Below are 72,089 nucleotides of genomic sequence, written 5' to 3' on the forward strand. Positions count from 1 at the left end.
TCTGGGAATCTCATCATAAAATTCTTCATAGTTTGCGCAGTCATGTATTGGCTCTCCTTCAGTGACTGGCTCTGCTATAAACATAGCTGGGTTCACTATTTTGCATCCAACTATTTTAATTGATGGGTTCGATATGACAACTTTATACGCAGAACCTCTCTGAGATGTCAATGTGCCTTTTGGTTTCTCTAAAATGGCAAATAATGCATGTTCGACGAATAACGTCATTGGGCATCCCATTATATTGGTTGTAGCCTTCACTATGCCAAACGCTGCGGCAGCTAAACTTTGTTCGCACGGGAAGTGACCCCCTCATCACTGGGTCTAGACTCCCACTGTAGTATGCCAGGGGCTTGTACCCCAGCGTGGGTTTCTGTGTTAGTACTGCCATCATAACACTGCCATTTGTGTGTGAAAACAGATAGAATTCCTCTGCATAATTGGAAATCCCTAAAACTGGTGCCGTGCAAATGGCCTTTTTAAGTTCAACAAGCCCTTCTTCCATGGTTTCGGTCCACACAATTCTTTCTTTCATTGCCTGTGCTTTCTTTAATGCTTGTAACAAGTGCTTGGTATAGGAGCTGTAGACAAAGACCCATGCCCTAATATAATTACACAATCCTAGAAAACTCTGCATTTGTTTTATCGTGTGTGGCTTGGCTGTTTTCAACATGTCTTCAGCCCTTTCCCCCTCTTGTGAGATCAGTTGGCCTATGTACAGCACTTCTTGTTGGCAATACTGTAACTTCTCTTTGTCAACTTTATATCCTTTCTCAGCCAGTATAGTCAATGGCTGAATGGAATCGTGTCTGCACTTTTCCTCTGTCGTGCTGCAAATTAGAATGCCGTCCACGTATTGTAAGACTACACTTTCTAATGCAATATTGCTTAAGTCCATCTGCAGGACTCTGTTGAAAATCGAAAGAGACTCACAGTACCCATGAGTCAGCCCTGTGCTTTTCAGAGGAACTTGTCGTCAGATCTTATGAGTCTTTGTGCAATGGGATTGAGAAAAACACATTTTTCAAGTCAATCACCATGAAATATCGCACCTCAATGGGTATGTTACATAGAATCGTGGACGGGTTAGGAACTAGAGGGAACTCGGCTTCTACAATATCATTTATTAGCCTTAAATCCTGGATTAAACGCCAAGACCCTCCCTTTGATTTTTTAATCGGATAAACCTCAGTATTGCATGACGACTCTGACATCACTTCATCTGCTTCCCTAGACATGGTATACTGTTGTGCCTTTGGTAAAATTGCTCCTGGTTTCAATTTAATCTTCACTTCTCCGAGTCCTTTCAGTAAGCCTACCTCATAAGGGCCTGTAGTCCATACTGAGACAGGCACCTTTGCCATGTTGTCACCAAAATAGTCAGGACATTTTTGTGCCAGTATCATTCTCTGAGGCACCTCTCTTTTAATCATTTTCATCCAATAAATGAGATTAACCTGAACTGTCATATCATCTCCACCTATTTGCTCCTCAAACAGATTGTCATCAGTGACGTCAGTCAACCTGTATCCTTCCCCAATGGCGATCACTGCACACCATTGTCTTCCTTTGTCATCGCAACCATCAAGCAATGCCATCTTTCCTCGCACTATGGCTGCTTGTATTGTCAAGGGAAACACTGGTCCCTTTTCCTCATGCATAGGTATTCTTGGCCTAAACAGAAACCCACCTGGGGTTCTCATTGTCTTGTCTGCAAGGCCTGGTAGCCATGACATTAACATACACACTCCATACGTAAATATTTCTGGTTCCAATGGAATAGCTCTCATGGCCATTTGTCCTGCGTATGCTCTGATCATTTTTCATACGTTCAAATAATGCATTCCTGAAGTTGAACATACTATGCCCTTCTCCGTGAACGAGATTGTCATGTTTAACTTTGTCATTAGGTCTCGTCCCAATATAGTCACTGGGGTTTGCCTTGAATATAGCAGTGGTACATTCATGTCACATTCTCCTATGGAAACTGGAAGTTCTTCTGTGAAAGGAACAGGACTTGTTGCTCCTGTGAAGCCCTGAGCATTTAAGGTGCCCCACAAAGAAAACTTGCCTTCACGTATGCACGAGCGTGTGGCACCCGTGTCAATTAAGAAATATCCCTTAACCTGTATAAGGACATCTACCCTTGGTTTCTCGTGAAGGTTCGGTGTCACTGATAGGATAGAACACATCAGGTCTCCCAGTGAGCTGTCCTAATCTATATATAATTTTGTCCCATATTGAGTGAATGGACTTCCTCCATCACCAGTGTCATTCCTTATTCCAGAATTCAGTACTTGCCCTGTGCTTGTTGTTTGTAACAGTTGCATTAGCGACTGTTGAGACTGTCCCTGTGGAAAACTTGTCCCATTCTGTGGTTGCAAACTTTGCTGTACTCCCGGCGCTTGCTGCTGCACCGTGTGATTTTGTGCAACTCCATTTCCACCCTGCTGCGAGAACGCAAGTGGATTCACCATCCCTCCCTTTGTAACTTGGTCGTGTTGCACCATGCCTTGACTTCTGCATGTGCGTGCTAGTTGCCCTGTCATCCCACACATCCAACATATTGGCGGTGGTCTGATTATTTGCCCATTCTGCATACCCTGGTTGCCATTTTGCATGTTTTGAAAACCTCCCTGATTACTCTGGAAACCTCCCTGATTATTCTGCCATCCTCTTCCTCAAAAGCCTCTTCCTCTTAGGTAAAACCCGTTATTGCCTTGATCAAACTGTCTTTGATTATTTATCTGCTGTGTATTTGATCCGTCTGTATTAGTAATCATTGCCCCCTCAATGGCATACTTGATAATTTTTTCTGCACCAATTTAGCCTCTTCACCTTTTCATGAAGCATCCTTTTTGCGATTATTTTCTTGTAGCAGCCTGCAATAGTGCGCAATGGTGAACTGTATCTCAGACCACGGCTTAGCCTCAATCCCTACCAATTTCTTGAGCTGCTTCTGTACCTGTTCTGGCAACCCTTGGCATAATATATGGTAAAACACGGGTATTGATTTCCCCCAAGAGTTTCTAGCACCCAGGCGTCTTGGAAATTCTGAATGTAAAGCAAAGGATCATCTGACTCCTTCATTTTACGCGTCATTATAGCTCCCATATCAGAATTGTCCAGGTATAGCATGTGAAGCGCTTTCCATACCGTGGTTCTGCAATTGTTTAACGGCGCTCCGCCATGCACAGTATTAACTGTAGTCACTCCAGGGTAACCTGCACTTGTCCACACATAGTTAGCTCTATCACCAAGTATGGCGATTAAAAGACCCTTAATATCCCCTAAGGCTAACATGTTCCCTCCTGTCATTTTCTCTAACTCATGTATCCATTTTCTGGCCCCCGTTGTCAACATTGGGAGTTTTTATTTTTTAGATTTTCTCTATCCATGTGCGGCCAAGGTATATATTGTGGCCTCGTTCCTCCTTTCTCTAGTAATGGGAATTGTGGCACATGGCACTCCTTTTCCTCTCTCATCATTTTCCTGTCCATCTCAGGGTAATATTCCCGCATCACCGTCTACCTGGCAATGTCCTTAGTCTGCTCACATAGAGTGGTGGAGACACCCCCCTCTGACCGTAGGATACTCATACATGCCGGTCTGATTGTGTGGCTGACTCTGATGTCTTAGGTACAGACCCACTAGAATCTGTTTCAATCAAATCTGACCTCCCATCCATTCGTTCTGTGCGAATGCTGTCTCATCAGTTCTGCTCTCATCTCTTTTCCATCTCTTTCCCTCCCTACCTGTATCTACAGATGTATTTGCTTGTGCTTGGTCTCCTTTTCTGTGTCTCTCCTTATCCCTCGGGACTGAGGTAATATCTCTTTCTCTGTCTTTCTCTGGGCTTTCATCACTGCTTTGCGTAGGCGACTCATATGCCGGGTTGCTATATCCCGTGGCTGCTTTAAGTTCCCTCAACGGGTATAATCCTTCGTCTTTACTATCTTTGCTTTTCATTTCAGACAGGGCGGGTGGCGCAGAAGACTCTTCACCCCCCTCTGTGCATATATTCAGTATCCAATCTAACGGCGGCTCATCCTCCTTTTCTTGTTGGTACATTTTCCAAAGCTCTAAACTAGCTAGGCGTTTGTCTAACTTTTTGCCCGTATATGTGGCATGTAAGTATGTTGTCATGTGCTGCAGGACCGTTTTAGATGGCGATCCGCCTTGGGGCCATGGCATAAACATTTTGTTTGCGGTCCCTTTAACCCATTCTGCACTGTACTGTTTAAGCTTAGGTGCATGTTGTGGCAGCTGTTTGCATATGTGTATCAATGGGGTAATGTCTTCCATGCTTAACCTGTTATATCCTTTCCTTATATAACACTTTGTTATGCTTTATGTTTTACAACAAGATCAGCAATATGAGCGAGCACCAATCGTCGCAAGCTCCAATCCTGTTTTTTCAACAATAATTTCACATTTACTTTTCCAAACAACACTTATCAATCCATGTCATGCAACATTTTATCTAGTCAATCGCACAATTTTCATGCTATTACAAAAACGTTTTTTTTGTGACCTTATATAAAAAAACATAACATAAAACAGACAAGACAGAGTCCGGCCGGCTGCACACATCTCGTGCCATCTGCTTCCTCAAATGCATTCTGCCCCTATTTATTATTCTGACATGGAATGTAAGCCCATTTCTTTCAGATCGTCTTTAATCGATTCTGGTTTCCTACGTCATCCTATCAGTTGAGGACCTTAAATGAAGGCTTCTTCAAGCGCGCTTTAAAGCCTAGGAAAATGGGCGTATACTCTTACCTCGGTCACTCCCGTTATCTCTCTTTATTGTTCGGCCACCCTCGAGTCAATATCTTTCCCTTATATATACATTATACTCTTATCCTGACTCTATTTCTGTCCCACCTACCTCTGTTACCTTCCCTTTACTTGTTCTAAGGCATGCATTTTTTTGCCTAAGTATTCAGTCTTTTACACTCAGTGTTTGCATATTTTTCCTCTCTGGACGCTCAGGCTCACCGCCTTTGTTACCGTCTTTCACCTTTCGGTGCTGCTCGTCCGATCGGCTGCTCGTAAAAGTGGGAATGGGTTCTTGGGAGAAAACAAAGGTCCCTTCAGACCTAACCTGCAGGGTTTTTAATTACACTTGCCACTATCTGCGGGGATCTTCTCATTCTATCAGCCGGATGGCAAAGGACTCATGATATTGCAGAGGACCCGAAGTTACTTATGTGCAAGGTCAATGGGTGTCTTATGTAATCTTAACCATCTAATCTCTGCTACAAAGTGAGCTGGATGGACCCAAGCCCATAGGACCAGGGGTCTCCAAACAGCCCTTTAAGATGAGCAGCAGCACCCTTCAGATAGATGGGGATGCAGATTCGTACTCTTGCACCAAATAATGGCAACTCAATGGTTTGGCAAAGGGAGCCCGTTTAATGACAAGTACAAAAAACAGGGAGTTCAATGAACATAAGCTTCCGCTCGATATTCCTTCTCGCTTCAACTTTTTCAGAAAAAAACATAATATTTATACCAAAAATCTGTCATCCCCGACATGTAATTCTTAAAACTTTAACATGCGACATGATTGGTTCTAGGAAGGTAACTTTAATATAGGTACTATATCTGTATATGGTAACGGGGAGAGGGGATTGGATAATCAATGTCAGGTGGGGCAACTAAGCCCTTCTTTCAAAATGGCTACTGTAAAGTCACTAAAAGTACGACGTCTCATTGGTTCTACTAACTATAGGACCCTAGATTACTTGGTCCACTATGATTGGGTTGGCATCAACCCCACTCATACTTTTCCACTTGCGCTTAGTAGCATGCAGAATAGCCAGCCAGGTGCAGGGAGGTAGTCTGCACCCCAGCCTTCCTTCAATTATGTTACAATCAATCATCACCTCAGTGGTCATGTGTCAATTATTTCCTTGCAGTTTGGCTCTGAGTCTGCTTCTTGGTCTGGGAGAGTTAAGGAGTATGGGTATGGCAAGGATCCAAGCGTAGGTGTGAAAGTCTCATCCTCTTCTGCCTGCCTGGTCAATTGATTCAGATAACGTGAAATCGGCCTCTTCTTCATGCAATTTTGTGTATTTGATTTAATGTTGCCAGTTGTCTGCCATCTGTGGCTTATCTTGACCTTTCTGAAAGGGATACTATGTTCTTTTTCTCTTTAATTGTATCCACTGGTGGCCTATTCCAGCCGATGCGACCTTGGTTTCTTGGCATGGTTACCTTCAGCTGGGTTTCTCTCTGTCTTAATTCTTGATTTGTTTGCTGCAGCACTTTCCTCTTGAGACCTTTAGTAACCTCTGTTCAATTCTGCTCATGTGCGTAGTGGAAGTATACTTATACTCATTTTTTCAGCAAAAGATACTGACTCAAGATTAGGGGGCTTTGTCACCATTTCAATCACTCTCATTTCAGCACCACCATCTGTGCTCCAACAGGAGAATTAAGGTCAGACCCCATGTTCTTTTTACAATAAAACCCCCTTATAAAACCCTCAAGAAAGGACAGTTTTACATTCATCATGTTCTATATGGCCAGGCGTGCAACGCCATTGAGCTAATCGGACTGAAGCCATATCAGCTCACCTTTGTGTTAGTCAGAGAGGGGAAAGAAGCCCTTCCTAAAACAGGCGACTTGAAAGTTTTACTGTATTTGTGCAGAAAAATGTATTTGCACAAACGCAGCAAAACTTTCATGCTTCTAGTTTCAAGAAATGCTTCCCCCCAACTCTCTGCTTAACAGAAATCAAATGGACACATCAGCCCCCTCCCCACGGATGTGTGAGAACATTTTATGTTCTTTCACATCTGAGGGGGAAGGGGCTGTGTACGGCTGATGTACACACTTGCTTCTTGTTAGGCAGAGACGCGGGGAGAGCCTTTTCTGAAACTAGCAGACTAGCAGTGCATATTCGCTCATTGTGTATGTATGCGTGTGGGCAAGGAGTGTGTATCAAATGTATGTGTGAATGAGTGAGTGTATGTGAACGAGTATATGATGTATGGGGCTGGGTGTGCATGTAAATGAGCGAGTGTATGGCAAATGGAATGTTTAAATGAGTGAGTGAATGTGTAATTGTGTGTGCGCCTATGTGTAATGCTGGGCTGCTACCATTTGATACTTGGGCTCCATGCCAGACAACCCTTGGCATAGAACAGGGGGAGCAGTTCCTCCAAGTTTGCAACTCCCATTTTCTAAAGTGGTCCTTCCCATCACGTTAGCCTCCCCCCAAATGTAGGTTTTGCTGCGCCCCTGAATATGGCTGTGTTGGACCTGACTTTGCTAGAGACCATACCTGCCTTGTCTACGGGTTTACCCAGGAGACTCTGGGTTTTTACGTTGTTCTCAGGGTCTGCGGGGAAGAGCGTGGAGTCTCCGGGGTTTCCGCCCACTCCTCAATGTGAATAACTCCAAACACACAGTTTGTGGCCAATCACATCGTGGTGTAGGTCGGAAACTAAGGATCTGCAACAGATCTGAAGGATGGCACCCAGTTAGCAGCATCTCCTGCACCATTGTGAAGAGTGGCACCTGCGCACATTAAAAAAAAAGAAAGACTGCTCTTTTTCTTTTGTTTGCGTGTTTCCATGTCTCAGTCGGTTTTTGTTTTTTGTTTTTAAAGTGGTTGAGTGAGGTGGGAGGGTCCTGGGAAAGGGGGCAAGGCATCAGTGATGTCATTCCCCAGGTTTTGCTTTTGGGAATGTAGACAGGTATGCTCGAGACCAGTTCTTGTTGGTCATACATGGCAGTGAGTTCTTTGTTAATATCATTCGTGAATTAACCCCCCTACTGACCCTTCATGGACCACCTCAGATCCCATAGGCGGAGATTTACAGCATAATTCCACTGTGGGTGAAGATGGGCCCATTGATATAGGGACACCCTGCACATAAGGCGATCTTACAGAAACCCACTTTTCATTAGAAATCAAATGTAAACATGTTTCTACAGTACTGGCACAACCAATAGCCACATTAGATTCCATCCTCGTTGGCAAAGTATGTAGAGAATGTGGACCATTGCGTGTTTGCCAGAGCCACATCTTAACTCCCTGGTGTCAAAACCCACCAGATGCCCCTCCAAGAGCCAAGTGGGAAGTAGAGGCTGTTCCCTTCGTTGGCCATCTTCTATGTCATGACTGGTGGACTACGTCCACCGACAAAAAGTCCATCAACAAATGAGACTCTCATGATGGGGAAAGGGGACTCCGCCGTATCACAGCCAGATAATAGTTCCAAGTCAGTAATCTCTTTCACAATTTCGTTATTTTCTGTATATCCCCCCCCCTGCCCTCCCACTTTACCACAACATTGTCTGGCATTGCCAGTTTGACTTGCTTCATCCTTGCTTGGCTGTTTTTTAAACATGAAGGCATGATCCTGCTGAGTTCCAAAGACAAATGCATCATCTGCCAAAGTATGGGGGCGCCGACCAGGTGGGCGGATAAAGAGCATTTAGGGCTATCAGAATATAGTTTGGGAGTAGATGCCAGGAAGGCAGCGTGGAAACGCACCTGTTTATAAGTAGGAGAAGTATTGGAGTCAGCCAGCAAAGAGCGCAAGTTCTTGACCGGAACACGTTTCTGCCAAGTACCAGTACTGGTTTGATTAGTCTTTTGGTGGGGGCCTCAATGCCACCAGGCCCGGGCTCCATTATTACAACTCCTGCCTCATTTGCTTGATTCACCTGAAGAGAAGGCGGCTCCCCATTATCCAAAGGGGTTTGTAAATGAGATTCATTGCCCTTTTTAGTCACTACCTCAGGGAGCCGTCCTATAAAATCCTCTTGTACAGACTGATCGTGGCTCTGAAGAGGGCAAAAATTGGACGCCGCAATCATCGCATTGTCTGAGTAATGCAAAGCACGGGACCTTAGTGCACATTGAGACATGGTGCACCAACTAAACTGATATTCAAGATCATTGACACTGTGCCTGGTAGAGAAGCAAAGGGCTGACTCAAAGGCCATCCGCCCGCAGTCGTCAACCCTTTGTAAACCAATGCAACTTTCTTCCTGGCAATCACTTTTCTCACCTTGTGGGGTGACGCGTAGAGCAATGAACCGCGTGTAAAGCACTCTGTGCCTCAAAACTATCGCCACTCCGATTCAGTAAAAGTGATAATGTCTGCAAATGAGGCCACTCAGTCAGCACTGACTGCACAGACTGCCACTCTGCCGCCACTTTGCGCCATTCTGCAGTGTTAAAAGGTTTTGTGGGATAGACTCCACATCTAGTAATAGGCATGGAAAACAGACTGGTCACCAGTATAGAGGCACACACTGGCACTCTGCCGCTACTCTGTGTTGTTCAAAGGGTTTTAAGGGATACACTCCACTTCCAGAAATAGGCACGAAAAACAGACTGGTCACCAGTATAGAGGCACAGGCTGCCACTCTGCTGCCACTCCACGCCGCTCAGCGGTGTGCAAAGGGTTTTAAGGGATAGACTCCACCTCCTGTAATAGGCACAAAAACAGACTGGTCACCAGTATAGAGGCCCAGACTGCCACTCTGCCGCCACTCTGCCAATCCCCAATAGCTTTCTCAAGCACATGCTGCTACCCCCCGCCTCCTTCTTCTCCCCGACAGCCTTGACCTGCAGCTTTCAATCTGTCTCTCTTTTACTTGCTCTCCCTTTCAACCGCTACATTTTCTCTGATCTCGATCATTCTCTTTCTCCTCCCGAGTCTTTTGCTACTGCTTAAATACCTTTCTCCACATACTCGCAGCTGTTTGAAACTCCAGTGGACATTTTTTTTTAGTGGCATCAGGGGGAATGACCCTTGTACTCAAGACAAGCATTTTGGAGGCACTCTTTTTGCTTTAGGGGCACATAAAATATACACAGTTGGAATGTGCTGGCACACTTTAGAGAAGGTCCGACTGCATCTGTGAGGTAAAAATTTTTTTAAGAAAGGGTTTTTTCCACGCATTACCCAATTGACTGTGGAGTACTGCAGGAAGTAGGTAGTGTAGTGTCTCAGGCTGGAATCCAAATCATCATAGCCATACACCCCGGAAGTCCCCGTTAGATAATAAGGTGCACTTTTTACATGAGTGCATTTTATAATCTACCTTAATAGGAACCAGGACAAATGAAGTTGTTTTTTATCACTTACATTCTCTTAAATCTGTAAAGGTAACTTGTATGTATCATTTGCGATTTATTTCAAAAGAGGATACTTTAAAAATGCATAGTGACAATGCAGGCAAAGGAAAACCAGCGAGAATGTGAAGGTATCTTTGCAAAGGGATCTGTAAATGCACAGCCACTGGGAGTCTGCAAGTCATGTGCAATTGCGTGGAGCCCCTCATGGCAAATTACCTATGGAGAGTTACAGCGGATACACGACTGAAAAGCATCTTATCTGGATGGAAGCCAGCTAATGTAATTAAATGTAATGTAATGGGCATTTGTATAGCGCCTTTCACCATTGGTATGGTCCCAACGTGCTGTAGGTTGAACACCCTTGGGCACCGATGTCCAGGCATGGGAGATTCGTCCAATCCGAAGGTAGGTAGGGATGGCCAAGTCCCTGATAGCCACCAATTGGAAAAATACTCCAGGACATCAGCATTGCAGAATTTGAAATAAGAAAAGTTTTCAAATTTAAAATAGTGTTGTAGACAAGGTATATATTCCACAATAGCAGAGATATTGATTTGGAGGTTTTTCGTGGCAATCCAGTCCAGTATATTACCACCCTTATGAGTGGCGCTATGGACCTGTTGCTGAAACCCGATCGATTCCAAGGACAAAGTTAAATCCTGGGAAACTTCATCAAGAGGGTTATTGTACCAGTAATTAAGATCTCCAAGGATGACAAAAGAGGACGTATCCTTTGATAGATTTCCTATAATAGCCATTAGTTGTTGTCGAAGAAAGAAGTGGTTCTAGGGGGTCGATATATCAGCAATGTACTAGTAGAGCATATAGGGTTTATGTTCAGTTTTACCACGAGAACCTCACAATGATCAGGATTAGGACAATTGATAACGTGCAGTTTCAGGTTCTGTTTGAAAATAATAGCCTCCCCCCTGCCTCTTCCACTATCTCACATGGTTTGAAAGGTTGAGTATCCCTCAGGGGTAGCAAGAAGCATGGCATGATGTGTGGATTCAGACATCCATGTTTCAGTAACTAACAGGATATCCAAATCCAGCTCCTGAATCTTGTCAGCAATTTCAACTGAGTGCTTGACAAGAGAACGGGTATTAAGGGGACAGCATTTTAATTTAGTAGAATTTATATCAGATGTCGGATCATACTTAGCTTTATTGTGGTTTACAATTCTGAGGCTGGGACACTTCCTCACCATGGACCTTAATGTCTATCTCACGGATTAGGTGGTTACCCGAAACCTCAGAAATAACTGTCTTCACGAGACAAGGAGCAGGTAAGTCCGGGGTGTGTTGATTGGCTCTCTGCTCCATACTCAAAGACTCCTGCCTCACAATATTCTCATGAGTGTTATCTTGTTTAGTTATTTGGAGTGTTTTGGTCAAAGGTTCCCCCACACTTCCGATAGATGATGTTGTGGGTAGGATAGATAGTGCCAGGGGGTGGGGGCAGGCACACTGCAAGCATCGGGCTGGTTTATTGGCAGGATTTCATGCTGCATAACGTGGGAGTGTTTTGACATTTTGATACATGATGCACTTCTTACCTCCTAAATGTGTCTTGCATGGTCAATAGCATCCAGGACATCTTGTAAACCCATGATTTTAAGCAGAGTAGAGGGCCGTATTTCACTATACCTTCTACGTACCGCTACTGAACGCTACTGACCGCTACTGTCCGCCCCGATGCGCCGGCGCTGACGCACCTGTCGGATAGTTTTACGGTCACTGAGGGACTACAAGTACGCTGGGACTTGTAGTTCCTGGGCATGTATCTGCCTTCTACAACCCTAAAACAGGCAACTTGAAAGTTTTACTGTATTTGTGCAGAAAAATGTATCCGCACAAACGCAGCAAAACCTTCAAGCTTCTAGTTTCAAGAAAGGCTTCCCTCACCTCTCTGCCTAACAAAAATCAAATGGACACATCAGCCCTCTCCCCACGAATGTGTGTGAACATTTTATGTTCTTTCACATCTGAGAGAGAAGAGGCTGATGTGCACACTTGCTTCTTGTTAGGCAGAGACGTGGGGAGAGTGTGGAAATCTGGGTTCTGATATGATGACTCTGACATCATGGTGTGGATGAGTAACTTCTTTATTAAGTTTCCAAGTATAACATCCAGTTCTTAGAGTCATATTTACAAGGTGGTAAGTTCCAGTTCACAGTGGCAAGCACTGGCATCCTCTCTCTCAGGCTTACATCTCTAACTACCTTGCAGAGAACACCAGTCACACATAAACATTCTATCCAGCATCATTCCAGTGTCAGTCAAGCCTCTCTTCCTTAGATTCTACTAGGATGCAAAAGGAATACAGATCCTTACGTATCTCCCCCCCTAAGGAATATTAAAATCACGACCAACTGGGTCGTACACACGCACACGCCAACACCTGCAATTTCAATGAACATGCGTTATCTCACCCAACTAAGGCATTCTGCTATCAACCTCCAAAACCATGAACACCCTCACCGCCGTGGGACAAACTTTACAACAATGCCCCTTCCCGCTCAGTGAAGAAGAGACATCACCAACCACATGAAATACCATTACTAGACCTTGCACACAATGAAGCACCCAAACCTCTCGTCCATATCCAATCTCCAACAGTCCACAATGAAACAAACACTCAAACTCCCTCGCACCCTTCATTCACAAAACCAAGGTGTGCCTAAGACACACCACTCCCAACCAGGCTGAGTATATCTGATACTCGGGTAGCACCTAAACTCAGTGACCCCACCACCCCTCAAGTCCCCGTGTTGAAAGAAATCCTTCACTAAACAGCTCAACTTCGGGGGAACTACCATACAAACACACCACTGACGTATCACACACATCTTAATCTTATTTCCTCATGTTAACATTAAAATTACATTTCTAACATTGGAACTAGAAATACAGTATACATAATCCCTTAAAAGTACCAAATCCTCTAACATGTATACAAAGTCAAACCTGCGAAAGAAAATCATTAGTGCAGCATAAACTTCACAATTTAACCATTCAGCAAATCTTTTGAAATTCTGACCAAACCAAACTACACTTTGTTTTCGAGTTCATCTGTGGGAAAAAATATTTGTTAAACATGCCAATAACACTAAACATAGTGACACACTTTTATTTCTCAATTTTCTTTCCTAACATAGGCCACATAAACATACTCTCTCAAACTATGCATCTGTTATTCCTCCAAGCTCTCCAGAAATAAACACACCAAACCGGCCTCACATCGCAGCTCTTAAACAGGACTACCAACAAACAAAATGCCTTTAAATATCACAAAACATTTTAAAAATACTTGGCACTTCCAAAAACAAATACTAAGTCCCAAAAACATTAGGTCCCACTATTAGTACTGTCTGTGCTCCATTTTTTCGCTCTACAAGCAAAGACAAGTACTTTGGAACCCAAGTGCCCATCTTACTTTATCCGATTAGAAACACAGTGCCAGTTTTCCTTTATCCGACTGTCAAGCACCTCTCACATGAATTTTCACTGAACGTGGCACTGATTTCTCGCTTGCTGCAGTCCCTACCACAGCTCTCACTCAAAGCCGATTGCTTTGACCTCGCTCCGCTGGTTCCGACCTCGCTCCATTGACCACGTCCCTGATACAGGCATTGGACGCCCACACTGTAAAACCGCTGCATTATTTATTTTTATTTTATCGTATTTTCAGCGTTCCCCGGTCTGACGAGCCACCACTCTTCAGTACTGCTGCCGGATTTCTTGAACGTTCTTTTCGTCAGCTCACTCAAATAGGAAGTGTTCCTGTAATGGCGTCGGACCACGTCATAGGTTCCTTTTCTTCTCATAGAGCCACACTCTTCTTATGTCCCGCTAAAGCAGCACAATCACCATCACCCTGAGCATTCGATACCACGTCATCAGTTGTCGGAAGCTGCTAAAGGGAAAGGATCACTGCGACCAAGCGGTCGCCGCATGCAGCAAATCCCCTCTGCCTCTCTCCCCAGGCTTGCCCAAGGGTATACATCACTCTGCCTGCAACTGTCCATATGCCACATTGTTGACTCCGGACCACAGTGCTCTCGGTCCCACAAGAAGCTTGCTGCCAAACGTGCCAAAATCACACAATGATCTCGGGCCGCCACCATTGCAGCCTGCAGCAGCCCGGACCCATCAGTACAACGAACTTCCTCCAGCTAAACGGATGCTGCCCACAGCCACACAACACTTCTGGTAGGGCTTCTTCACACTGTGTTTATATTCCTTTAAAGTCTTATTCCTTAGCAAAGTCTCGATATTGAATTGGCTTCAAGCCCCTCCAAATGCTGCAGTGGCCCCCAGGACTCCCTTCAGCATATCCAATGACTTTGAGCCCCTGCAAGCGTTGCAATAGCTCCACATCCCACCAAATTCACTGGATCAATGTTGTGCCATGGGCTCCCAGCCCCTACTAGCGCCTTGCACATGGGCTCTGAGCCCCTCCAAATGACCTCTCAGTTTCCTCTTAGGCGCAGCTTAGGTTCCCAACCTCTTCTACTGCTGCTGCCCTGGGCTCCAGGCCCCCTTAAATGCTGTAATGGACCCTCAACCCCCAGGGATCACTCGTTAAACTGCCAGCTGACTGTCAGTTTTGCTTGTCCCTTGTTGGCAAGCCCACTGGCCTCACTGGCCTCAGTCCTTATTGCTGCTCCTCGCTCCCTGTGCCTGTGGCCCCAGCGCTGCGCTCCCTGCACAGGCAAATATTAAATTAGCACCTACCTGAGAGAGAGGGTCTTCTATGGGTGGGGGCTGTGCTTGTCTCTTCTTCTGTGCTGTCCCCCCAGCACAGCCAGCATCCTCATCGCCAATGTGGAAATCTGGGTTCTGATATGATGACTCTGACATCATGGTGTGGATGAGTAACTTCTTTATTAAGTTTCCAAGTATAGCATCCAGTTCTTAGAGTCATATTTACAAGGTGGTAAATTCCAGTTCACAGTGGCAAGCACTGGCATCCTCTCTCTCAGGCTTACATCTCCAACTGCCTTGCGGAGAACACCAGTCACACATAAACATTCTATCGAGCATCATTCCAATGTCAGTGAAACCTCTCTTCCTTAGATTCTACTAGGATGCAAAAGGAATACAGATCCTTACAGAGAGTCTTTTCTGAAACTGGCAGGCTAGCAGTGCATATTAGCTCATTGTGTATGTATGTATGTATGCGTGTGGGCAAGGAGTGTGTATCAAATGTATGTGTGAATGAGTGAGTGTGTGTGAACGAGTGTATGATGTATGGGGCTGGGTGTGCATGTAAATGAGCGAGTGTATGGTAAATGGTATGTTTTAATGAGTGAGTGAATGTGTAATTGTGTGTGCACCTATGTGTAATGCTGGGCTGCTACCATTTGATACTTGGGCTCCATGCCAGACAACCCTTGGCATAGAACAGGGAGGGCAGAGCCTCCAAGTTTGCCACTCCCATTTTCCAAAGTGGCCCTTCCCATCACGTTAGCCTCCCCCGAAACGTAGGTTTCGCTGCGCCCCTGAATATGGCTGTGTTGGACCTGACTTCGCTCTAGACCATACCTGCCTAGTCTATGGGTTTACCCCGGAGACTCTGGGTTTTTACGCTCTTCTCAGGGTCTCCGGGGAAGAGCGTGGTGTCTCTGGGGTTTCCACCACTCCTCAATGTGATTAACTCCAAACACACCGTTTGTGACCAATCACATCGAGGTGTGGGCCGAAACTAAGCCTGCTCTTTTTCTGCTCTTTTTCTTTTGTTCTCGTGTTTGCGTGTCTCTGTCGGTTTTTGTTTTTGTTTTTTGTTTTTAAAGCCGGGCATCAGTGATGTCATTCCCCGGGTTTTGCTTTTGGGAATGTAGGCAGGTATGCTCAAGACCAGTTCTTGTTGGTCATAGATGGCAGTGAGTTCCGTGTTAATATCTTTCGTGAATTACCCCCCTACTGACCCTTCATGGACCTCCTCGTAGGAGGAGATTTAAAGCAGAATGCCACTGTGGGCGAAGATGGGCCCAATTATTATAGGGACACCCTGCACATAAGGCGATCTTACAGAAACCCACTTTTCATTAGAAATTAAATGTAAACATGTTTCTACAGTACTGGCACAACCAATAGCCACATTAGATTCCATCCTCGTTGGCAAAGTATGTAGAGAATGTGGACCATTGCGTGTTTGCCAGAGCCACATCTTAACTCCCTGGTGTCAAAACCCACCAGATGCCCCTCCAAGGGCCGAGTGGGCAGTAGGCGCTGTTCCCTTCGGTGGCCATCCTCTATGTCATAACTGTGGACTACGTCCACCGACAAAAAGCCCATCAACAAATGAGACTCACGTGATGGGCAAAGGGGACTGCGCCGTATCACAGTCAGATAATAGTTCCAAGTCAGTAATCTCTTTCACAATTTCGTTATTTTCTGTATATCCACCCCCCTGCCCTCCTACTTCACCTCAACCTTGTCTGGCATTGCCAGTTTGACTTGCTTCATCCTTGCTTGACTGTTTTTTAAACATGAAGGAAGGATCCTGCTGAGTTCCAAAGACAAATGCATAAGCTGCCAAAGTATGGGGGCGCAGACCAGGTGGGCAGATAAAGGGCATTTAGGGATATCAGAATACAGTTTGGGAGTAGAGGCCGGGAAGGCAGCATGGAAATGCACCTGTTTACAAGTAGGAGAAGTATTAGAGTCAGCCAGCAAAGAGCGCAAGTTCTTGACCGGAACACGTTTCTGCCAAGTACCAGTACTGGTTTGATTAGTCTTTTGGTGGGGGCCTCAATGCCACCAGGCCCGGGCTCCATTATTACAACTCCTGCCTCATTTGCTTGATTCACCTGAAGAAAAGGCGGCTCCCCATTCTCCGAAGGGGTTTGTAAATGAGATTCATTGCCCTTTGTAGTCACTACCTCAGGGAGCCGTCCTATAAAATCCTCTTGTACAGACTAATCGTGGCTCTGAAGATGGCAAACATTGGACGCCGCAATCATCGCATTGTCCGAGTAATGCAAAGCACAGGACCTTAGCGCACATTGAGACATGGTGCACCTACTAAACTGATATTCAAGAATATTAACACTGTGCCCGGTAGAGAAGCAAATGGCTGACTCAAAGGCCATTAGCCCTCAGTCGTCAACCCTTTGTAAACCAAGGCAAGTTTCTTCCTAGCAATCCCTTTTCTCACCTTGTGGGGTGACGCGTAGAGCAATGAACCGCGTGTATAACACTCTGTGCCTCAAAACTATCGCCACTCCAATCCAGTGTAAGTGATAATGTCTGCAAATGAGGCCAATCAGTCAGCACGGACTGCACAGACTGCCACTCTGCAGCCACTCTGCTCCGTTCTGCAGTGTTAAAGGGTTTTAAGGGATTGACTCCACCTCCAGTAATAGGCATGAAAACAGACTGGTCACCAGTATAGAGGCACACGCTGGCACTCTGCCGCCACTCTGCATTGTTCAAAGGGATTTAAGGGATAGACTCCACTTCCAGTAATAGTCACGAAAAACAGACTGGTCACCAGTATAGAGGCACAGACTGCCACTCTGCCGCCACTCCACGCCGCTCAGCGGTGTGCAAAAGATTTTAAGGGATAGACTCCACCTCCTGTAATAGGCACGAAAAACAGACTGGTCACCAATATAGAGGCCCAGACTATCACTCTGCCGCCACTCCGCCAATCCCCAATAGCTTTCTCAAGCACATGCTGCTACCCCCCGACTCTTTCTTCTCCCCGACAGCCTTGACCTGCAGCTTTCAATCTGTCTCTCTTTTACTTGCTCTCCCTTTCAACCGCTACATTTTCTCTGATCTTGATCATTCTCTTTCTCCTCCCGAGTCTTTTGCTACTGCTTAAATACCTTTCTCCACATACTCGCAGCTGTTTGAAACTCCAGTGGACATTTTATTTTAGTGGCATCAGGGGGAATGACCCTTGTACTCAAGACAAGCATTTTGGAGGCACTCTTTTTGCTTTAGGGGCACATAAAATATACACAGTTGGAATGTGCTGGCACACTTTAGAGAAGGTCCGACTGCATCTGTGAGGTAAACATTTTTTTAAGAAAGAGTTTTTTCACGCATTACCCAATTGACTGTGGAGTACTGCAGGAAGTAGGTAGTGTAGTGTCTCAGGCTGGAATCCAAATCATCATAGCCATACACCCCGGAAGTCCCGGTTTGATAATAAGGTGCACTTTTTACATGAGTGCATTTTATAATCTACCTTAATAGGAACCAGGACAAATGAAGTTGTTTTTTATCACTTACATACTGTAACGCTCACCTGATTCCCGCAGAGGCGCCGGTCTTGACTGGGCGAATACCGTATCTTCAAAGGTGATGTGTAACACACGGTTGGCTCTTTGGGCTGGACCTCTGTGCACTGTATGTCTGACTCGAAGGGTAAGATGTCTGCAGATAGAAAATACGGGATTAATGAACTGGGGTTATTGGGTGTCTCTCTCTTCTTCCCTTTCTCTTCTCCTGTAGAACCCCAAAGGTTAACGCTCTCACCTTAGGTAAGTGAACGCCGAGCTCTCCATCTCCCTCGGGGCAGGGTGCCGTAACCAGTTTCTTCACTGGCTAAGGGTGCAGGCCTCTTGACCTCAGAGGACTGCTGTCCGTCGTTTACTGCACGAACGGTAAGTTCCGAGTATTTCAAATGTCTTTAAAAGTCTTTTGTAATGATGTCCCTTGTTTTGCAGGGTTCCGGCGATGGCGGATGACGGGCTGAAGTGAGTTGAGGATGGAACCCGTGTGAGGGATAGAAGCGCCTGGAAGCACGTAAGTAAGCGCTTTTTGCTTGCTTCACGATGCGCACTAACTGTCCTTTTATCTTGCAGGTACTAGTTCGGAGCTGCTGAAGGGTGGCGGAATACCCACTGGGTTCGGCGTGGGAAGGAGTAATGGCACCTGAGTAATGAAGTTACCCAATGTCTTTAAACGCACCTTCTTTTGTCTTTCAGATGCGGGATGCAGCGCCGAAGGCCTCCGGAGCGTGCGAAGAGTTGGTAAGCTTTTGTCTTTCAGATGCCGGAATGCAGTGCGAAGACCTCCGGAGCACGCGAAGAGTAGGTAAGCCTTTGTCTTTCAGATGCCGGAATGCAGCGCGAGGCGTTGGTGACAGCCGATGGACCAGGTAAGAGATGCGCTGTCACTGAAGACCGTAGTGCTAACCTGTTCTTTCTTGTCTTTATAGGTGTTGCTGAAGACTGGATTCAGGATGGTAAGCCTTTTTCCCTTAGGCCCAGGATCAGATGCAGAAGACACGATGAGCGTTCTGCTGCAGAAGATGCAGAATAACGCAAAGCAAGATTCATCCATCGGGTGTGGTTTAAATAGCCTCCTGTAGTGCTTAGGTGTCTCCTTCCACAGCCTCGCCTAGGTAAGAAAAGAGTTCCTGCTTTCCAGAAGAGTTCCAGTGTTCTGAACCTAGGGAGTGGCTCCTGCCCCACCCAACAGGAAAAGTAGTCCCAAACAGAAGAGGATCAGAGGCTCAACTGGCAGGTAAGTAAGCAGCATGGTCTGCTGCAGGTAAGTCCACCCAAGCATTATGAGCCCGGCGCTTCCAGCGCTGGGACTGGGCATATTTATGAGCCTGGTGCCACTGGCGCCAGGACAGGGTCCAAAAGGTCCCAATTGGGACTGGTTGGCACTCGGAACCTGAGTTATGGGTCTGCTTCCAAGGGAGTTGGGTGAGTCCTGACCTTTTGGAAGCAGAGATCATGACACATACTCTTAAATCTGTAAAGTTAACTTGTATGTATCATTTGCGATTTTTTTCAAAAGAGGATACTTTAAAAATGCATAGTGACAATGCAGGCAAAGGAAAACCAGCGAGAATGTGAAGGCATGTTTGCAAAGGGATCTGTAAATGCACAGCCACCGGGAGTCTGCAAGTCATGTGCAATTGCATGGAGCCCCTTATGGCAAATTACCTATGGAGAGTTACAGCGGATACACGACTGAAAAGCATCTTATCTGGATGGAAGCCAGCTAATGTAATTAAATGTAATGTAATGGGCATTTGTATAGCGCCTTTCACCATTGGTATGGTCCCAACGTGCTGTAGGTTGAACAGGTTGGGAACCAATGTCCATGCATGGGAGATTCGTCCAATAGGAAGGTAGGTAGGGGTTGCCAAGTCCCTGCTAGCCACCAATTGGAAAAATACGCCAGGACATCAGCATTGCAGAATTCGAAATAAGAAAAGTTTTCACATTTAAAATAGTGTTGTAGACAAGGTATATATTTAAAAAATCCCATCTGTGTAGCACGCGCCACACCAATTGCATTTTGCAACTTATAGCAGGCATGATTATTGCCAAACTCAAATGGGGCACTGATAGGAACGGTTGAATGACAAAAGGCCGGCGACATTGAGATCTATGTAACAGGTGCACCAACCGACTAAGGTACTTTGTAAACTTGCCAAGTGGCATGAGGGTAGGGTGGCAGCGGCTACACGGGGTGGGGGCTGATGAGGATCGAAAAGCAGCATGACAGCAGTGCTGACGGGCAAGAAGAAGCGTGAGCTTGAAACAAGTCAAGTTGCACAGATTTTGATTCGATTTCAACAACACATCAACAGCTTCCATTTAATGAACTGCATGGACATTTATGGCGCGCCCCATTAGCCAGGGTGACAGTTCTGCTCAGTGTACCCTGATGCATCCCATTTCTCTTACCTTAGAAGGAATGCTTCTTCACAGGCTCTGTCTTTAAGGGAGATGCGCGTGACCACTTTGGCAGCACAATTCCACTCTTCATGCTGTTGCGTCTCTTCAGAATGGTTGAAGGCTCCCCCAGTGAGGAAATAATTTGTGTGCCGGTGCTGCAAAATATGCTCTGGATCCCAGACAACTCTGGCACAAATTAAACCCACGCGCTCGAGTCCGAGAAGGAGTCCAGTCTTACTCCATTTGGTGGATTTTTCTGCAGAGAGCAGTAGGTTTGGAACTTGCTTGGCAAAGCAGACCGTGACTTTAATTGAAGAACCCACCTTTAAAAACATGTCCTAGGCACGCAGGTCCAAGAAGGAGTCCAGTCTTACTCCAGTCATATTCCAGACTTGATGGACCCCATGAACCCACCCGATGCTTCTAGCTGCTGGCTGAATACAAGAGCCAAGCTGCGACTTGGAGGAGTCGAAATGCAGATGACCGACTTACTGATGGCCGGGAGCACTGGGAGTGCAAGAAAGAAAAAGGAACCAGGACCGCAAGCCCCCAGTCAAGTAAGTGCAAATATGGGAGAGGGGAGAAATGCGGCAAACACCATGATCGCTGAGAACGCAGTGAATGCAATAGAAACGCGTGCGAGTCCGTGTGAAACTGAGAGCTTGGAAACGCTCACACAGCAGTGTTTGCAAACCTCAAACCTGGACGTAACTGATGCAGAGCTGCTTGAGGCCGGGTTCTCCATCAACCCAGTCTACGGAAGGCCTGAGTCTGTATTAAATGATGGACAAACAATAGAGCGTTTGATTTAAGAAACACACATCCGCGACAATGTGACTACGTGCACAAACATAAACACAGATGCAACTGCTTTCACAGTAACTGCATGCCGTGAGCAGACTGAGACATTTTATCAAGAACCAGGAAGTGGGAAAAGACGAAGTACAACAAGTATCAGGGAATAAAAACCTCATTACACATGGACGAAGCTGTATTGCATAGTGATGCGGTATTGCACAATGACATGACGCCAAAAGCAAGCATAAGCAGCGATATAACAACATGCCCTCTCCCGGCTACAATTATGAAGGATAAAAATGATGCAGGTGAAGCAGAAGACGCACCAAAAAAGGTAGGCTGCAAAGGAAAAGCCATCATCGACAGCAATGAAAGGAGTACAACTGGTACAAGTGATCCAGAGAAAGGATCAAGTGAAACACAGCCTGGAAATTATACAGAAAGTAATGTTAATAACAGTAACCCTAAATGATTGGAACCAGAAGTATTTGATGACCAGATACATACAATCGAGGGCTAAGAAGAACAATGAACTGTAACCACGAGGAAGTGTCGCTCTCAGAAGGGGACACTGAAAGCCATGACGAAGGCCACAGTGGGTAGAAGCTGCAGGTTGCACAATCCAGAACAATGGAAAGAAATGGACAAAGCAAGTATTTGTTGAGAAACCAAATGTCAACGCCACTGATCGGCAAAGACAGGAAATCAAGACGTGCAAGTCTGCAAGAAATATCAATAGGGGACGAGATAAGAGAAATTGAATGGCGCTCAAACTTTATGGCAAAAATGAAATCAAGTGATGCCTGGATACCGAGAAAACACCATCATAAAAGCGCTTTCAAAATCCAGGACCAGCAATGTATACGTGAGAAATCACCAATAACAACCATCATCTCAAGCAACCAGGCCACAATAGAATAGAGGCAAATAGAGGAACCAAGATCACAACACATGAATGTGTCGGGGCAGTCGAATAACGAGCAAGACAAAGACGTGAGCCACATGACGACATCAGTAGTAAAGCAAAGAAACAGAGCTAAAGGAGACAGAATGAAGTCAAGACCATGAGATAGTCCAAGTGAAACAACAAAATTCTTGGACAGCAGTATACAAAGTATAGAACAACTCAAAGACCCTCCTCAAAACACACGAAAACAAGGTGAAGCTAAAGAACCGAGTCCTGATAATGAGAAAAATGATCATAATATTCAGCCAAAGGACAGAAATCAACTATCCATAGCAGCAAGAATACAGATAGACAACAACGTCATGGCTGCAATGACGATTTCACTAGCTCCGTACACCAAATTATATGAGGCGATAAGCGAAAATGTAAAAGATAATTCAACCATCCTTGCCATGATGCACACCAAATTGGTGTATTTGGAAACGTTTACAGCAAAATTGGAAGAGAGATTAAATCAAGAGCCGGAAGCATCAGCATCATGGCAGAGAAAACTTTGTGATCTTGCAAGCAGTGACCAAGGAGAAAAAACAGCCACCATGTATGCATTAATGGACTCTATTAAATGGATGAGAACATTGGACGATGAAAATGAGAGGAATTGGCATAGAGGGCTAGACAAGCAAAGAAAAACAGATATAACGAACAACAACAAATTCTTACCTGATATTCAAAAAACCCCAGAGAATAAAACCATCAAGTTCCAGTCAAATACCGACAACAAACCTAGAAGAGGATGAAGACGCAAGTTCGAGAAAATCTCACATAGAGGAAAACACAAAACAATCAAGTGTTAATAAGACTGGAAAGGAATCCAATCGACAGGTACAAATGATAGAAAGGCAAACCCCCCTGCAAGCTATAAATGATGACATCCACACCAAAAAAGGGGGAAATGCAACAAGTGGAACAGCAAAAAAAAGGTGAAAGAGAACCTATGTCCAACGGAAACATCATTGGAAGTAAGCCCACAAGTGACGATGATGCTGGAAACAAATTCCTCTATTCAGTTTTTCATATAAAACAAACACAGCTGAATAAAAGTAAAGACACAGATCAGAACTCGGAACGACAAGCAAGAAGCAAACAAAATAATATGGTGAATAAAAACACAGAAAAGAATCAAATAACATAAAAAATTGTACAAAGAAGAGAGTGAACGGGTCTCAGACGTTTAAACGGAACAGCCAAACCCCGCCATGCCAAAAACCGTCAACGAGAAATGAACAAACAGAGGCAAAGGCGCTAGGGGATAAATCAGCAAAACAAAGAAACGCTGTAGTAGAACTAGACTCAACCTCTGAAGAGGATGAAACAGACTCATACATCGAAGAGTATGAGGGTACACATGATCTGATAGAGGATGCCTCATTTTACATCGATGAGAACGAATCACTGCCCAAAATAGAAGCAGTTGATGACAATCACAAAGAGCAAGAAGTACTGATCGACATGGACAGAGATGAAGATTCCAGAGCTCGAAAAACTGCCCAGGTGGCCGGAAATGAAGTTGAAGATCCAATGGAAGAGCTACAATTTCTAACACTGTCTCAAAACCAGAGATTAAACAGACACAAAGAAAAAGAAAGGCCAACAGATCGATCAATTAAGGAGTCCATTAAAACTCTAAACTGGAATCCCCAAGACCGGCAGAAAGACCGCATGACGACACAAAAAAGACCTTGTGAAAGTATGCAACAAGAGCCAGTGTGAAGTCCACATTTAAAGTCGGGTTAGAAAATATCTTCCATGAAAGGAACGACACAAATCTAAATCAAAAGAATGTCATGCACCTTCTGTAGTGTGTATCAGCAATAAAGGACATTTCGTCAAATGATATCGCTATAGTTGAATACATCGATGAAAAGAGAGCAGACACAGTTATTTTACATCAAAAATTGCACAAAGTGAAGGATCTAATAATTCAGAAAAGCTCAGAGCTACTACGACTAGGCTTTGATGTAAATGAACCGTATTTCAAAAACCTAGGAAAGACAAAACCAGTAGTTAATAAAATACAAGACAAAAAAAGACAAGCCATGGAGATTGAACAAACTATTGATGAACGACATGAATTAGAAGCATTGAGAAGGAAATTGATAAAAGTGACATTAAAAAACAAAACAAATAAAGATCAAGCTCCTAAACTCAAGTCGAATAAAAAAGAACAACCACAGAGAGCCAATGATCAGTCCTGGCTGGCAACAGCTCTAAACCACCCAAAAAAGGATTAGCAAAAAAAAGAATGGTAAAACTCAAATGATATCCTTATTTCGTGGAATACAAGAGGATTCAGGCATTTGTTAAATCAACCTGAAATCCACTTGAAGGGAGCAAAATTCATCTGTCTGCAAGAAACATGGCTACAAGAAACACCATCATGTGAGAGCTACGAAGTACTAATAAAGCCTGCAAAAAAAGGAGCTAAAGGAAGACCATATGCAGGGCTAATCATTCTGATAAAGATAACCAAGAACTTGTACAGTGTGCTCTAATACAAACAAAATAGCAGAAAACACAAATAGTATCCCAGATGATGCTGATAAATCTATATTGGAATCCATCAAAAGTAAACACGACCAAGCTGTTGAGTACAATTGTCGAAATAATAAGGACAGCGTACAAACTTACGAGCTGCCCAGCAATTGTAATCTGTGGTGATATACACATAAAATGTCTGAACAACCATGGCATTCCTATATTACAACAACTAAGGTGAGGCGATAAAGATGCTTCAAGGTGGCTGAAGATGGGGAATCCCATAATTTACATATGCTGATCAGGCAAACCGAGGGAGACACTCCAGGAAAGAAAACCTGGACAAATGGAAGCCAAGAGTCACAATTGCCTATATTTGGATCTCCAATAACTACCTGTACAACATCAAACATCTTGATGTGCTACCCCAAAGTTCAAGTGACCACAATATACTGAGGCTAACATGGACAGGGATGATGAGAAAAAACTCAGGTAACAAAACAGAGCCTGTAGAAATAAATCATGGCGGAAACTGACTGAGGCTGAAAAGAACAGATATTCTAGCAGTAACCAACAACTATCGTAACCAAATGAGTAAAGGAATAACGGACACCTTTTACGACTCTCTCTTAAAGGCCAACAAAGTTACTAAAACACGGATGAAGCTTCCTCTATTAGAACTAAAACATCAATATAGTAACATAGTGGTTAAGAAAAGAAAGCAGCTCAGACAGGAAATAAAACAAATAAAAATATTAACCACTGATGGAAACATCTCAGAGCAAATGCGCCTAATTAAAATAAAAAATCAATAGTATAAAAACTGTCTAACCGGCTTCAGACAATAACGAGATCACAAACAAGGCGAAATTATGCTGAGAGCAATGGTGAATACAACAACAAGAGACATGTGGACAATAATAAACAACTTGACCTTAAACCAACAGAGTCATCTCACGAATGGAGTGTCTGAAGCGAATAGGATCACTCAATATTTTGAAGTCTTCAGCAGCTCAGAAAAGCTAAAAACGGACTCAAATAATAACATAAAACAACGATGGACTTTGAGCTTGGAGGAAGGACAAATTGAAAGAATGATAAAAAAACTAAAACACTCCTCCACTGAGGGGCCCGACAAGCTCACAAACCTGGAACTAAAAAAGGATCCAAAAACATGGGCAGTGTTAATCACAACTATCCTCAAGAACATTGAGGAATGTAGAGCAATACCAGCATCTTGGACATCAAGCATCACTGTCCCCATCTTTAAAAAAAAAAAGGCCAAAGAGATGATCCATCAAACTATCGGCCGATAGAGTTACTTGATGTAATTGGGAAACTGTTCGCCTCAATCTTACATACCAGCCTGACAAAATGGGCAGAAAAAATTATGATCACCGACCCGCGACAGACAGGATTTACGAAAGGCACAGGGACAGAGCTAAATTTGCTTTATAGACTTAAGACAAGCTTTCGATGGGGTGAACTGACAAAAACTATGGCAGAAATAAAAAAACTGGAATTGCCCTGAGGTGATCTTGTTACCTATTAAAGCCCTTGATGAGTACACAACAATGCGAGTAAGAATAAACCATGACGTAGCCTTAGCCGCATCAATTAGCACTAGAAGAGGAGTCCAACAAGGTTGCCCACTTGCAGTGACTCTCTTCAAGCTGTACATTGCAGACCTCCCAGACGTGTTGAGACAAATCAAGCACTTTCCACCAAAAATCAACAACATGGAAATATCAGTACTATCTTACGCTGACGACCTAGTTTTAGTAAACCAGACGCAAATTGGGTTACATCATCTTCTGGAAAAAAATCCAAGAATACATGCAGACAAACAACCTGGCCATAAATACCAACAAATCTAAAACTATGACAATAGGAGATAAACAGAGGACAAACACAAAGACGTTTAGATGGCAACTTGGGCAAGACAAACTAGAGAAGGTGAAAGTGATCCGCTATCTAGGAATAAAATTCAACACAGTATAAAATTCAACACGTCAATTGCTGTACCGAATTGGTTGAACGACCTTCATGCAAAAATAAAAATGCTGAGTTCACAAGGGGTGATACTGAACGTAAGATTTGGAATGTTCTCTTTAACGCCACTGCGATCCTTTTACCTTTTATATCCAAAAAGTAATACCTATCCTTACGTACGAATGGGAAGCCGGCCTAAATATATCTTGGAAAACAATCTCTGTACTCAGTAATAAGATGGAAGTCACTTGCTCTATTAAGGAAAATCACAATGACCAACCCTGTGATTGGCTACAAAATACTAACAACAACTGGAAAGGAAGGAGTGCCATGTTATTGAACAGCTGGAAAAAAAACGGAGACAACATTTGGATCATCTGTATTCAACAATAGAAGAACTAGTTAACAATCCTGAGAGAGTAAAGGAAAAGTTAAAAAGGGAATACTGGATTAAAACTCGAGAAACAAAACTAGCCTACAAATTGCAACAAAATGCGTCAAAAGAACATTGAATAAGAGGTACAATCCAACAATACCTGACGAGATTTCCCAGTAGATACCATTGGGAAAAGATGCGACAGATAAGGCTAAATGTGTATCCCACAAACGAGTATCGACATACCAGAGGACATCGGGGAGTGTATAACGGTCAATGCAGATTCTGTAATATGCAGGGAAACCTGGAAACTGTAATGCATCTGCTAATCGAGTGTACAGCAGTATCAGCGGATAGAGCACGATTTTTAAACTGGTACCTAGAGCAATTTAAGTCCAAGACGAGTGAAGATTGGTGGAACGAATTTTTACAAGCAAGAAACTCAGGATTCGTAGGTGCAGGAATAAACCTGATAGATAAACTGATGAAAGATCAAGAAACAACAACATAAAAGAACAATTGTCAGGAACGATAGGTCAAAGAACTGGTGATATACCTAATCAAAGGAAACACAAACAACGTCAAGAGTGACTAGATCACCTGTCTTCTGGATAGAAAGATGTATCCAACGAAATAGCAAAGAGACTACAGCCGACTGGCTGACTCGTATTGGAATAAGGACACTAATGTGTAAAAAGCTGTTTTATTAAACTAAATCACAATAATAAAAAATAAAAAAAGAATTAAGCACATGGAGCATCACCCATTAGGTCAGTAGTTGCCAAGTAAAAAGTTTGTTTACTGAGACAAACCATCAAGCATTCCTTCTACTTCGAGTTTCTAAGTTTGTGGTGGTAGTTCAGGTGTATTTACCCCTCTGCATTGTGGTCTATGTTTGCAGTAAAGCCATCTGTATTGTACAGGATGGTTTGGTGGCAGTCTTGGTGTGGGTCAAGGACTATGGGGAAGATGCCTCACGCGCTAGAAGGCAGGTAGTGGGTGTTGGTTCCAATGTGTGAAACCTAGAGGTAAATGGCTTCTGTCCAGTTCTTTGTGGGGAAAATTCCCAAAGAGAAAAGATCCCTCTTTCTTTTGCTTTCAAGTGAAAGACCGAGTGGTCTATTCTCTTTGATGGTTGGATAGTAGCCCTGGGCAAATCCATTTGCGTAATCTCTGAGGATTTCAAAAAACAATGTGAGCACAGGTCACCCGAACTTCGCATATTTTTGGATATTTGGGGATAAAAGACCCAAATGGTAGACGCCTGTCTGGGGAAGAGAGCCTCTGCGAGGAGGGTGGCTGTGTTTTTCAGGGGAGGCTAATGGCGGCCACTTGTGAAACACAAGGAAATAGATGCTGCTCCCCAGTTATCATTCCGGAAGCACCTCAATCCTGAACCTTAAAAAAGTGCAGATTTGGCCCAAAACTTGTGTTGGTTTTGTTTGTCTTTTGACTTATATGGGAGATATGTCTGCTGGGAATGTAAACAAGAGAAACTTGAGACAATTTCAGATATGGTGATTTACTGACTTTTACTTTTGTATGAGCGCTATGAGCACTGGCACTCCAGGAGAGACCCCTCGTTGATGTCATCTTGAGGGAAGCAGGTGAAGGGAAACTTTCAGGGTGATTAGAAGCTGAAGATTATTCATCCCCACAAAGAGTGCAGTTATTTATTTTTTCAGTGAGAATAGAACATGCTTTTTGAGATTTAAGATTTTACAAATCCGCAATAAAACATTGAATCATTTTATATGTCAATAACATTGATACATTTTCCTTGTACACATTTTAATAGAAAATATATTGCCTGAACAATAGAAATGAGACAGATTGCAGCAATAGTTATGTGGGGTAACAGAAGCCTTTGGAAAAAAAACATTTAAAGCAAAGAATAGCAATGTATTATTTTGCAATGCAAGTGTTCTGCAATGGGAAAGAAACTTGACACATGCACGTGTAGATACAGACATTTAAAAGACCCAATTACACAACACAATAAAACACCAATTTTCAGAGAGGCAGACCATGGCTGTGTTCCCAAGAGGAAGCATATGCTCATTGCATGCCTTTCCCGACCAAACATTTCAGGGGTAGTTGAAGATGTGGTACTGGGGGTAGTTTACTGCAGACATCCATGTCAGTTCATGCTATGGAACTGTCCACATTTTAGTGCTATTGTGTTGGCAGAAACCACAAGAAGTACTTTGTCTACCAGCACAACTACCAATACACCAACCAGTGATATGCATTTGGTGATTTATATTGTGCATCTCGGTAATTTACACAACCATAGGACAGCAACGCAACCAGACACTGCCCTGTAGCCACCTCTAAGCTCATCTGTCACAAGTTCATCAGTCTGACACAAGCCCCCCAAATGTGCAGAATCAGTGCGTATTGAGAACAAGAGTAGCGCGTGTGCAAGTCCTGTGCTCTGAGCAAAGTAAGTGATTCTACTATTTGCATTTTCAATGTGCAGTGAAGTTTCTTCTTATCTGATGCCATCTACCACAACAATCATACCCAGAAAATACTGAGACATGAAATAGGCTGTTTTCGATCAGATGTATTTAAAATAATGCATCAAAACTCAAGGTGGTCCCCTACCATTATGCTGGAGAAATCACCCACAAAATCCCTTACAAATAAATGCAGGCAGCTTGACTCAAGAAGCAAAACACATCCTGCCTGCTATTTCCTCGCTAACACAAACGCAATTTATATAAAACGAGTCTGAATAATTATTCTAGACAAAACCTACACATATATGTATCACTTGGTTTTCTCTAACAGATCGACACATGTTGGCATCAGAGCAAAATAGTACCTTCATGTATAACTTTCATAATCTTAGGACAATTCTACTATAAAATATAGTGTATGGTTGGTTTTGAGTTTGGCTTGTATGTAAAATACAGTGTATGATGTTGGACTACTTTGCCTACAGGCTTGGGTTAATAATAGAAGCTTTTATCTTTGGAGTGCACAAAATCTAGGTTCACGCAAACATGAAAATATAACTTTGTGATAAAACATAAATGAATACTTCATTTCTACTGGGCATTAGAAGTCCACTTAATGCAGGGTTCTTTCTTTTTTGCACAATGCTATTTGGAAAAATGACAACAGGTATTTTCTGGGGAATAACTTGGACAAACTAAACCTCCTCCACACTTTACTTTAAGGATATATCTTTACTCAGGATCTCTCTTTTTTAGGTTAACTTTGATTTCTACAGGTCAGGAAGGTGAACAGCCTCTCAAATCTATGAAAAGTTATACACCAGCTCACAAATCTGGGCATTAGTATATCTCTGTGAAAACCCAGGAATTCATTTATTTGATAACTGTCAAAGGATATTACATGCCCTGCGCAATCATGAATTCTGGGGCATTTAAATGCTCTGCTCCAAAGTTTCCTTTATTGCCCAGTCCTTACTTAGTGGCCTACCTGGTGAAGGATTCCCCTACAATTGCTATCAGGGTTTTAACTAATTCCTGGGAAATCCATCTAAATGCACCGGGATTGTCATATTCACTTTGGTTTGTCTTTTATTTGCACTGGATGGGTAGGGCATCAACAGCTCTAGGCAGTTCAGCCAGGTAAGCACTGTTTCCAATATATCACCTGTTTCAAAATCCCTTTCAAGCAATATGTCTTGGGCAAAGTTTCTGCATCAGGTTTGCTCTGGAAAAAGTCCTTCATAAGGGGATTTCCATCAGCAACATCCAAGGTAGAACCCAACTCAGCTCCCTTCCTGCCAGACAGCCCCCTTCATCTGCAGATTTCCAGAAGAATTCTCCCTATTTTCTGTGTGTTTAGACTTAAATAACTGGGAAACCCCACCAATGCCGAGCGGTTTGATGCAATTTTGTCTCACTGGACAGGGCCTATCATTGGGTCTCTTCAGCTACTAACACTCACAGTTATCCTCTTTTTTATTTTGATCAGTCCCATGTATTTTAGGAGTTTTTTTCTCTCTCCCATATGGAGTTTTGGGTGAATATGGACATATATATATATATATATATTTTACCCAATAACTTCTGTTATGAACTTCTCCCCTTATTGAAGCCCCAATATTCAATATCACGAGAACATTCTGTATCTGGAGATATTCTTTATGTTCCAAGGTCTTACAATAAGAAAAAGCTATTGAAATATGTGCATTTAGTGATGATATTTCATATTTGGATTTCTATTTTGGAGAATTCTTTGCTGGAGTCATATTTGTTATCGGTTTCTATCGGAACAATGTGTTCCAAAGTTATGATCGGTGCAGTCCGATCAATCTACTTATTGTACCTAATTATTTTCCATTTCTGTGCATTGCATTTGTTCACCTAAGCTAAATATTAACTTGAAGAATACTTTAGGCCCCATGGGATTCATGCCATCAAACAGACATGCCCAGGTGGTCATTTATTGCTGTGCCACAGGTCAGGGTGTGCCTAGAAACTTGGTTGTTTGATGTTTTGTCCATTCCTTATGACCTAGATGTGGTCGTAAACCTATGACAAACCACGAAAATGAGGATTTCTAGCACATACCATGTTCTATTTGATTGCTTTTTTAAAAATCATCATATACTTTTAATACCAATCTGTTTCTGTTCAGCGTGGCTTAACAGATTAGTTACTGATTGATGATGAGTCTTTTGTTCTACCAAAGAATTGAACTCTGAACTCTGGTCTTGGGGACTGATTTAAGTTATACTAGCCAGGCATTTAATGTATTTGAACATTTAAAGTGACATACAAAAAAGAAACCAGACTGTATGTTATTGGTGTGTTTTTCTCTTAATTCAGCAGTTGATAATGTAGTTTAATTCAATATGTACGGTGCCAATTGCATTGCAATTGGATTTCTTGTGCATTTAAAATCAAATGTTTAGGTTATTCTTGTGTAAAATCGGTGCACTAAGGAACACAGTTTGGATTGAAACTGTTTGCTTGAGGATCATTTCTGTGATGTGTACCTTATGATGCGCCATACATTTTCTTTTTTAACAATTGTTTCTGTTACATTACATAACCTGTCAGTAAAGGTCAATCCACTAAATATAGGGCCACACTGAACATTTTATATAACGATGTTGAGGTACCCAAAGAATAAAATGTATAACGACGAGCAGGAAACGCTGTTGTTCATAAGAGAATATATATATATATATATATATATATATATATATATATATATATATATATATATATATATATATATATATATATATATATATATATATCTAAGAGAAGGAGGGTACAGCACTCTGCATCCTGCCAGCTATTTACACAGACCCATGAGAGCGGGAACTAGGATAGCTTTTGCAGAGTCCCCAGGAATTTGCTGCAGTGTGACTGGTGAGGCATACTAGGGGGAAGAATACTATAACCTAAGGACACACCTCACAGGAGTGTTGAGAACCATCGCCTAAGAAGCTTGCGAAATATCGAGGCGAGAGTATATGAAACAGGTTGCTGTTACACTCAGCCAGTGCTATAGGGGCTCACCTCCTGCTGGCTCATAAAGTACCAGTACACCCTTGGAATAGGACAAATTGATGATGGCTGTTCTATCATTTCTAAGTATATGTCTGAGAATAGGGGAAGTGGATTGTGAGAAGAGCAATCAGACAATCACTTTAAACTACTCTTCTTGGCCAGTGGATAAAGGATTATCTCTTCAAAACAAGGGAGAAATGAGAAGGGAGGCACTGCACCCTGAGATCCCAAAGGAAAAAAAGCTTCTCGTGAAAGAGAGATGGAGGAGAAAACAGCAGAGGAGTGCCCTGTCTGTTGCATGCTGGAAGACTACAGGACAGCAGAAAAGTACACTAGTGGATTCATTCTGGGAGCTGCAGTCCAGTCATTCTAAAAGGCTGAAAAACAGCCGAAAAGTACGATTTTGGGTGATAAATTGAAAACTAAGCTGAGAATGGGCCTAGATTGTGTCCACCTCTTTCTCCTGTTCATGCCCGACAACCATTCTCATCCTGCTCTGCCTATTTCTTTCTTGACCTACGGGTTGTGTGGTTTGTGTTTTTAGTAAAAAAAAACACCTAATATCCTGTTTTTTCATTTCCCCCTCTTAAGTTCAATGCCATCAGCCCGAGTGCATCAAACGAGTGGTGTCTCACTGCTCTACCTGATATATACTTTGTTGCGCTATTGGAGCTAATTACAAAAATAATAGCGAGTCTAACGAGACTCATTCATTTAATTGGCTGCCCTGAGAAGGGTTCCATATATTAATATCCCCTCAAAAGTATCGCCATACAAGAATGGAGCCATATTCTGGTGGCAATATTAACCCATTAAACCTGTGGAGGACACCCCTGCAACCCCAATATTATTTTAAAGAGAGCGGAGGAAACCCCGCCACCCCCTGCTCCCATTTACCCCCAAAATTATCTGTACTAATATTGCCTATGGCTGTTCCCGACGACCATATATATGGCGATATTATTGGTGGCGATAATATTACCTGATACCCTGAGAAGTCCCGCCTTGCCGGAGCCAGAAGCTACATCTACGAAGAGCCTTGCCTATTCGGTACACGTGTATCGTCTCGAGTGCATCAAGCGAGCACTGTCTCGCTGCCTGCGGTAAGTGGAATTGGACTTCGGCCAAGCAAATGTTGGTATCGTGACACTTTACCAAAGTACAACCTTTTGCAACTGCTGCAATTGGGGATCTCATCTGGTGATATTGTAAGACTTGATACCTGGTGTATTGATCAGTGGTTTTCAATATGCCGAGTAAAAGCAAAGTATCAGGGTATAAACGACAAAACGGGAAACAGCCTGTGACTGCGGCGAAAAAATGCACTGTCATTTCGAAACATCACTTGGGGCAAATGCAGTAAATGCCATCAATCCTAATATGGATATTGGTGCTAAGGGAAAAACAGCATCATTTTTTCAAGTAGAGCCCACGCTGTTGATCACTGGTGACAAACAACCTACTGATGCAGTGACAGTCGGAATAAATGGAACACTTAACAATGGTGGATCTAAAGAGGAAAGTTCCAACTTTGAGGCAATAACAACAATTCTTTATTTGCTTATGTTGTTCCCTCCAAGAAAGCATTGCCACAGTAGCTGATAAACCTGTAACACAATGTGGGGATTCAGTTATAACAACAGCAACAATTGGCAGGGGGGGGAGGGGTCATTTTTAAATAAAGATCCAAATAGATTATCTGCATCCCTAAAGAAGAGGATAATATAAGCATGCAATCCTATACAGAAATCCAGTCATTCATGGTCACAATACAGTTTGCCATGAAAGTACTTTTAAAACTGTGTGGCAGAATTCATGACGCTGTACAACTAAATTCTGCTCATAATCAAATCACTCCTCAGTCTACGACTATGAACTACAAAGCTGACTCTGTACATGAAGTTTGCTGCATTCTCTCGGAGAGACAGTGACGGCTCATGTAAAACCTACAGATAAAGGTTTAGAACCGGCATCAGAGGTAGTAGCTGAACATGAGCTTTCAGATTGCTCTGGTTTCTCAGATTTGCACAAAGGCAAACCAGAGGGGGACTGCGCAAGAGAATACATCTCAATAAAGCTCAACCTAGCTCAAAACAGAAGATGAAAGAAAACAATAAATGCAGTGGGGAATTCCACCAAGAGAGCTATGGAGAAGATATCAAGGAAAAAGAAACGTCAATCAAAAAATGACAGGACATTGACTAGTTGGCTGATGAATATGGACAAAACAGTGGCCAGCATCAATTTCATAGAGGAATTGGGTGATTCAGCGGAGGACATTGAGGTATCAATGACCAGAGCGACTGGTGCTGAATAGAGTTCTACAAAAGAACTGTCCATAAAGTGCCAATGTCCACAGCAAAAGTAAAGCTGGCCACACCTGGTGTTAGGGTGCTCAGGGAATAAAATATGATAAAAAAAACCTCCAACAGAGAACCAGGAATAAATGGATACACCGGTTTTGTAACGCTCACCTGATTCCCGCAGAGGCGCCGGTCTTGACTGGGTGAATGCCGTATCTTCAAAGGTGATGTGTAACACACGGTTGGCTCTTTGGGCTGGACCTCTGTGCACTGTATGTCTGACTCGAAGAGTAAGATGTCTGCAGATAGAAAATATGGGATTAATGAACTGGGGTTATTGGGTGCCTCTCTCCTCTTTCCTTTCTCTTCTCCTGTAGAACCCCAAAGGTTAACGCCCTCACCTTAGGTAAGTGAACGCCGAGCTCTCCATCTGCCTCGGGGCAGGGTGCCGTAACCAGTTTCTTCACTGGATAAGGGTGCAGGCCTCTTGACCTCAGAGGACTGCTGTCCGTCGTTAACTGCACGAACGGTAAGTTCTGGGCACTTCAAATGTCTTAAAAGTCTTTTGTAATGATATCTCTTGTTTTGCAGGGTTCCGGCGATGGCGGATGGCGGGCTGATGAGAGTTGAGGATCGAACCCGCGTGAGGAATAGAAGCGCCTGGAAGCACGTAAGTAAGCGCTTGTAGCCTGCTTCACGATGCGCACTAACTGTCCCTTTTATCTTGCAGGTACAAGTTCGGAGCTTTAGAGAAGCTGAAGGGTGCTGGAATACCCACTGGATTCGGCGTGGGAAGGAGTAATGGCACGTGAGTAATAAAGTTGCCCAATGTCTTTAAACGCACCTTCTTTTGTCTTTCAGATGCGGGATGCAGCGCCGAAGGCCTCCGGAGCGTGCGAAGAGCTGGTAAGCTTTTGTCTTTCAGATGCCGGAATGCAGTGCGAAGACCTCCGGAGCATGCGAAGAGTAGGTAAGCCTTTGTCTTTCAGATGCCGGAATGCAGCGCGAGGCGTTGGTGACAGCCGATGGACCAGGTAAGAGATGCGCTGCCACTGAAGACCGTAGTGCTAACCTGTTCTTTCTTTGTCTTTACAGGTGCTGCTGAAGACTGGATTCCAGGATGGTAAGCCTTTGTTCCCTTAGGCCCAGGATCAGAAGCAGAAGACACAATGAGCGTTCTGCTGCAGAGAATGCAGAATAACGCAAAGCAAGATTCATCCATCGGGTGTGGTTTAAATAGCCTCCTGTAGTGCTTAGGTGTCTCCTTCCACAGCCTCGCCCAGGTAAGAAAAGAGTTCCTGCTTTCCAGAAGAGTTCCAGTGTTCTGAACCTAGGGAGTGGCTCCTGCCCCACCCAACAGGAAAAGTAGTCCCAAACAGAAGAGGATCAGGGGCTCAACTGGCAGGTAAGTAAGCAGCATGGTCTGCTGCAGGTAAGTCCACACAAGCATTATGAGCCCGGCGCTTCCAGCGCTGGGACTGGGCATCTTTATGAGCCTGGTGTCACTGGCGCCAGGACAGGGTCCAAAAGGTCCCAATTGGGACTGGCTGGCACTCGGAACCGGGGTTATGGGTCTGCTTCCAAGGGAGTCGGGCAAGTCCTGATCTTTTGGAAGCAGAGATCATGACAGGTTTGCCCTGTTACGTATTCTGATGCAAATTCCCCCGTACGTGTCCTGGTGACTGATGATTTTGAATGTATAGAACCTTTGGAGTGCACCAAACCAAATGTCACCTAGATACACTGTAAAAATCAGGAGACAGCTTCAATGATTTGCAATTATCTTATGCAATTCTCAGATCTGGGTGTTGAATTGGATGTGAATCCTGAGATGCCGGACCCAAATCTGAGACTGGCGAACCCCATCTTATGGCCATTGATCAACTCCTATGCAATAATGGGAAAAACTGGGGGATGAAGGGACAAAACTGGAGGAAGTGCAGCAAGTCCTGAAGTGGTTGTTTGAATCACTCCCGGCCACTTCTAATAATGTGCATTGATGCCTTGACATTATGTCTTGGAATACCCGAGGGTTTGGGAATCTCATGTGTTCGAAGGAATCTCTGAAGGTACTGCTGTGTAATCAAATATTTATCCTACAGAAAACTTGGAGGATGACCAAACTGTATGTTGACGATTGCCATACCTTTCAAATCCTTTCAAAAAAGGGTGAGGTGAGCAGACCATATGACGGTTCTGGTGACAGCTGTAAAACATTCCTTTTCTGCCTGTAGGATAGATACTTTACATTGTGAAAATTATGTGTTAGCAGTAGAGGTTATCGATTTGTTGCTGGATCCAAGAGGCGAGTGTTGGTCGTCAATGTATATGACCCTCCAGGAGCTGCCTACACAAATGCCATTTTTGAGACACTGAATCATTTACTGGTGGGATGGATCAGTGGGGAAGATGGCGACTTTGTGGTACTGGCTGGCGATTTGAATGCCTATTGTGTGTCCACCAATGGTTTTGAAAAACTGGTAAATGCTGAATGTAAAAGTACCATGAGGCAGAATAAATCAAATGTTGAGGGCAGGGATTGGACAAACTATTTGGAGGAGTGGGAATTGTGCATATTGAATGGGTGAGTTAGAGGGGATAACCCTTGAAACAATACCGTTCTCAGGGAAAAATAAGACTACACTGGATTATATTTTTGTCTAACCCTCTTGTCTCCATGTAATTGAAAGCATGATCATTGAACCAAATTAGTTTACTGACCATGCCACAGTGACCATTTCTCTTGGTATCAATGGGTTGATAAATACACCCTATAAAATCAGTGCAATTGAACCAAATCATGATGGAAACTGCATATGTTGGTCAGCCCAAAATATAGCAAGAGCTAGCAGGTGCACTAGCAAATGGGGGTGCAGTATGTATTCTAAAATAAACCAAATGTACATTGACGGAATCAAGAAATGGATTCAACAGTTCTCTATTGAGATAGCAGTCGATAAATCTTCCTTACATCATGCGTGAAGATCCGAGAACTGTTATATATGATAAGGCCATAAGGGATAAAAATAGGCAAATGCGAGGGGAAGTTTGTCAAACCATGAAAGGTGGTTGTGATCTCCACACTGCTGTTGTAACAGTTAGAAACATCAAAAACAAGTTTGGAAACTGGGTGCGCTGGTGGCAGTCATCCTATAGAAGTGCCGGATGGCAGAGAATGCTAACGGCCTTGAATTCAAGGGATACTAGGAACATATGGAGTATTCTGGTTGAGACCAAGGTCACTCGAAATAAAAGATCTTAAACCGTGTGCATGAGGCTCAATGGATGGAACACCTAAAAGCAATCTCAGCCCATGCTGCGCTGGTGACGTACTCTTCTAGTAGGACCGCCAATTTTAAAACTAATCTACAGATAGATCAAAATGATATATTATATCAAATTGGCAGATTAAAAGTCTTGAAATCACTGGACCCAAATGGCCTAGCTAGTGTTGTCTTGAAACACGACCCTGAGACCTTGGCCACCATTACAGAAATCCTGTTTGAAAAGGTTCTGGTTTGTGGTAAAATCTCCCTGTCGTGAAAAACCGCTGTTCTAATACCGGTCTTCAAAAACAGTGATCGTACAGTACCCAGTAATTATAGACTTCTGTCTATGTTAGACATAACTGGGAAGATGTTCTCCTCATTTATCTTAAGCAAACTCCAGAAATGGGTTGAGACAACAGGAATACTAGCCCGATTTCAAACCGGTTTTAGGCCAGGGTCGTTAACCACGCATAATATAAGGCTGATGGATCTGTTGTCAGAGAGAGCAAAAATAAAACATTATTCTGGGGTATGTGCACTCTGTCGATTTTCAGGTGGAGTTCGACACTGTTTGTAGATCAAATTTGTGAATGAAATTGAAGACCCTTGGTTGCCCAGAATACATACTATATTTTCTGAAGCTCTTCCATGAGGGAAATGCAGTCCATGGATGGTGAGGGGGCAATGACAAGCCCTATCCCTATTGGCAGAGGGGTAAAACAGGGCTGTGTCCTTTACCCCCTGTTTTTCAACCTGAACCTGGCTGATCTGCCCCAGTGTTTGTCTAAGGTGGCCTGATGTCCTCCGAAGATCGAGTTTCGCCATTTGGTGTGCTTAGCATACGCAGATGATCTTGTGATCCTGATCACACTTTCTTCGGCTTAAAAACATCAACCAATAAACTGTGGAGGTACTGAGAGGCAAACCACTTAACAATAAATAGAAATAAAACCCAGATGATACTGCTCATTAATGCTAGTGAGGAGGCCTTGGCTATTAATAATGGATCGAGAGCTGGCATATGTAGATTGCTAAAGATTTCTGGGTGTGGATATGGACAGGCGACAAGGCTACTCAGAGTGCATTAACTCCCATGGCAGAAAGGCATCGCAGCGTACAGCACTTATAGCCACATTTTCTGGTCAGACCGCTGGTTTTACGCTTGATGGTACAATATGCCTATTTAAACAATGTTTCTGCCCTGCAGTCTTATATGGGCTAAAATGCCTTTCGATCCTTGATCTGGTTTAGCTGCGAAAAATAGAGAGTCTTTTTTGGAGAAAAGTGCTGGGTCTTTGGACCTGTGTCCCCATGGAGATACTGCGACTCAAATGAGGTCTTATCTCCACGGAGGCCACGGTTTTAAAGAAACCAGGACTACTTTACATTAAGGCCATGACTAACCCCAAATGTCCGTTGTTACAAACATTGGGATTGGAGATGCAGCAAAGGGGGACTGCGAAGTTTGAAAGTGCTGTATTGGCAACCTTTTCAAGAATTGACTGGCACCGAACTGGAAAGCAGACTACTTAGAGTTAAAAAGACATTTGTACAAAAATTGGAGCAATGGGACTGGTGCTCTAATTTTTCCCATTTGGAAACCTTAAAGTCTTAAACTATTACAAATGGTATATACTTATCAGAAGCCGCAATTTTATTTGATTCTATGCCCCTCTCCGAATCTACGCCGTTTTATTCTCCTGCTGCATATAAATCGCCTACCATTACTGGGGGTAACTGGTCTTGCATTGAAAATACCACTAGATAAAAGGTTTTGCCGCATATTTATGAATACTGGGTCCCGAGAGTCCGCCAAGCATGTGCGGACTGAATGGCTTCACTTAAGGCCAGTTTACTTTTCTCATTTGGGCTCACACGTGCACAACATGGAGACAATTAAAAGTACTGTTTTCTGGAGGTATTGCATGAATACTAGGAGGAAGAGTTTGCATCTAGCACTTTACAGAATGAACTGTGAAATGAAATTATGAGTTTTACATGTTAATTTTAATTGTGGTTTTAGCATTGAATGTGTGCTACGTAATTAAGTTATTTGTATTTTTATGAATTAACTAGTATGATATAACCTGATAAAATGTGTAAAGCTTTTTTAAGTGTAACAGATTAATAATAAATTAATGTTCAATGCTGCTGAATTGGTCAAAGGTGCCTCGCCACTTTGTTACACAACTTTTTACATATTAGGAAACATGCATTTATTACTGTTCATTAAATGTCTTGGTTATTAGTGATATGCTTATACAGACAGCAGATTGCTACAAAGCATAGAGAGAAGGGAGTCGGTGACCGCCAATATTTCACTAATGATAATATTAACAATAATACTAACAAGAACAATAATAATAAGATCACATTTTTATGCCAGGTTCCTCCTAATTATAATCTTCGTAATAACAAAAAGGTAGTATTATTAACAAATGTAATTGTTGTGTTGTGGTGGGCACCCGGGCCTCCGGTGGCCCACACACGCGACCAGCATGCACACACGCACATACACAGGGAAGGAGACACGGGACGCGCTGTTGCTGCTTGCGCGTCCCGGCGGCAACTGCCGTCGTACGCAGTTTATTCAACCCTGCGCATGCGCGGGCCCGAAACGAAGCTCGCGCATGCGCGCACAAACTAACTGGGACGTCACATCCCTTTTTTCCTTAACGAGAAACAGTATAACACTAGGGGTGCGCAGGCTCCCCTGAACAGGTAAACATGAACACGTTTTCTCACCAATCGGGAGCGGCCTCTCTTGCTACAGGCTCAGTCCCCTGAGTCCAGGACGTAGTCCTTGAGACGAACCGGTGGCTTGCGATCCCGTCGGACAGGATACCGGGGCGGGACCGTCGGCAGGGGGCGGTCACCCTCTCCAGCGGGAGTGCTCTTGCTCGATGGCACGTCCTCGTGCGCTCGGGGGTTCCTTTTGGACCTAAAGTCTCACCCAGGGTCTGGGCTCCATCCGGCATGTCTACTTTCTTGAAGAAAGACCGGTTGCGGGTGACGGTGCCCCGCTCACACGCTGCTGTCACCATTGTCCCTTTTACATGCGTTACCTTCCAAGGGCGAGGTTCAAAAGGTAGAGACAATTTGCCTTCCGGGTGCTGATTCCGAACCAGCACCGAATCTCCAACTTGCATTTCCATTTCTCGCAAGCCCCTCCTCTCGCTTTCCTTCTGGTTGCGCAACTCCCATTCCTCCTGAACTTTCACGTCGTCAATGACCCCGGGTCCTCTGCCCTCCACTTCCGGCAACATTCCCCTTGGGCACTGCCCAAACAGTGCCTCTGGGGGAGCAACCCCCGTGGACTGGTGGGGCGTTGCTCGATACTCCCTCAGAAATTCCACGAGCTTCGTCCGCAGATTTTCACCCCCACTGGCTGAAATCCTCAGTACCCTGTTGAGCGTCCGCATCATTCTTTCGCCTCTCCATTAGCTCGTGGCCATAGTGGAGACACCCGGCGGTGATGTATCCCCCTTTCTTGGAGGAATTGGGCAAACTGGCTGCCAGTAAATGGGGGTCCATTGTCAGAACACAGTATGTCCGGGAAGCCATGCGTCGCAAACATTTTGTCGAACGCTCTGGTGGTGAACTCTGTGGCCGTCGACTTCACCAACTCGACCTCCGGGTACCTCGACCACTGGTCTACGGCCACCAGAAAGTACATTCCTCGACCCGTCGAGCCAAAGTCCACATGCACCGTCCCCCATGGCTTCGTGCTGCGCTCCATGGAGCATATTGGCAGGGCCTTGTCTCCTGGGGTTGCCGCTTGGCAGGACAGGCATCTTCTCACAAAATTTTCAACCTCGCCTTCCAACTCTGGAAATCAGACCTTGGGCCTCAACCTCACCTTGGTCTTGACGACCCCTTGATGACCAATGTGCGCCAGTTCCAACACCCTTTTCCTTAGCGCCTGTGGTATGACAATTTGTTGCCCTCTGAGGCGGAGTCCATCATCAGAGATGGATAGCTCGTCTCTCACTCGCCAGAGCGCTTGCAGGTCCCTCCGTGCCTCCTCGTGGCGGCGTGAGTTATTGCGCAGCACTTCCCTCCAATCTCCGCTCCTCACCGCGGCTTTGATAATGGTGAAGACCTCATCCTTGGAGGATTCCGTCGCTATGGCCAGTCTCGAGAGAGCCATTGGCAGTGCCCCGTCCACCACCTGACAGAGCAAACCTTGGCAATCCTCTTCACCGCTCTCTGCTTCTGTATTCTCCTTGTTGGGATGGCACGACAGATAGTCCGCCGGGTTGTTGGTTCCCGGTCTGTATATTAGCCGAACCCCGTATTCCATGAGGGCCAACATCCACCTCTCGATTCTTGGTGGTGGTTTTGACGAAACTCCAGCCAATATGGGCAATAGCGGTTTGTGGTCTGTCACCACCACGACAGGCTTGCCCAAGATGTAGAGGCGGAAGTGCCGACAACCCCACAGGATGGCTAGGGCCTCCCTCTCAATTCGCGAGTACCTCATCTCAGTACTGGAAAGGGCTTTACTCGCGTATGGAATCGGTCGCATGTCCCCTCTTTCGTCCGGCTGTAGCAACACCACCCCCACACCTACAGGGCTGGCATCCACTACAATCTCGGACTCCACCAATGGATTGAAGTACGCCATCGTGTCTTCATCGGACAGGACATTTTTGAGGGCTTGAAATGCCTCTTGTTCTCGAGCTTCCCACTTCCATGCCGCATCGTTTCGCGTCAGTGCCCTGAGTGGTTCCGCCAGCGAGGCTAACTCTTAATGAAACGCCCGCAGTACGTCACCATACCCAGGAAACTCCTTACCTCCGTAGGAGATTGTGGCGCGGTGGCTTCCCGAATGTCTCTGATCTTTGCCGGGTCAGGCGACACGCCGGCAGCGTGAAAGATGAATCCGAAAAATCCAATTCGGTCTTTAAAGAATTCGCACTTTTGACGGTGTAGAGTGAGACCCAGATCGTGCAGTCTTTTTAGTGTGTCCTCGAGCCTTTTCATGTGTTCAGCTTCAGAGTTGGCAAACACCAAAATATCGTCACTCATATCCAACACCTGCCAATGCTCCCCGGATGGTGTTTTGGAACACCTCGGCGGCCGACGAAATGCCAAAACTCAGGCGTTTGAACTGGTAGAGACCCTTGTGCGTCGTAAATGTGGTGATGAACCTCGAGTCTGGATGGAGCTCAAGCTGGTGGTAGCCAGCCCACAGATCCAATTTAGAGAACACTTTCGCCCCCTGTAACTCCCCTACGATGTCATCCAGGGTGGGCGTCAAGTGCCTTTACCTTTTGATTGCGGCGTTAGGGAGGCGCATATCTACGCATATTCTCACCGCGCCAGGCTGTTTCGGCTTGGGTGCAACCACTATTGGTGACACCCAGGGCGTAGGCCCCTCCACCCTCTCAATGATGTCCATGTTGACAAGCGACCGCAGCTCCTCCTCCACCTTCTCCCTTAGATGGAAAGGGATCCGCCTATGCTTCAGGGCTGTTGGCCGAATTGAATCGTCAATGTGCAGACGCACAGGGGGTGCCTTCAACTTTCCGACCCCTTCAAAAATGCCCCCAAACTTGACAAGCAGTGATTCAATGTCCGTCAAATACACCTCATATGCAAAATGCACCAGGTTCAGTGCTTCAGATGCTGCACAGCTGAGTAATGAATGAGAAAAATCTTGCCTTGATCGTTTTTCCACCCTTGGATACCGGAGTTATGAACACGCCCTTGATTGGCAGCGGAGTTTCACCACCGAACGTGGATATTTTCGCCGCCGATCTGTCCAGTGCGGGAGGGCCTGGAATTTTCTGATAGTGCTCTTCCGCCAGTACGCAGACCGATGCTCCGGTGTCAATTAGCACTTGTGTCGGCACTCCTTGTATGTCCACTACACACTTGGGCTGTCTCTTTCTCTTGGTTCCAGAGGCAATGTTTGAAATGAAGAACACTTCGTCCTCCTCTTCCTCTTCCTCCTCAGCCAACTGTAGTCTCTGCATTTCCTGCCCCAGGGCCGCGATGCTCCGTTGTCGTCTTGACCCACTCCCCCGAACTCTAGCCGGGCCTCTCTGCACAGGGACGGGAGAAGGGGCCCGACACATTCTCGCATAGTGTCCCGGTCCATTGCAACTGCCACACGATCTTGATTTTGCTGGACACTCCTCCGAATGAGGCAAATCATACCCACAGTCTTGGCAAATCATGTTAGACCCATGTGGTGTTTGAGTCCCTTCCCTTCTCGGACCCCATTTGTCTTTCGATCCAGCCCGCTTTCTGATGGCAAACGCATCCTCAGATGCGCCCGGTCACACTGCAGCGTCCATCCTGGCACCTCTCGCTTCCGCCAGCTCATACGTTCTGCCACTGTCGCGTATTTGTTGTAGAGTCCACACTGGCTCTCTCAGTATTTGTCTCTGTAGTTTCCCGGATCGACACCCTTGGATGACCTGATTGCGTATCATCAAATCCTCGTTGTCCCATCGGCACGTGGTGGCCATCAGCCGCAATCTGGCACAAAATCAATCCAGGGATTCCTCTTCCTTCTGTTTTTCCCCGCAGAACAGGAATCTTTCGAAATCAACATTGGAAAGTGGTATGAAGTGATTCTCCAATGCAGCTTTGACGGCATCATATGTGGTTACTTGCAGGTTAAGAGATTCATATATGCGAATTACGTCCAGACCTGCGGAATACAACAGGGTCGCCCTTCTTGCATCATCATCAGTTATCCCTGTTGCCGTGAAATACATATCAAGTTTCTTGATCCATAGCAACCACTTTGGACCTAATTTTGACGGGGGACCTGATACATCAAATTGTTGCATTGGTAGCAACGACCCTTGTTGTGCTCTCGTCGCTACTGCCGCAGTTCCTCCTTCGTCCTCGCTTTCTGCCATGGTCACAGGTCGCACAGGCACCTCTTAATGCCTCAGAGGCCGCAAACCTGACTGGGGTTGATTTCACACGTACCTCAGATTGCTGCTGGCTAATCCACCACCTTGTCGTGTCTTGCAGCACTCCTTAACAGGGTGTCTGTGTTGAGAAAGTCATCCTCAGGGCTCTGGGGCGACCAAAAGTTCCAAAAATTGCTTGGTAGCACTTAAACAGCAGCGCACGAGCACCCTTTGAGGCCGCTACTGCTGTGTGCTTGCCTTTCGATATTGCCGGAATGTTCGCGCCGGGTTTGTGCTTCCATCCGACGTAGCGTCGCCGATTTTCACTGCCGTGAATATGAGGCGAGCACTACGGCAGTATCCCGCCTCGAAGCCAGTTGTTGTGTTGTGGTGGGCACCCGGGCCTCTGGTGGCCCACACACGCGACCAGCATGCACACACGCACACACACAGGGAAGGAGACGTCGTACGCAGTTTATTCAACCCTGCGCATGCGCGGGCCCGAAACGAGGCTCGCGCATGCGCGCACAAACTAACTGGGACGTCACAGTAATGATACACAATTTATCGGCCTCAGGTGCATGAAGGGCTTAGTTAGCCCTGCTGAGACTCTAACTTGCAATGTGCAGTGTGAACCCATGTCTGGGGTGAGCCCTTAGCTTGCAAGCGGTCTCAGAACTTGAAGAGGTGATTTTTCAGACTGCAATGGATGCTGGAGTTTTGTTTTCCTCATACTGCCATTGCAGAAGGCATTCCAGTGGGCTGGTACTGGAACAATGACTCGTCAACCACCCGTTTATGAAACACTGGTATAGAAAAGAAAATTGGCTAACCTTATTTTCGGTTGAAAGCCAAATTGTTTCTGTGGATTGTCAGGAATTCGACCATGTTGGTGTGTGCTCGCCTCGACTTATTTGAATTTTTTAATGAAATTGAATGATGGTAGATCAACCTCTGGAAAATGTATGGGGCTAATCCGCACAAATGTTTCTATGCTCACTGCACAATTTACACATAGACCTGTGTACTCTGGGTGGACACAGCCTACAGGCGCAGACCCCCCTGTCATATGTAGTTGGGATATGACAGCCAGGGGTACACCATGTCACCTCAGAACGAGAGGGCCAAACCTGCACCCTGCCATGACCAGCCTTATTAAATAACAAAGGCTCCAGGGATTTGCTGTGCCCTTTAGTTTAGCTCTCTAGCTGGTGACAGCATTTGCATACTAATCAGAGTTTAATTCAAACAGGCCCACATTTAGCCTGGCAGCAGAGGTTAGCAAAGGAGACAGGAACACCCAACACCCTTTCATATGCACTGTGTCAACCTGAAGCCCGCTCCCGCCCTTAGTATCAATTCACAGTGAAATGTCATGTCTGGGACTGCATGTATTACAGTAGTCCCCATTTAGAAGGTACAAGTATGTGGATTGTCGGCGCTAGAAAGTCTGGTCTCGCCACAGCTTCAAGGGAGAGCTCAATTAACCAGAGAGACCTTTTGATCCACAACAGACAGGAAGATGGGTGGGACGTATTATTACATGTTTTAGCCCTTTTACCTTTTCTGTTAATAAGCACTCATGCATACAGGAGATTGTTGGTGGAGACCCAGGATTTAAAAGAGGGTCAAGCCCCTCTTTTGGGCACACCATCTGAAGGCTTCACCAGAAGCAGAAGGAAGAACTCATCATTGGACACTGGCTCAAGGTACAGTCTGCCTTACATCTTCTGTCAGTGAAGGAAGACCTGGCCTTCCTTCACTTCCTCCAAGAGGGAAGCAAGATCCCTCCCCTAAACATCTCCCAGGGAACGGAGGGAGATATCGAATCCAGAGGTCATCCAGCAGCTCCGGAACCGGTGCCCAGCCAGTACACAGCTTGCCCTGCTAGGCTCTGGAGCAAGCGTCCTAGGTGGAAAGTGCCAGAGAGCCTCTTGTTGTCACTTACCCAAGATTAATTCCCACTTGAATTCGATATCTCAACTATGGTGCACACGTTTTATAAATTGTGCAACACACATTTATTAATCTGACATTTATTTATATAAGACTAGTGGTTCTTTGCAGGGATTCAGCCACCTCTGGATCACTATTGCTGTGGTCTCACTCTCACATGAACCGCTTCTCTGAAGGTGGATGCAAATGCAAGGAACTATCTCCTTCCAAAATGCAAATACCTGTATCCACTTTGGAAAACTTTAGGCATATTATTCCAAATGTTTGTTTTCCTTTCCTGTCGTTTTGAAAATCACTTTTTTTAAAATTTAAAATTATATATTTCTGAGTTCATTTCAAATGTAATGTCAGTTCAAGTAAAGCTTGTGTTATTCCTCATAAGAGTGCCTTGAGTGGCCACCCCTGTTTATGAATGAAATTCTTTTTAAGGGAGTACATTTCACATTGTCATTTCTTTTCCTCCAAATTAAGTTTTTATTGACATTTTTACATAATAGACTTCAACTTGTAGCCTCATTGCTAACAAACCTTCAGTGATACATATGAATTGTACAAACCCATCTCAACCCCACCCTCACGCATTGCTAGTCCATTATTGGCTCGTACCTAATTTCACACGTGTAATTGCCATGGTAGTTCTCTCGAGGCTGCTTAGTGTCCATGCCACTCAAAAATCAGAAGCTAGGCCCCTTCGATATTTGTCCTTGTCTCATCCAGCAGTTGTGTCAAATATTCCATATTGTATATGGTGCAGGCTTTTGAGACCCATTCCTTTTTTTTCTGGGGGCTACGGTTTTCCTCCAGCCCTGAGCTATCAGCTTCTTGCCGCCACCAACAGGGTACGTACCATGTGTCCCTCCCCTACATTTTCATTGTCCTCTACTCCAAACAATAGCATTAGGGCGGACATTTTCCTTCCCCTCCCATCCCCCCCTCAAGCCATACCAGAACTGATTGCCAATACTGTTGTATGAAAGGACATTCCCACCACATATGATAGTAGGTACTTTGTGGTTGTCTACAGTTCCAACATCTTGAATCTGCCCCTGGGTACATCATTGCTAGCGCATTTGGGGCATAAAGACAATGATAAAATGAGTTTTGACGCCTGCATCCTATACTGCGGTGACACTGTGGACCCCTGAACTCCTCTACATATCTTGGTCCACAGTCTATCCGAAATGTCTCTGTCCAGGTGCACTGCCCACCTGGCTCGCACTGGTCATACCCCGCTCACATCAGTACGACCTAAACTCCTTGTATAGTCTAGCAATACGCCCCTTGGTGTCGGTGCTTTGCAGCAGTGCCTTCTCAAAAGTCGTGAGCTCCCGCCTAAAGTTGTTTCCACACCCCTGTTCCGTCAACACCCTCTCGAGTTGTAGGTAACAAAATATTGAGAGTTTTCCCACATTGAGGCATTCTTCCAAACATTCCAAGGGTAAGTATTCCCCATCTGCAAACATCTGTCCAGCCCAGGTCAAGCCTGCCTCGTACCAGGATTGGAATTGCCCTAGGTGGCAATTCGGTCTCTCAAGGAGGAGCCCTGATGCAGCTAAGTGGCGAGGGCCACAACGAGAGCCAGCACGTGGCGTTGCCTTCCTTCCACACCGACCAGAATACTTTCAGAACGGGATGCGTCAACACTCGTTTGGGTATCTCCTTTTGTAGGACCCACAACCATTCTCCCAATGTCACTGGTGCCAGTACAGAGTTGTCCATTTGGACCCACTGCTTTCGTGTTTCCGGGGTAAAGGTGGTCTACCGTTATTCGCAACTGTGCTGCCTTATAATATGCCTCGATGTCCGGATAGATTACCCCTGTCTCCTTGTGGTAAGAGTAGAGTTATGTAGGCCACCCTAGGCCGTGCCCCCAACCACAGGAAGCGCAAGAGAGCCCTTTGCACAGTCCTGAAGTCGGAGGGCGTAACTATCATCGGGAGCAGTTGAAAAAGAAACATACATTTAGGGAGTATCATCATTTTGACGCAGTTTAGGTGTGCCATCCAGGAGAGATTCAGCCTACCCCAATGCCACAAGTCGAACCGCACTCTATCCCATAGGGTGAGATGGTTTTTCACAAGGAGATCACTGTCATCCCCCGTAATGTTAATACCCAAATGCCCAAACCCTTCCTGCTGTATCTGTAGGCCTAGGTCCCTGACAAAGTCTTTTGCGTCTTGGCTCCATTCCCCCTGCATAAATGCCACTGATTTGTCAATGTTTATTTTAAATCCAGATAACTCACCGTATTCCTCCAGAGTCTGCAGGAGGTGGGGAACCGACGTCGGGGGGTTCATGATATAAAGCAAGGCGTCATTGGCAACAAGGCTCATCTTGTAATTCATATTCCAAAATTTTCACCCCCGTGATACTCTCGTCTCCTCATACCGCCAGCGCCCACTGTTCCATAACCAAGTCATATAGTAGGGGTGACAAAGGTGCATCCCTGTCTAGTGCCCCTGTGTAGCTCCAGGGTCCTCAACATTCCCCCATTAACCACTGCTCTAGCCCTTGGTGCCGGGTATAGGGCCGCAATCCAGCCCAGCTACTTGGGTCCCATACCAATTTTCTCTAGAACCCCCGTCATGAAGGACCAACTGACTCGATTGAAGGCCTTTTCTGCATCAAGTGCCAGAATTAGGGCCCCTCTAAGTCTCACCTCTGGTGCATTCATGACATGCAGAGTCTTCTGCAAGTTGTCTGATCCTTGCCTATTGCGCACGAATCCCGTTTGGTCCGGGCGGACCAGTTTGGGGAGGTAGACTTCCAATCTGGATGTCAAAATTCTCACAAATATCTTGGCGTCTGTGGGCCTTATTACAAGTTTGCTGGTCTGGTAACAATGGTACTGGTAAGCTTGCCGGTACTGTTGTTACAGGACTGGCAAACTATGAGGTCTACGAGCGGTTGCCTTTCAGCCTGCCAGGTCTGATCTAGCGGGCGGAACGGCACCCGCTTGCAGAACTTGACAGACGCACCAGCACCATTCATGAATGGTGCTGGCGCATCCGTCCTCCCCATTCCCATTGAGTCCAGTGGGACTCAAATGGGAATGGGGAGTAATAATTACTGGCACCCAGCAATGGGGATTTACCGGGACCACTGGGGATGTAATGCCCCGGTAAGTCCTCATTGCTGGGTGCCGGTAAATTCATGAGTCCGGTGGCAGCCGTGCCGGTATTTACAGGCGCGGCTACCGCCAGGGTCGTATTGACCTCCTGTATTTAGCAATGTGATAGGTTGGTATGAAGAGCACTGCTAGCTGTCCTTTCCTGGTTTGGGGATGAACGCTATCAGTGCCTCCAGGAACGTGGGCGGTATATTTCTTTTTGTACATTTGCGTCACTCTCCGTGTGGGGCAGTGCATAAAGGTTCTCATAGTATTCTGCAAAGCAATCTTGTACATTCTCCCTTGCCGCAAGCATCTGTCCTCTCCCGCCTCTAATCCTGTCGACCCTCCTCTCCACCTTAGCCTTGCGGTCCCTATTTGCCAGGAGAGTCCCCACTTGGTCCCCTTTCTCAGAGTACCTTTGTTTAACATACCACAGCCTCCTGACCACCTCCCCTATCAGGAGCGAATGTAACTCCTGCCTTTTGTCCCTCATGTCTTTCAGCAGTCCCTCCCTGTCTGTCCCCGGTTTTGTAAGTCTGATCCATATACTCTGCAATTCCCCCAGTAACCGTGGCTCTATTAAAGCCCTCTCCCTCTTCTTCCGCGCTCCCTCCGCTATCAAGAGGCCCCTAAAAGTAGTCTTAGCCACCTCCCACACATGTTTCAAATGGGTTTCACCATTGATATTTGTGTCAAAAAAGCAACACATTTCTTTTCCCATAAATTCCCTGAAGCTGGGATCCCGTAAGAGACCGTCATTGCAGCACCACCTGGGTGCCCCCTGTCCCCCCCAACACACCATTCCGCCGTAACCATCTCGTGATCTGACCATATTACTTTCTCAAGCCTGGGGTAAGTGGCTAAGTCTCTCTGTTCCTGAGGTGTCAGCAAGAGATCGATTCTAGTGTACGTTTGGTGTGGTGGGGAAAAGAAGGTGTAACCTCCCTGCTGTGGGTGGTAGGTTCTCCAGACATCAGCCCAGAAGTAGTCCTGCAGCAGCTGTCCAAAATCTCTGTGGGCTCTATCTTTCGTTTTCCCATATCATCCATGATCATATTAACATCTCCCCCCACCATGGTAGCCCCTTCTCCCCAGTCCACCAACATTGCACACACCTTTCTTTGAAACACCACCTGGTTCACATTTGGAATGTAGACTGAGACTAGGGTGATCATTTTCCCCTCCAGTCGGTCCTTGACCGCAATAAATCTGGCCCCAAAACCCCTCTTTATTTGGACCTCCTTTAAGTGCATAGTGTTTGCTATCACTATCCCCACACCCTCCTTTGAGGTTACATGCGAGGCCCAGTACATTTTCCCCACCTCCAATCCCTTCAGGGCCCTTTCCTCCCCCCATACGATACTGGGTCTCCTGCAGGAACAACACGGCCAAATTTAATTTACGGAGCATGTTGACTGTGAGGGACCTCTTGTTTGGGGAATTTAGCCCTTTTACATTTAGCGTCGCCACTTTCTGTTTATCCATAGCCTAGCTTGGCAATTTATGCATATGTCACCCAGTCCCCTTCGAGAGAGCCTTGGTCTGCGCCCTTGGACAAATGTTGCATGCATTCCCCCTCACCTACCCCATCCCTTTCCAACCTTCCCGTGATTTGAACTCCTCCCGAAAGTGGCTTGTGAAGAGTAAGTCCGGCTTGGGTCAACAACCCAGCCTCTCTGAGACACCAGGACATGTCCGGGCTACTAGGACCATGTGAGATCCCCCACCCCTCCGAAACATGAACACAACCATCCACCATAACATTATTTTCCTCCCTCCCTTTCCCAGAACAATTCATCAATTTTAGGGCATAGCCCTACATCATCCGTGGCCCTTGGTTTGCGAGGACTGGGGCTTCATGGATTTCCTTGCTTTGCCGTCTCTTTTATGGTCCTTCGGTTGAGCAAAGGCATTGTTAAAGAGTTCTCTCAGTTTAGGTTGACCCTCCTGATCTTGCAGCTGTTCCCCTTTCTGAAACTCTTGTAGTAGTGGACCTGCTTCCTCTCCCTGTAGAAGTTCGTAATGTTCTCTATCATAGTCAAAGGACAGCGCAAAGGTAAATCGCCATCGGTACCGGACCCCTCCTTCACAGAGCCATTGTGTCAGGGGTCTACATTTCCTCCTCTGCTCTAGGGTATAAGATGATAAGTCCTGAAAGATAGTCACAGAGGCCCCTTCCCATTTTATTTCACCCACCTCACAGGCTTTCCTTAGAATCTCCTCTTTATTGCTGTAGTAGTGACTGAGCACGGTCCTCCCGCCCATCAGGCGCCTCTGTGTACCCTATCAAAACAGATCTCCCTGTCTGTCTCTGCTCCCAGCAGTAGTCTCACCAGGCATGTCAGCAGTTGTTCCAGGTGTACCAATTGCTCTGATTAATTTTGAATTAGGTATGCTATCATTATATACTATGGTGGCCTGGAAATTGATTGCGCTGTTTAGAAAATGCTTAATCTCGTTCCAATATAATGACATTTCTCGTATTTTAGCACAATATTTACTACAATTAAATCATCAGTTTCCGAAAGTATGGCGCAAAATGGCGATAGATATTCTCACTGATGCCGATATCTCAATTGAAATAATAATTAATTATCCGAATCATGCTAACATTAAACTCTATCAAAGAGATTGGATCCATACTCAGGAAGCATGTCGTCAATATAAAGACTGGACTCCTGCATAATTTGGTCATATCTAATCAAATATCCATCACATAAATTTAGAAACGACTATATACGATTCTGTTTTAATTTGTGGATCACCAAAGATATTTTGTGCAGACGCCAGATATTAGGCCCAAGTGAGAATATCTGTAAATTTTGTATTTGTTCTAAAAGTCCAGAGACTTTGAAACATATTGTCGCCTACTGTCATGCACTAAATGCACTTCATTGCAAATATTTTGCACGTTATTTCAATTCATCGATAGGTAATGAGGAGCTCTGGATACTAATATTTGGTGCAAGGCATATATGTATCAAATTGGCTACTATTGGGTTTTTAAATGAATTAGATCTGAAATAGATATAGAATGTGAGCTGTCCTATTCGATCAAATGAAGCTGTAGTATATTATCTGCTGTCATTCTAAATAATATCTTTCACATAAATGTTTTTATTACTTGAACTTGTGATTTGATCATAGTGTAATGAACAACATTTTTTTTCTATATTTTTGTATTGGTGTAATTGTTTTAAATTGAAAGGTTGCAATTTGCAGCCAAAACAATAAAAAAATAAACAAAAAAAGTTCCAGGTCTCTTGATGATTCAGTTTCTGTACTAGGTAGCCCCATATCTGCAGATTGTTTTGTCTTTCCCTGTTTTCCACATCGCCGAGCTTTGCCCTCACCTCTCTCTCCCTGCGTTCCGGCTCTTTGACCCTCACTTCCAGCCCCACGTCAGAAATGTCAGCAGACTTTTAGTTATGCTCAAGGGTCTCCACCCGGTCTTCACCTTTGAGACCCTGTATACAATGGCCCCAAGGGAGATCTGAACCTCTGTCCTGAATGCTTTGAGTTCCAGAAGGTGGTCTGTACATCTTGTTTCAGGGTCTCCATACCTCCTGCCTCCACTGACTTTCCTGACTGTCTTTTTGTGCCTGCAGGTCTGCAGCTCTAGGGTCTGTATTATCCTCTCTGGGTTCCTCTCCTAAGTGGGTGAGTGCGCCTTTCACGAGGTGCCTCCAGCTGTTGCCACCCTCCTAGTGTCACTCAGGGGGCTTCCGTGCCTCTCTCTCCACGTGGCATCTCCTGTCAAGTCATTCTGGGCTACAGCGTGTCCCTGATCTCTGGCTCCCAGTCTGTGCCAATGGCTCACCTCAGAATCCCGGGCTGGTTCTGTTTTCAAAATGGTTCAGTCTGTGATAACCCCCAGAAGCACCACCCTGGGCATATCTCTCTCCGCTCTTCCCCCAGCACATCCTTATTCCCGTGCAGTCCCTCCTAGTTTATGTTTTGAATGTGGGGTGTCCCGTTCCTGGCCCCTCAATTATGTGCTCAAGAGCTTCCTCTTTCCGCTCTTCAGTACTCAGGGTGGTTCAACAGGGGGAGGAGGGTGAGGTCGGGTGCTCGCCTCCACACCTTATCAATGCCGGTCCTTGATCCTCTGGGTCACCCCTCCTCTCCATGATGCCAGCTCTCTGTGCACTCTGCAGCTCTCCACGAGGTGCTGGTTTCCTCCGGGCGGGCCCACTATGCTGCCTTGTGGTGTTGCTGGATGCCACCACTTCGCTGCACCCCAAAGTCACTCCTCAGTATGTGTGTCTGGCCGTTCTGTTGTGTCGGGGTGCCGTTCATAGGGCCTTTTCTACCTCTGGGTAGTCGCTGCCTCCAACAGGCTTCTTCCTGCTCCTGGGGGCCTGTTGCCACATTGCTCTTTTACCTGTGCCTCTGCTCGTCAGGCTGTGGTGCGCTTGTCCCCATGCTGCGAGCACAGCTCGTGTCTCTTGGTTCTCTCCGTTGCCCAGCACCTTCCTTGTCACGGCGCTGCACCTTGCAGGCATAATTGCAGGGGTTTTATTGCTTTATTTCTTTGTTCATGTCCGACGGGGTGAAGACCTCCAACCTCAGGCGGCCATCTTGGTCTGTGCCCCTAGCGGTCTTGTCATTTTTTTCAACACCAGTTAACATCTCTTTTGTTTCACTATGTTGATATTCAAATATATGTACACATTGAACAGAGAGCCCATGTGTTGGCCTATGTTCTTCATAGCTGTCACCAGCTTGCAAGTTCATACACAACCAGTGATCCACCCAGCCAGACTTCTCTTGATGTGTAAAGATGTCATGTCTGCTTGCTCACCAGTTGTCAATACCCACCTTTGATGTATACTCTAACTACTCAAAATATGAAATGAGTATGATTGATTTAAGATTGAATTATCAAAATGTCTAATACAAAATATGGAAAGCAAAAATGATCCAATTTGAAAATGCAAACTCGTTTAATTTTAATATAACCTTCCAGAGGTTGGATGAAGGAGAAACACAGTGAGACAGGTAGGTACATTTATTGTTGGGTAGGGTTTTGATGAGTGTAAGGAGGCACAGGTGGGGGCATACTCCCCATTTGAGATGACTTTGAAGTTCAGATAGGTTATAGGTAAGCAGGCCAAAGGTTTTGTGAAACACACGTTTAAAAGACAATTATAAGAAAGTTTATTTACATTTCTTTTTTTTTTAAATCATTGTGAGAAGCTCCAATGTTTCATCCTGAATGGTGGTGCTGGATTAACAATGGATCCAGTTGCCGCCACCCTTTCCATGATGAAGGCTGGAAGGGGATATTCAGAGGATCCCACAAGCCCCCCAGCCCATCACCAGCCTTAGGGGAACTACCCTCTCATCAAATCCAAGGGATTCTAATACAGAAGGGGACAGAACCCTGTGAGTAAGAGGATCCTGCGGTTGCAAGGACTCGTATCAGGTTCAGGGATCCAAGGCCCTGGCTGAAAGAAATCACCTGTCAGCGTTAAAAGAAATACATAACTTGCCAGGGCGGAGGGAGCAGGAAAAGCACCTTTGTAACCCACTTACCATGAGAGACAGCCCTGAAACCCATAACCTCCCTTGTACAGGAGTTGTATCATTTTTTACTAGAGTCTCTATGCCATGTATTTATAGTTCATCCCATCACAATAACTGTACCCTACACTCTTCATAACTGTATATGGACAAATTATGGGACCGCTTTGGTCTTGAGGGAACTATCTCCCACAAGACTCTAGTGGGACTGGCAGGGGTCAATATCAGAAAATGTCCTTTTCTCTCATCAAATCTATACTGAGGGTTAGCTGTCAGAACCTATTCATCATATGCATCATATCATCAACGAGACACATGTAAGGACAGCGGGACCCACCGGGGGAATGTGAGCAGATGGTTCCCGCAAACCTGAACCAACAAATAAGCAACACTGGTTTGATTCATGAAAGAACAAAGGACAGTCATCAACTTCCGTGAGCAGCTTGGGAGAAGTACGCTTGCAGGTGTGAGGGTGTTCTGGAATGGTGAGGGACAACTGCTGGAAGGAAAACCGGTGGCAACCAATTCAGTAATGAGGCACAGAAACTGCACTTTTGAACACCTGTGAAGAACTGCTCGCGTCTCTTGTCACTAACTCTCCCGCTGTCGTCATTTTACTCGACCTTTCCTCTACATTTGATATGGGCAACCACTCCATCCTCATAAAACGGCTCCATGATACCCTTGGTATTACAAAACGGGCAATGGACTGGGCTTACCTCCTTCCTCACTGACCGTCCCTCCAAGGTCATCCTGGGCTCTTTCTCCTCTCCTACCTCCATCGCCACCTGTGGCATCCCCCAGGACGCCAACCGTTCACCCTGGCTCTTTAGCCTCTATCTCGCTCCGCTCGCACACCTTATCTCCACGTTCTCCCCTCACTTCCAGTGTTATGCAGATGACACCCAACTCCTCTTCAAACATCCCTCTGATGCTCTCCCCACTTCCTCTATCATTCCTGACTGCCTATCTGCCATCCAGTCCAGGTGTGCCTCCAATGATCTTTGTCTCAATGCCAGCAAGACTGAGATCCTTCCTATTTGGATCCCCTCCTCCCTCTTTCCTCCCTTCACTCTGGCCACCCTCTTTGGGCTCTGTCCCCCCTCCTGTATCTGAAGCCAGAAACCTTGGACTCCTCTCTCTCATTCCTCCGTCACATCTTGGGGCTTGCCAAGAAGGCCCACTTTCAACTCCACCTCCTCAGAGGTATCTTTTCTTTTGTCACCTTTCCCCAGAAGCTCAATGCATCTAGAGCTTTGGTACTCTCTAGACTGGGCTATTGCAAAGGCCTCTTCCTTAATCTACACTCCTCCTCTCTCCACCCCTCCAGCTTGTCCAGAATAGTGCTGCAAGACTTATCCTTGGCCTCAAAGCCAGGGGCTGTATCTCTCCAGCCCTACAATCCCTTTACTTTTTTTCCAGACCCTTACGCTCCTCCTGCTCCAACTCTCTGTGTGTCAGATGCTTCTCTAAGCAGCGAGCAGGGGGCGGAGGGCAGATCTCTCTCCTTGGCTGGCTCCCTCCTCTGGAACAGCCTCCCCATTCCTCTATGTCTTGAGCCGGATCTCCTCAGAAGCTCCTCAAGACTTTCCTCTTCACCTCTTCCTTCCCCCTCTCACTCCTGTGCTAATACCCCACAGTCACTGAGATTGGTGGCCTAGGTACTTATGTACCCTCTGGGTACCGGCCTTCCTCCCAATCGCCCTCAGCTTTCAACCCACCCCAGCACTTGCTTTCGATCACCCACTGGCTTGTGTTCACACAGGCCTGCACTTATTATTGGCAGGTGATCACTCTGTAACAAGCGATCTCTGACCCCCTGGCACTTCCCTCTGTGGACCTCCCAGCACTACCCCCCCCTTTCCTGTCCCTGTTCTCTTGCCCTGCACTTGCACGTTTGAATGCTCACAAGGCCTAGTAGGACCACCCCTTTATTGCTCATCAGTTTGTTGTATGCTTTTGCTCCCATGTTCCCTCCCCTTTGCCCTGTGGGTGCTTTGAAACACACATTCTTTTTTTAAATCTGTTTATTTTAAAGACCAAGGCAAGGTAACAAGTTTACAAACAGTATACCAACTAACATGGCTCATATTCATTCCCCTCAATGTCGTTTCTCCCGCTGCCCTCCCCTACCCATAGTATCGTTAAGTTTCCCCTGAGCTTGAATTCCGATCTGTCTGTTTCATTTTGTGTCCTTCCTTTCAGGTGGCGTTATGGTCCCCCAGGACCCGCCGGGCACTCGTGGGCTTAAATGTCAAAGCAGGGAATCTCTGGTTATACTCCAGGATGGGGGCCCAAACGTTTTGGAAGCGCTGGAGGAATCCGGCTCTTGCCGCTGTCACCTTTTAGGCAATTAGAATGTCCCATAGATTCCCCCACCATTGGATCATTGAGGGACCCTCGGGGGCTTTCCAGGAGCGGGCAATCACTATTTTTCTCGTCAGGAGGCATTGGGTTAGCAGTTTAGCCTTGTTTCTTGAGCGCGGGTATGTCCCCGAGATCGGGGACCCTAGAAGGATGGGACCAGGGTCCAGAGGGAGAGGGGTCTGAGTGATCTGTTCTATAGTCCTTAGGCATAGCTTCCAGAACTGTTGGGCCTTCGAACATGCCCACCACATGTGGAAGAAAGAGCCCGGCCAGCCACATCCCCTCCAGCAGAGAGGGTCTAAAGAGTGGCTCATGTGATGGAGCCTGAGAGGGGAGTAGTACCATTGCAGAAGAATTTTGTACGCACACTCTCTATTAGTGACGCAGGTAGATGCTGCATGGGTTCGTGTCCAGATATCCACCGAGGCCTGGTCCTCAAGTGGGTGTCCCAAGTACGCCTCCCATTGAGCCATGGCCCGGATTTTTGTAGCTATGAAGTCCTCCGAGAACCGTCTGTATAGGGTCGATATTCTGCCTGGGCTGGGAGGTCCTTGAGGATTAGTTCAAGGGCCGTAAGGGGGCGTGTGGCTGCTTGGCGGGTCTGCAGGTGTGAGCACCAGTGGCGTAATTGGAAATATGTAAATCTGTCCCTCTCTAGGAGATGGAATCGCTCCTTACATTGCTCGAATGTGCAGAGGAGGGCACCTTCGTATAGTTGGTCCAGAGTTTCAAGGCCTCCCTCAATCCACTGCTGGAAGTTTTGCGGGTGCGTCGCGGGAGAGAAAGTCGGGTTGTGGAAGACTGGGGAGAGTGGGGCTCAGTCCACTCGGGATCCCTTTACGTTTTAACGCCCAATCCCAGGATGCCAATGTGTGTTTGGTTGCCAGCAGGAGGCCCTCTCTGCGTTCTCTAAGGGTAGACGGGATATGTGGAAGAAATCTAAGGGGGAGCGAGAGCCGGGCTTGTTCAAGTTCTACCCACCTTGGGCGGTCCGTGGCTATATGCCAGGCGCAGATGTGAGCTAGTTGTGCCGCTGCCCTATAGGCCTGTAGGTCGGGTACCCCCAGACACCCAAGTCTTGCATATCCCATTAGTGTCTTCCAGGGGATTCTGGCTTTTTTGCCTTTCCAAATGAACCGGAGCATCCCATTCTGCAGCTTATTGAGGTCCGATGTCGGGATTGCCACCGGGAGGGATGAGCAGGCATAGAGGAACCTTAGCAAAAGGTTCATTTTACAAGCCGTTATGCGGCCCATCAGGGAGATTTCCTGGGATGCCCAGCGTTTCAAATCATCCTCGAGTTCTTTAAAGAGCTTGGGGAAATTGGCTTGAAATGTGTCCCTCGGGTTTGCCGGGATCTGGACCCCTAGATAGGGGATGGATTTCCTTTTTCATACGATTGGGCACATTGGGGTCAAGAGCTCTCGCTCCTCCGGGGTAAGACAATGCTCAGGGCCGCCGATTTGGGGAAGTTAATGGCGAAGCCCGTGACCTTGCCGTAGCTAGCTATTTCGGTCAGAGCATGTTGTAGTGAGGGGCGGGGTTCTGTGATCGTGAGCAGGACATCATCTGCGTAGAGGGCGATCTTATGCTGTGAGAGATTGGAGTGAAGGCCCTTGATGTGGATATTCTGTCTAATCCTTTGGGCAAATGGTTCCATAGTGAGCACGAACAGCAGTGGCGATAGAGGGCAGCCTTGTCTAGTTCCACAAGTCAGGGGGATTGGGGTGGAGAATGCACCGTTAATTCTAAGGCGAGTCTTTGGTGCTTTGTAATTAGCCAGGACCATTGTCCGGAATGTCGGGCCAAATCCGAAGGCTTCCAATGTAAGCTGCATGAAAGACCAGTCCACCTTGTCAAAGGCTTTGGTGGCATCAAGAGCCATTAGCGCCAGCCCTTGGGAGTTGTGCATAGCTGAGTCGACCAGGTTCAGAGTTCTGCGAATGTTGTCGCCTGCAGATCTGTTTAGAATGAAACCTGTTTGGTCAGAAGGGATTAGATCGGGCAGCACGCGGGCCAGGCGGTTAGCCAAGAACTTCTAGTATAGGTTGGCATTGATATTCAGGAGGGCTATCGGCCTATAGGAAGCCGGGTCTCTCGGGTCTTTCCCTGGCTTGGGAAGGAAGACCGTGGTAGATTGATGCATCGAAGAGGTTACCATTCCCGTCTTTCTGAAAGAGTTGAAAAGTGCCGTCAAGGAGGAGATTAGCTGGGGTTTGAAAATTTTGTAGAATCTCGCGGAAAAGCCATCGGGGCCTGGCCTTGGGGTTTAAGAGACTTAATAGCTTCTTCCACCTCTTCGTCTGTGATCTGGGCCGCCAGGCTTTCTTTCGGCGAGTCCTGGAGTTGGGGGAGGGACGCCTCTTGTAGATATTTCCTTTGGTCATTCTGGTTCCGGGGGGGGGGGGGCGACATCACCTGGGAGAGATGTTCAGTTGCCACTTGCAGTTTATGTGGTTCTGCATATTGCATTATCCCCTGTGAATCTCGGAGGCCAACAATGGTATTGCTACGCTTCGCTTTAGCTAGTTTAGAAACCAACAGCTTGTTAGCTTTATTGTTCTTAGCGTAGTAGAATTGCTTAGCTTTAGCCATGAGGTGGGCAGTATGTTCGGCGTAGTGGGCCTCTAGTTTCTTCCTAGCGATGCAGATAGCTTGTTGTGTCCTGGGGGACCACCCTTTTACTTTATGAGTCTCTTCCGCCGTTTTAAGGTCTTCCTCTAGAGCCAGGCAGACCTGGCGTCTGTTGAGATGAAACGCCACCCCTTGTGCGATTAGCCCACCTCTGATCACCGCCTTAAGGGCGTCCCAGGTGTTTGCGGGGGAGGTGTCTTCCACTGGGTTTTCCTCAAGAAAGTTTTTGATCGCTTTCGCGATCGTGTCCCTGAGCGGCATTTCATTAAGCATAGGGTCATACAATGACCATCTGGGGGAAGAGTTAGGCTTTGGAATGTGTGCTCGGATTTCCATGGTTACGGGGGCATGGTCAGACATGATCCGGGGACCGATGGATACCTCTTCGGTGTAGGTAAGCACCTGGGCAGAGGTTACGAGGATGTCTATCCTCGAGAAGGTTTGATGGACCTAGGAGTAGAAGGAGTAGTCTTTTTCAGAAGGGTGGAGGACCCGCCAAGAATCTACCACTTCGAGTGACCTAAATAGGCGCAGGAGCTGAGTGCTTGAGTAAAGTCTCTGGGCGTAGGGGGGATGGGATCTATCCCCCGTGGGGTCCGGCACTCCATTAAAGTCTCCCCCGATTATAACTTGGCCTTCTATAAAGCAGGATATGGTAGCGCCCACTGAGTCGTAAAAAGCTGATTGTCCGGTGTTAGGGGTGTATATTGAAACAAAGGAGTAGATATCTCCCAGCAATTGGCACTTGACAGCAATGAATCAGCCTTCCGGGCATGATTTGGTGTCCAAAACTTGAGGGTTCAGGCCCTTCCTGAAAAGAATTGCTGTGCCGCTTTTCTTGGAGCTTCCTGAGGCAAAGAATTGAAGTGGGAAGAGCCTGGAGCGGAATCGTCCCCAGTCTTCCGATAGCAGATGGGTCTCCTGTATAAGGGCTACTGCTGCGTCTTCTTCCTGGAGTTTTTTCAAGATTTCCGTTTAGCAGGATAGCTCAGCCTGTTGACATTCAGGGTGAGATACTTTAGGGTCTGATGTCCCAATGTTAGATTCGCCCCTCCTGTTGAGGTCGGGTCGGGGGTAGGGTCGGCGAGGTGTTGATCAGCCAGCATCTCGGGGGAATGTTAGTCCTAGGTCACCTTGCACTTGGGGGTTTTAACACGTGGGGAGGTTTCATTGTAACTGGTGGAGGGGCCAATTGTGTGAATACGGCCACCCCCCTGGCCAACAGGGCCAATTATGAAAGTACAGAAGTAGTGGGGTTCCAAGGACCCGAGGATGGAATGTACCCTGGAACTGGGCATGGGCCGTGAGTGGGGCCCGCTGCGTCGCATGAGATCATTTGTAGCTCGATTAAGGACGGCGAGGCATCTCTGAAATTGCATTTCGAGAGTTTGGAGGCGTTTTGTTGTGTTTTATTTCCTCCGGTTGTTTCGCGGGACCTTGGACCATGAGGAACGTCTGGCCTTTGGGAGGGCCACCGCCTCCTGGCCCATAGGGTCCTCCAATCTTGGGGGAGAGTCTTCCGTCGGTCCGGAGGGTCTCATTATCTTGCTGGCATCTTCGAGGTGGGAGATTCTATGTAGTCTACCGTTGTATGGGAATTGTAGAGCGGTTGGGAACAGCCACCTGTACCGAATCTGTTTCTCTTGCAGGAAGAGCGCCAATGGGCAGAGGGCCTTCCTCTTGTGGAGGGTGAGCAGAGAGAGGTCTTGGTATATTTGGACAGGTAATCCCTGAAAAAAGATTTCGTCCCGGGTGCGACTAATAGCCGATATTGCATCCTTTGTGGTGAAGAAGTGGACCCTTGTTATTACATTTGGGGGGAGGTCAGAGTCCACCCCCGTCGTGGGCGCAATCTGTGGGTGTGGTCCAAAAGGAGCTGTGCTTTATGCAGGTGTGGAAGTAGCGATTGGAAGAAGTCTCCTACATATTCGGCCATTGTCTGGTATCGCTAATGGAACCCCCCGGATGCGGAGGTTGTTTCGCCGGGCCCTGTTCTCCAAGTCCTCCTGCTTGAACTCGAGGATTTCACATTTGTCCTGTAGGGATCTTATGGAGCTTTGGATTACCCCCAGCGTGGCCGCCTGATCCTGGGAGCGGTCGTCGATCTCCCCCAGTCTTTGTTCCATCTCGTTCACTCTTTGATCCGTCCGTTCTAGTTTGTTGGTAAGCTCTGTCATGCGGGATCTGGACTCGGATTTAATGTTAGCCATGTCCTCTTTGGTGGCTAGGGACCCCCGATCTTCTTGGGATTTTGGGGGGAGGGGGTGGATTTCAGGGGATCTGGCTTCTTTCCTTTGTCTGTCGTAGACAACATGGAAGCAATGTCCGAGTTCTTGCCTGCCTTTGATTGTTTCGACATTCTTGCAAATCTGGTTCAAGATATGGGCTCGAGGGCCCTCCGAGGAGCAAATGGGGGGAGTTGAGTTGGGGAATGCGAATCCGCCACTGCTGATTGGCGATCTCACCAGTTTCATAAATTGCAAACCCCGCTGCGGTGTGTCGACCCCCACCGCCACACGGTGACAAAGCGGGGGGGGAGCAGAATGGGCCAGAGCGTCCCAGGAAGAGTGGACTGCAGCGCAAAAGGAGCAGGGGGGCTGCTAAGGGCCCTTGATGTTTGGCTTGAGTTGAGTGGCCGCAAAGAGCCGGCCGAAGCTTCAATCAGGTCAGGAGATGTGGCTTTTTTGGGCCTGGCAGTTCTGCGCTGGACGTAGGGGGTGTTGCTGCCCCCCTCGGGCACCCCCAGTTAGAGTGGGGGGATCTTGTGTGCTGGTGGCACCCACCGTTATATGGGGGCCATGAAGCAGCATGGGCCGGGGCGCCCCTGGAGAGGGAGAGCTGTAGAAGATGGAGGAGGGGGCCGGACCAGCTCCAAAGGCCTCAGGTCCCCCAGCGAAGGTGCCCAGGCAGGGCCAGGCTAGTCCGGGGCTTGGAAGGCCAGGAGCGGATCTCGGCGGGTGAGCGAGGCCGCCCATGGAACAAGTGCCCCCTCCCAGGGGATCAGGGTCCGCCTCTCAGGGAGGGCCAGTCCTCCAGGCGGGTAGCCTCCTCTGAGGGCCCCTTGCTTGTATTTTTCTGGGGCACGCACCTGAGTGAGGGTCAAGGGGCTCCAAGGATCCAGGCGATGATGGTCGCTGATGTCTTCCCACGGGCTCAGTCTCCTGCCCGCGGGGTCTGCACCGTCATACGCTCGCAGGGGGATGCTGCCGGCAGAGACAGAGGCGAAAGCAGGTGCTACGTCGGGGCTGGATGCCTTGAGAAGGTGCTGAAGAGATGAGCCTGCACGCGGCTGCTGGTGGGTGCCCCTCAAACGGTGTCATGAACCATCAGACGTGTCCTTTCTGCACTTCCTGGTCCCTTACCCATAGGGGCTTGCACTCAGCAGTACTCCCAACATGGCCGCCGAATGCGGAATGCTGTTTACCAGTTTCCGCGCCGTACGCACTACGTTCTATAAAGTGGACACGCCCCCGCGGCCCTGCACGTCTCAATGCTACCGCTTGCCATGGTTAGACGTGCGCTGCCGTAGTTCGCTTTTGCTTATCCTTTGATTCCTGGTTCCTGGCCCCCCTAAATTCCTCCTCCTTCATTCCTCCTCTTTTTTGTCCTCTATTGCATCTCGGATCTCCATGCACTAGTTCCCCGAGTGCACTCTTTGCAGCTTCCTGGACTTTTCCCGGACATCTGAACGTTCCCAGGAGACGGGATGCTGAACACACGCTGGAATCCGAGGACCTACGCACAGGGTTATACAAGACCCGAACTGTGCGAAAGAAGACTCCATCGAAGAACTCCAACAAACAACATAGACAGGTGAGAAGGGGGGAAACCTGTGACAGATTGAGACGCCAACAAACTGATACAGATACGGACATGGAGGCTGCAGTTCAAGACCTCATGCGCGGCATGCAAGAGTTAACAACAGAAGTTCAGAATTCCAAAGCCGAGAATGCCGCATTAAAACAACTAGTCCCGTCACGTGATTCCGCGACCAAGGAAAGTGTATTGCTGGGCGGAGTAGTGGATAAATATGATGGCTCATCAAAGAACCTTCGTGGCTTCCTTGATTCGTGTTTAGTGCACTTTACCTTTAAGCCCTACTACTTTTCCACCCCCAGGGCGAAGGTGGGCTTTATGATTTCGCATCTCTCCGGGAATGCATTAACATGGGCTACGCCCTTAGTTAATTCTGGAGATGCCCTCCTGGATGATTATGATGGGTTTGTACGGGCTCTAAAGACCATGTTTGACCGCCCAGAACAGGTTTACTGTGCCCAAGAACGTCTATTGGATTTCCAACAAGGGTCCCAGGATATGCTTACCTATGTAACACACTTTAAGCAACTGGCCAAGGAAGCAGATTGGTCCTCGGAGGCCTGCTTTACCCTATTTCAGAGAGGACTGACAGAAGAGATAAAAGACGAGCTAGCCAGGGTAGCTCGCCAGGTTCCTTCCAGGCTCTTATGGACCTCTCTTTACAAATAGACTTTCGTATCCAGGAAAGGAAGGCGGAAAAGAAGAAAACAAAAATGCCTTACCAAAAGACCTCTATAGAATCTTCCTCTAAACCCGAGCCCACTCCTGCCCCGACCACAGACCCAGAACCCATGCAATATAATTACGGGGACGCACTTAAAACTCCAATGCAATTTAAAATGTTGATTAATAAGCCTGCACAAATATGGATATGATCACTTTCGAGCCTTTAGCTGTAGCCTAAATGCAATATCTAGTAACAAGTGACACACACAACAACAAAACCATATGAACAGTGGTGCACGCTCTCTGAGAATTAAACTCAAAGGCAATTCAAAATAGATTTCTGATAACCAGTACTTCAAATCAAAAAGTATCACAATTCCAATATACTTTCCAGACCATTAGACCCAGGTCTCATTGAGTGCCATGTTGTACGATCTATCCCAAACAAATAATGTTTGTCATTACTGTCACTCCATTTCCCATTAACATTAACTTGGTTAAATACCAAACTAGAAGTAAATCATACCTGCATTTTGTAAGGAGAAACCTATACTCCCATATATGGTGAACACTGCTGTAACAACGGTTTAGCAGTTCAGCAATCGATTTGCCCGGGAGGGGAACCACAATATCAGCTTGGTAAGCATGAGTTTCCATTAAATTGAATTTTGGTCTCAGGATGTTTGGATAGAGTTTTATTTGAGAGCAACGGGTTCTCATTTCAAAATATAAATAACCCATTCAATGCACTCAGGCAAGATTGACTTCTGCTTATGGTATTTAACTAAGTACATTTTTTACTGGAAAATAGATTGACAGTCGTGTTATTTGTTCATTATGGATTGTAAAATCTGGGACTCAATGACACCATGATCTAACAGTTTTGGCAGTGTACCGTATAAGCAAAAACCTCAATTAACTTTAGTTGGAGCAGATACCTTTATTATTGATCTCATGAATTGGTGTTATCTGGAAGAGTTCTCTTTTACGGATAAGGTTAGGGTTGTGATCTATGGAGTTTATAGATAGTAGGAATGACAAGGTATATTACTCAAAATTGAAAGACATGTACCTTTGGTTTCTTAGAAACTCAGAGAAGCCTGAGGCCTGTTACTCCTGAAGAAGGATGATTGAATACCAGAAACACATCACGTTTAACTAATAGAAGCTATTTGGCATTGGGAAGGACATCTATTTACATTTGTGAACTTCTCTACAAGAAGAAATGTTTATATTTCAGTTTTGATGAGCTATATGAAAGTCATTTTGTTATTTGAAAGACAGTTTATTTAGTGATTGTATATTAATGCCTTTAATTAATATGTGTTGTATATTTACTATAATTTATTACATATTATAATGTTTTTCTATTATTTGAATTGGGATACTTTTTTATTTGAAGTACTGATTATCAGAAATATAGTTTGAATTACCTTTGAGATTATTTTTCAGAGGGAGTGCAACACTGTTCACATAGGTTTGTTTTGTGTGACGTGACCTGTTACAAGATCTACACCTTAACCCAGCTAACAACAGAACAACTACTCAGCCAAGATAAAGAAGTGCAGGGGGCACTTGAAACCCCACGGACTGTGAAACACTTTATTACTTTGACCTCCATGAGATAGAGCCTAATGGAAGTGATGGACGGACCGGCAGCTGGATGTGCTCTATTTTGATTTCTTTAGCTTTGTCACATTCTCTTTTACAGCCTTCTCCCACACCCTTCACATATTTGTGTTATTAATTAAATTCATATTTGCTTAACTTTCCAAGCCCTGAATTTTCTTTTGATCTCTCAACAATTAAATATGGTGACTTGGTAGGATCAAAGACCTTGACCTCAAAAAGGTCCATCCATACCTTTCATGTGCATACACTGGCATTCTGGATCAGGGCAGCTAATGTTTTCCCAAAGGAATAGGGAAGAAGGGTACAGGGACCATTCCAAGTATCCCATAAATTTATCTCTCCCCATAGTCCGGTGTCTGGCTCAAAACGAGGGGATGTGTGAGAAACCTGAAGGTGTCTCACTTACTAGTCCCCTCGAATCTGTCATCCAGGTGGCCAGAACACGGCCATCACTATTGGATCCAGTTCCTGGGGGTGGACCAGTGCGGGAGGATCACCTGGATGGGGGTCCTTGGCAGTGGAAGAGTGACGCAGACGGGTGAAACACGGTACCCCCTTCCTTATAAACCTTTTTCCCATTGTACTACGTAGGATATTTAGAAGCTCTTACCCCCTTCTTTCCAACACAAACACTTGTTTACACCGTGAAAGACAATGGACTAACACCAGAACCGTTTACCTGACATGTCCCAACAGAAGGGTCAGGCAGAGTCAGGCAATTGACAATAACTACACACACCTGACTGCCCTTTCCCTTCCCCACAGGGATAATAGGCCGAGCATGAGAGCACACATTGAGCAAGGCAAACCGCATGAGGAAGGAGCTATTCCAGGACGGCAGTTCAATAGGAGGAGAAAGGTGGCAAGAACCGGAAGGACAACAAGGAGGGAAGTGCCCTTGCCCTTTTCGACCATGACCTGCGAAGCCTCCGTGAAAGAAATCATAAAATCGGGAATTACAGCTAGCGTGTGCTGTAACAGATGCCAACGGTGCACGGGGCCCTCCCACACAGATAGCCAAGGCGGGGAGAGCCGCTTGGTACCATGGCAATGTCCTTGACTCCAGAGACAAGAAATGCCAAGTGGTTCATTACAGCCAGTGAGTCAGAGGGAAAACCGATAATAAACCAAACTGTGTTGAGCGAAGTTTGCAAACGGCAACACGATATGAAAGAATTTAACAACAAAGAACTTGTGTGTTACTGAACTTTTAAAGCCCAGGGAAAGACCAGCTGCAGAGTGACCCGGTGCCACGTGGGTGCTCATTCAAAAGACTCTGGCTGGTCCCCTTTTGTTGAAACTATAGATACCAGGAGGTCCTATGAGAGCCCGAGGTAACAGGTCAAAGCAGTCATACAAGGGTTGAGTAAAACCCCTTGTACACTCGAAAGTCTTTCACCCGTTGCCAAGAGAAAGCTAGGGGAATGAAACCCCCGCTTTCTGATGAGACTGTGAAATTGCGAACTAAGGCAAGTGTGAACCCGACGGATGGATGTCGAAAGAAAGCTAGGGGAAGGGGACCCCGCTTTTCTGATGAGATGCTAGAATCATGAACTCTGTTACAATGGCTATGTGAACCAGACAGAGGGATGCCCAGGGAAAAGCTATGGGAAGTGAATCCCGTGTTTGTGATAAAGAAAAGTGAAACATGGATCTGGCAAGTGTGAACCCAGCTGAAAGGTGTCTGCAAGATGGGGTGAAGCATAATAACCCCATGAACATTATGTTGACAAGAGTGAAGGGATGTCCACAGTGAACGGTTGTTTTAAAAGACAATGAGACTCATGAAAGCTACAGGTGAAAATATTTTGAGTAAAAGGCTGTAGTGAACCTGACGAAAGAGGCTAACGTTCAAGAATGATCGGAGGCTGTTTGAGGGGGATCCAGGCATGAAGAGTTGTCGCCCAATGTAAAAGATTACAGAAAGGAACTTTTGTTTTGTTTTGTTATTGTTGACACATCAAGCCCACAGAGGCAAGAGACTTTGTGGGAAAGAGACTTGGCCACCCAAGGTCCTGCTATCGCTGAAAAGAACTGTAACCTTGTGCTGGAGAAGCCCAGTTGTGTATGGTGCTCAGAAGTCCTGCCTTGTCCCGTGCTAAAAACGTGGGGAAGGGTGACCCCCAGCTCTACCATCCTGACTTATCATTTGGTGAACACTTCTTTCTTTTCTGGTGAACATTATCCCACATTATTGTGTAATTTAGCGGTAAGGATTGGCAATAGATTCTTTTAGTAAAGGCCCTTTTTTATTTGACAAGACGCCACTAGGACTGCCGTATTATTATTTGATGGTCGTAGTTTGCTCCCATCTTAGATTTATGTTTAGATTAGTCATTTTCCTCAACCATTTTTACAATTGAAATGTGATCACTTTGGTCTGTTGCCACCATGAGTTCCTTACGATGGTTAGGCTGGCTATTTAATTCTCCAAGGAAGAAGATTGATCCTTCATTGGATCTTTCAAAACCGACCTGGAGCAAAATACCCAACACAGAGGCTTTATCAAGGCGGTTGGAGTAGGAGAAAATGACCTTCAGTCAGCTCCAGAAGGGTCCAGGAAGAGAAATGTATAGAGACCTTCATCACTGGCCAGACAAATACCTTTGAGTGGTCAAGCCATCATTACCAGCCAGAAGACAACTCCAAGATGTGCCTTTATTGCTGGTGAGTTGTCGGATGAGGAGCATACCATGTTTGTTTGTTTGTTTATTTATTTATATAGCGCACCGAACCCTAGGGTATCTGGGTGCATTAGAGGTTGCATAACAGATTAGACAAGTTACAGGGGTTACAAAATAGAACATTCTTTCAACATATTTGAGATTATTTACATATCATTGTAGATATTAAATTACAATAGAATTATCAAAGGTTACTTTACATAGCATTATAGTTATCATATTACAATTGACTTATCAGGGTTACTTTACATATATATATATATATATATATATATATATATATATATATATATATATATATATATATATATATATTCTGAGGCTTGTGGAATCTGCTTAGATCACATGCTGTGCTGTGCATAGGCAAACATCTAGTGGTAGCTGCGGAGGATTACAGTTTGTTTTTCGAAACTCGAAAATGGGCGTCGACACAGGGCGTGCCAGTAATACTATCCTTAGTGTGACGTCCACTGTACCCAAGATCCCTCACGCGTCTAGGATCCTCAGATTGTTTTTTTCCGCCATACTGGTTGGAAGCATTTTGCGGAGTCCCCTGGCCTTAGCCATACTTTTGCCAAAATATTGATTAATTTACATCCTTCCCCATCCCAACGTCGAACTTCGACACTCGACGCCGGCTGGAGAAGAAATCGACCGTCGGCTGCTGCACGACAGATTTGGGCCTCGGAAGGCCTCTGGCCTTCGGCCCGGGCCTTGGAAGGCCTCTGGCCTCGGCCCTGCAAGTAGGGAGAGTGGGGAGTTGGACATACTCTACACTCTTCGTATATAGGTACACCTTATACATTTCCTACACTTAACAGCCCGCTGCCTCAAGGTGCGTATGGAGGGTACCCCTTTTCATTTCTGCCCCAAGTGCAATCGCAAATACCATTGGGTCGACAGGCACGCCACGTGCAATCTCTGCTTGCCGAGGGACCACCCCGAAGCGAACTGCAGAGCGTGTAGTAGGTTTAAACCTAAGACACTTAAGGACCGTTCGACGAAGCGTTGGGCCCACCACGCCAGGCAGGCGGCCGTGGCAGCGGAGGGCTCCTTCAGCGATGGCAGCGACGCTGTGCTTTCGGACGGCGAGGGCATTACGGCGTCGAAAGACAGCCGAGCGCAGGTCCCTGACCTCGGAAGGTCGTCCGACAGGGCGGCTATGGGGAAGACCCCCGGCGACACAGGCGCTTCACACACCACACACACTAAACACACGAAGTCCAACCGAGACTCGACGACGTCGAGTTCTCGGAAAGAGGCACAAACAGAACGGTCCGAATCGGTGTCCTCTGGGCGTTCGAGATCGAGATCGCCGCATGACTCCAGGCAATCATCCACTCTTGCCAAGAGTGCCTCGCTCCCTAGGCTAACAGAAGTTCGATCGTCGGAAGACAAAGACGACTTCCACCCCCAGGCCGCACTCTAGGAGTCGGTGCCCGCAGACAAGATCACTGCGGCCCCACGTTCAAAGGACAGGGACTCTACCCCCGATCCTCGACGCCAGGCGTCGAAAACCTCCGGAGCCACAAAGGGACAGGGAAAACACTTTTCCACTCACGGGGAGGGGGGAAAACAGCAGAAGAAGCAGCCTCTGCACTCTTCCACACCTGTGAAACACTCCACTCCTCCTAAACAGGCAGACAAGACCAGGTCTGCTGATATTTCAAAAACCAGCAAATCTACTCAAGATAAATCTCCAAAACTTTCTGAGGGAGTCATTCCCAGTTCCAAAAAATGGTGCAGTGATGACATAGATAGGGTCATGTCAAGGATGTCTTCTTTGGCAGACTTTTACGATAAAAATCCAGACCATTTCCTTTCATATGATCCACAAGGGGCTACACCCTCAGGCTCTAATGATCCTATACCCCCGAGTAAGAAGCCCCGGTTTGAGACACTGATGAGGTCTACAGACCCCTTCAAGGCACAACCATACTCACGGCCATACTCACTGTATCAAGGAGAGACTTCCTTTGGTGAGGACCAAGATTTTGGCATGGTAGAAGAGCAAACCGGGACGGGCTACTATGGGGATGATGAGGACCAAGAAGAGGAAGAGGAAGACCCTGAAACCTACAGAGTAGATTCCCCGGTAGAGAAGGAAGCCCCGGTTACCGACTCCCCTGTCGATAACCAACCCCTCCTGAACGAGGTTCTCGCACGTGCAGCAGAACATTTCCATATTGACACCCACGGTGTCCAGGAAGAGAGGGACTTCGCTGAGGAGTTAGTGGGAGAAAGGAGGCCTGTTGCCAAGACCATCCCTATCCTTAAGTCTATTCAGCGAAGAATAGACCCGTCCCTGGTGAACCCGAACCGCACCAGAGCAGTCAATCCCAGAGTTGAAAAACGTTTCAGGGCAGCCC

The sequence above is a fragment of the Ambystoma mexicanum genome, chromosome 6p (genome assembly GCF_040938575.1).
Source record: "Ambystoma mexicanum isolate Mex_15411 chromosome 6p, UKY_AmexF1_1, whole genome shotgun sequence".
Taxonomy (NCBI): Eukaryota; Metazoa; Chordata; class Amphibia; order Caudata; family Ambystomatidae; genus Ambystoma; species Ambystoma mexicanum.